This window comes from Myotis nattereri, assembly GCF_964212035.1.
Source record: "Myotis nattereri genome assembly, chromosome: 9".
NCBI classification, from domain to species: domain Eukaryota; kingdom Metazoa; phylum Chordata; class Mammalia; order Chiroptera; family Vespertilionidae; genus Myotis; species Myotis nattereri.
Window position 1 is genome coordinate 67,640,049 of NC_138084.1, and position 72,089 is coordinate 67,712,137.

At 40.4% G+C, this 72,089-nt stretch overlaps 2 protein-coding genes across 3 annotated transcripts; one reads left to right on the forward strand and one right to left on the reverse strand.

Moving 5' to 3' along the window:
• Nucleotides 1-1,968: 1,968 nt before the first annotated feature.
• On the reverse strand, nucleotides 1,969-35,461 carry HOATZ (HOATZ cilia and flagella associated protein). 2 transcript variants are annotated; one of them, XM_081100178.1, is made up of 7 exons: nucleotides 35,271-35,461; nucleotides 30,678-31,147; nucleotides 29,230-29,268; nucleotides 28,732-28,793; nucleotides 5,113-5,172; nucleotides 4,478-4,530; nucleotides 1,969-2,252 (listed from the first exon to the last, which is right to left on the reverse strand). In XM_081100178.1, exons 2-7 carry the CDS (start codon nucleotides 30,901-30,903, stop codon nucleotides 2,195-2,197), a joined length of 498 nt encoding a protein of 165 aa, XP_080956304.1. In that variant the 5' UTR covers nucleotides 30,904-31,147; nucleotides 35,271-35,461; the 3' UTR covers nucleotides 1,969-2,194. The 2 variants fall into 2 exon arrangements, with proteins under 2 accessions (XP_080956304.1, XP_080956305.1); XM_081100179.1 differs by lacking the exon at nucleotides 5,113-5,172 and having other exon boundaries at nucleotides 35,271-35,333.
• Nucleotides 35,462-48,309: 12,848 nt separating this feature from the next.
• BTG4 (BTG anti-proliferation factor 4) lies at nucleotides 48,310-53,411 on the forward strand (the record flags this gene model as incomplete). The annotated part of the gene is made up of 4 exons (XM_081100341.1): nucleotides 48,310-48,482; nucleotides 49,050-49,187; nucleotides 49,761-49,959; nucleotides 53,229-53,411. 4 exons carry the CDS (start codon nucleotides 48,310-48,312, stop codon nucleotides 53,409-53,411), a joined length of 693 nt encoding a protein of 230 aa, XP_080956467.1.
• Between the last annotated feature and the right edge of the window lie 18,678 nt (nucleotides 53,412-72,089).

The window sequence follows — 72,089 nt, forward strand, 5'->3', positions numbered from 1 at the left end:
TCCCTTTGATATGCTGGCCCTTGGTCCAGAGAGACTTCGTTGAGGCATGCAGTCAACCTAATGTGGTAGGCTGTAATAACAACCCCGATTCTTCACCCCCCCCCCCCCCGTATCCACACCCTTTATTATGTGACTTCGCAGCTCCTCTTACTCAGGGGGCAGCGTATGTTTCCCTCCCTCTTGTCTCTGTGTTTGAACCCCCAACTGACCCATAGATGTGTGAGCAAGAATAAATGTGCCCTGAGTTCTCCCTTTGATATGCTGGCCCTTGGTCCAGAGAGACTTCGTTGAGGCATGCAGTCAACCTAATGTGGTAGGCTGTAATAACAACCCCGATTCTTCACCCCCCCCCCCCCCCGTATCCACACCCTTTATTATGTGACTTCGCAGCTCCTCTTACTCAGGGGGCAGCGTATGTTTCCCTCCCTCTTGTCTCTGTGTTTGAACCCCCAACTGACCCATAGATGTGTGAGCAAGAATAAATGTTGACGCTCACTTTGACATGCAGTATTGTCGCAGTAATACCTAACTGTTACACCTGGCAATGCAGGCAGGTGTCACCAGGGAAAGGCTGGTTGCCAAGAAAGCTCACAAAGTGGAATTTTTCTCAGTAAAATTATCTTGGTCCAGGGTCTATTCCTTAGTTTGACAAACTCAAACCCAATCTAAGAGACTAATATCTTTACACATTGAGAAATACAATCATCAGGTAAGCTCATGTTTGCATTGGCCTGTTGAGCACATACTCTCCCTCTGGGCAAAAGATTACTCAGTGAGCATGGGATCAGAAGAAAGGGAATTGGTTACATGATTTGGAAGCTTTGATAGCCTGCTATGTCGTCACTAAAGAGAGCTATCTGTCTGGCAGACAAACACATCATCCTGATAGGGTCCCTTTTATTCTTTTAATTCTTACCTGAGGATATTTTCCCATTGATTTTTAGAGAAAGTGGAAGAGAGAAAGACAGAGAGAAATATCAATATCGAAGTGTGAGAAACACATTGATAAGTTGTCTCCTGCACGAACCCGACCAGGGCCGAGGAGGAGCCTGCAACCCAGGTACTGGCCCTTGACTGGAATCGAATCCGGGACTCTTTGGTCTGCAGGCTGACGCTCTATCCACTGAGAAAACCGGCTAGGGCCTTTTTATTCTTGATGGTGCTGATATGAGATTTCCATTTTATAACTTTCTAAACTTCTTTTTTCAAGGCCTACCTCTGTTCAAAACACTTTTCTTCAAATAGTGCTGTGCTGGAAACTGCTAGTTTCCAGTAACATCCATTCTCTACTTCTTTTAGTGATAGAGTCCTGAATTTTAATTGGGTATTTCCACCCCCCCCCCACTCCCCGCCCCCCCCCCCCCCCCTCGCCATTTAAAGCCTATTTCCTGGCCTCCCTAGCAGTTCGGTGTGTCCCTGTGATTAAGTTCTGTAGGCGCTGCGGAGTAGGAGTTGCATCTGACAGAGGTTATGTCCAGGAGATGCAGGTGGCGGCCAAGTGAAGCGAGTGGTGGTCATAGATAGAGCTGTGAGCACTGGAGCAGGAATGCCAGTGGGACAATGCCGAAGAGCAAATACTTAACCTTCTCGTTTCCAATATACACCAAAGAGAATGATCTTTAAAAGTGAGGGAGGTTGGCACTGGGATGTACATGTGTGTAAGACATAGGAATGCTAAGCCAGCTGGTCACAGAACTAGAGCAATTCATTCCTCACTGCAGACATGTCCCAGAAACCAAATTTTGGAAGACAGAGGGTTTTTTTTGTTTTTTTGGTTTTTACAGCAAGAAAACTTTAAAGTTTTTAGGCTTGCCCTTTAATCCCTATTTGCTTATTGTTTTTATTACTGGTCTAGTAGCTGGGGCACATAAAGCCCTGCTTCTTGTTTATCTGATATTTATAACATAGATCAAATATAACAATTATGGAGACAACAAATGAAAACAAGAGAAATAGGAGTTTGAGAATGTATAAGATGAGAGAGATGGTTATTGTGTGGTGTCAAATACAGTGGTATCCAATAAGTAAAATAGATCCAAATATTCAATAACTGGTAAAATTCCTGAAAGTCTGCATACTTAACTTTTATTTCTTTGCCTATTTTAACAAATGATCCCAATGATGCTGATGTAGGACTAGGTTGTTCCAAAAGTGAAGATCTAAGGGAGCCATCCTCTAGAACGTGTCAACCAATTTAGTTCAAAGCTTTGACTTCTTCTTGGTCTTCCTTATTGGACTCTGGAACCACTTTCCTGTTGGCAGTAACATAGATCAGTTCCCATACACAGAACTCTGTAGTTGTGAACAAAAAGTAGCATGGAAACAACTTTCGAAAGTTTTCCCAATAAAGATTTACTGTCTTGGATTCTGACAACGCATTAGATTTTGCAACCAAGTGTAAGCTTATATGTGGGAGGAGCTGTAATTCTACTGTAAAGTGTGATTTGAAGAGCATGAGAGAAGACCTCCTAACCCTAAATATGTTTTGCTCACCCAAGAGTCAAACTTGGGAGATTTCATCATTGCTAATTGATTATGATGGATTATCTATTGTTCCTTCTAGTCAGTCCTCTATAATGCAAATATTCCTGGAGTGGATAATAAACACATTGCTACTAAAATCTTACTCTGTACACACTTTCTAGTTCTTTCTTTCTGACAGTAGGGGATTTGGATTGTCTTAAGATCTGTTGGATAAGGGATGGTAAGGTTGTATCTGTGTACCCAGAGGGGTTTGGGACAGATAGGAAAGAATGGAGGGAGGTAAAAGAGGGCAAAATTAAAGTATTTTACAATGTGTCTAAAATATTTCAAAATTAAAAAAAATGTTATAAACTAATGTACGTATAAAAACATCACTTTCTAAATTAACATACTGAACAACATCTTTCTGAATATTTTCTGCATTCCTACATGTAGGGAGTATGCTAGGCACTTTGGGTGACCCAGTTTCTAATGAAGTTTACAATACAGTCATAGACAAGGTAAAGATATGTGAAAAGTTAAATAACAACTCAAGACATAATATGAGTTGAATAATAATAGAATGTGGGCACAGAGCAGTGCGTGATCAATTGCCAAAAGATGGTTATAGTGTAAGAAGCTCAGAGGAAGAAGTTGTCACAGTGAAATGGAAAGAAATTCAAGGCCTCAGGACAGAGGAGGGAGAATTAGCAAGCTGATAAAAAAAAAAAAAAAAAAAAAAAGTAAGCTATGAAATATGTTTTACTCTTGGATCAACATGGGTCATAGTAAGGAATGTTCTGACCATTCCTGTAAAAATATGTACAGAAATTGAGGCACCCAGAGATATCTGCTGATGCTACTCAAATAGCAGTCTTTATTCATTATTTGAATCAAGTGGATCTTTTCATTAGACTAATTTTGCTTCCTCCTCAGAGGTTACATCTAATCATCTGACTAAAATGCAAGAAATTAAGTTGCTGAGCACTGTGTGGACAATATAGCTAGGTGACGAAATGATTTTTCCATTTCCCCCAGAAGTTTTAAAAATTAGTGTAGATATATTAATTTTTCTTTAATAATATTTGGTAACATTAAAGGGAGTCAGCCTCAATACCAATGGGATAAGAATAAAAATTCTAATACTTTCTAACTGTTCTTCCCTGAAGGTATTATGCAAATAAATACTTTTAAAATAAATGTTGGGATAGCCACACTGGTTTTCAGTCATAATAATAATAATAAAAAAAACCCCTGAGAGTTCTTAAATGATTAACTAGTGGCAGCTGGTTTCCTTTCAATAGTTCTGGACCCTGTGCCTGGTCCTGCTCTAATATTATTCTAGGGATAAGGCTTTTAGCTCATCACTGTGAGGGTAAAGCCCTGCTACATGGATTTACAGATATGCCATTGGTGGTGTCAGCACTGACAATAAAAGACCTACTGATTTGCTAAGGATGGTGGGTGTAGGTGTGAGTAGGGGAGAGGGGAGTGGAGAGGGCACTAGCAGGTGGATACAATAGCCCAGGTTAAGAAAGGAGGGGTATCCGAAACCCGTTTGGCTCAGTGGGTAGAGCGTCGGCCTGCGGACTGAAAGGTCCCAGGTTCGATTCCGGTCGGGGGCATGTACCTGGGTTGCGGGCACATCCCCAGTGGGAGATGTGCAGGAGGCAGCTGATAGATGTTTCTATCTCTCTCCCTTCCTCTCTGTAAAAAAATCAATAAAATATATTTTTTTAAAAAAAAGAAAGGAGGGGGAGAGAATGTGTACAGAGATATAAGGTTGATTTACTTTCCTGTTTACACTAACTTATGCTTGCATATTTCACAGATATGGAAGTGGACACACAGGCTTTAATATAGAAAAGAAGAAAGTTTATTCAAGGCAAGAAATCTCTAAATCAGTGGGTGGGTTTTTAGAAGATTTGAGTATAGGGGGGCAAAGTGAGTAAGAAAAAAAGAGCTTTTATGGGGTAACTAAAAAAGTAAAAATATTTGACAGAAGTAAACTTACTTTGCTTTGCAGACTTTGTTCTTTGGTTTATAAGGAAGGGAGATCAGTTCTTTCTAAACAAAACAAAAAATCAAAAGGGAAATGTGTTACTTTTTGCACTGACTGAAATTTAATTGAAAAAAAATTTTGAGGTAAAATTATCACAGAGTTTATACAGACTAGCTTCTTAAGTCTGGAGACTGTGGGGTCAGAAATGTTCCAGATTAGGGAATTTGGGGTTCATTCAGGAGAGCTTATACATTCATAAGTTTACAGGGTCCTGTTGTTGTCTTTATTGTTTGTTTATCATCGTTTAGCATTTGTTTTTGCATGATCTAAGTAAGATCAATCATCATAAAACAAATATTAGCACCGAAGTAGCCCATGTTAATACTGCAGCTTTAAACTATGTGATAATCAGCTCACTGACAATAGCATCTAATTTCTCTGGCATCAGAGCTGGCACACACTGGAGATATCTTTGGTTTATCAAGGATTGCCAAATTATCTGATGTCTATACCCTGCCCCCCTCTGGTATATAAAAGGCTCAGGACCTTGTTATCTAGATTCAAGGGGTCAATCTTGGAGAATTTTCGATAGTTCACCACCCCTCTCACCCAGATAGATTTATCCAAATGCCTACTATCAGTCTCACCGAGATCCTTTCTTCTCTTTGTTTTTTTAAGAGTTGGAGAATCTCATCTCTCCTTTTGGCCTGTGTAAAGAGGGAAGAAGTGGTTGAGTCTTTTGACTCATTAATGCAATTTTTGTGTCCATCAAGAGATTTTTTTCCATTTTTCTTCTTGCATTTTGGGGCAGAATTTAAAAATATTTTTTTTCCATAATAGATTTATATTTTTCATTTGTAACACAATGCAGTTTTTATTCCAGAGGATGGTGCTCTGCAAAACAATTCGATCCCAAATAAAAGGGATTTTCTTGTGCATCTAATGATTAACTTTTATCGAAGACTTTAATACATGAACTATGCCAAGAACTTTATATACATTATGTAATTATTTTCTTATAATAACTCATAAGTTTGACTACTATTATACCATGTTATAGATGAGGAATCTGAAGTTTACTAAGGTTAAGTAACTTACTCAGGATATTAAGTGTAGAACTAGACTTGGTACCAGTTGTATTTGACAACAAATCCCAAGCTAATGACCACCACACGAAATTGCCATTAAGTGATGACAATATACAAAATCAGCAAGCTCAAACCACATGCCTAAGTATTATAACGGCTCTTTCTAGTAGCTTGCGCATGAAACAGAGCCTTATTCTCTCATCTCTCCTGTCTTAGATATTGAGACATGCACATTCTCAAGTTTTCCTAAGTGTAAAAAACTAATTTAATGCAGGCATGAAGATTTATCAAGATATAGACTATATAAAAAGAGGCAAATATAGGTAATATTTTTCATAGAATCACTTATATTCAGTTTTGGAGATAGCCAGGCAGAAAATTGCATCTGGAGTATTTGAGAACAAAAGAAAAACCTGAGAATCTGACAAATAAAACTTGTGACTTCAAATGGCCAAAAATAATGAAAGAAGCTCTGTTTAGATCAATATTAGAAGCAAGAGACTTCTGGTCTAGATGGTGGCGAAGGTAAATATGGTACTCCTCCTCCCACAGTCACATAAAAAATACAACTAAACTACAGGACAATCATCATTCAGAACCACTTGAAATTTAGTTGAATGGAAGTCATACAACTAAAAATATAAAAAAGAAGCCACACTAAGACTGGCAGGAGGGGCAGAGATACAGAACAGGCTGGTCCCACACTCACGTGTGGTAGACAAAAATCAGGAGGGATATTTTGGCTGCAAAAGACTCTTTGAGGATTGATGGTTCCCAGCCTCATACCAGACCCCCAAGTCTAGGGTTCCAGTACCAGGAAGAGAAGTCCCAATAACTTTTGGCTGTTAAAACCAACAGATATTGTGGTTGGGTGTAATGGAGGCAGCTGGAGTCGCAGGCAGTTCCTCTTAAAGGGCTCATGAGCAGACTTACTTGACTTACTCCCTCTGAGCCTCAATGCTGGAGCAGGATCTACAAAGGCATCCAGGATGTATGGAGAGGAACTAAAGAGTCTGATATCAGTGTGAGAACTGGAGGGACCACTTTCACCCAGATAGAAGTGCTGGCAGAGGTCATTGTTCCTTTGCCGAACCCTTTCCCCACAGAGAAGGCAGGCAAGCACCATATCTGAGTCTCCATCACCTGACTATCACTGTTTGCCTCACCCTGGTGATTCCCTGAGACCCCACCCCACAAACTTGCAGGTCTACCCAAGCTGTTTCCAGTGGGTTTTCCTAAGTCATCCATTGGTCCATTCAAATTTATTGAGCACTGCACTATTTTCCCCAGGGCTTCTGTAACAAAGTTTCAAACTGGGTGGCTTAAAACAACATATTCATTGTTTCACAGTACTGGAGGCTAGAAGTCCCAAATCAAGGTATTGGCAGGGCCAGCAATTTGTGGCTCTCCTTGGCTTGCCGCTCCATAACTCCAATCCCTGCCTTCATGGTCACATTGCTTTCTTACTGTATTTCTGTCTTCACACGGCTGTCTTATAAGGACACCAGTCATATAGGACTAGGGGCTAACCCTACTCCAGTATTAACTTCTTAACTAATTTCATCTGTAATGATTCTATTTCCAAACAAGGTCACTTTTTGAGTACCAGAGATTAGGACTTCTCACAGTTTTTTGGGGGATACATTTCAATCCATAATGAGCACCTATGATGTCACAATACTGTGCAAGAGGCTGAACAAAACGCAATCCCTGCCTGCAAAGTGATTGCAGATTTGTGGAGAAAAAGACAAGTAAATAATTTCAAATGTGCAATGATGGGGTCAGTATACAAAGTGCAATTAGAAAACTGAAGAGGGATCCTTAATGAAGACTAGAATGTGTATGTATGTGTCAGGGAAGTCAGAGAAGATGTCCCAGAGGAGGTGATGTCCAAGCTTGGACCTGAAAGTTATCATCAACCAATAACAATAGAGATAGGATGGGAAGAAAGCTTTTGAGAAAACAGGGTGTGCAAAGCCCCAGAAGCTGCTGCATTGCTAAGTGATTCCTCCAGGTGATTCTCCAGCCCTTATACCTGCAAGAGAAGCCACAACCCTCAGGCATGCTCTGAGACACACGCGAGGAGGAACCCATGCTGGGGAGGAGTAATCAGCAACCGAACCAAGAACAATGGTGCTTTGGTTGGCATCGTTCTGCTCAAGTCATGTTAATTTTATCTTATATGAGCCTACAAACTTTTTTATTTTATTTATTTTGGGACAAGATTTCTATCTTTTATTTGAATACTAGAGGCCTGGTGCATGAAAATTCATGCACTGAATGGGGTGTCCCTCAGCCCTGCCTGCCCCCTCTCATAGTCTGGGAGCCCTCAGGGGCGGGAGGCCACCCTGCGATCAGGGGAAGGTGACACCCCATCACACCTCTGCTGCTGCCACAGCTGGCAATACAAGCCTTGGCCGGCCCTGATTACCTGAGCTTCGGGTGGCCCTGGGCAGCTGGGCAGCCACCATCCAAGGCTTGCCTGTGCCTTGGGTCAGCCCTGGGTGGTTGTGGGGCTAGGGGGACTGGGGGACTCTGGAGGCAGGTGCATGAAGCGGCCGGGCCCGCCTGGCCTTGCCTCGCACCTGACACCCCAGCGGGGTTGAGGTGACTGGGAGCTGCCATCTTGTGGCTGTGGGCACCGCCATCTTTGAGGGTGGGGCAGTCAATTAGCATATTCCCTCTTTATTGGCTATGGTGCCTCCATCTTTGAGGGTGGGCAGTCAATTAGCATATTCCCTCCTTATTGGCTGTGGGTGCCGCCATCTTTGTGATGGTGTGAGGGTCAATTAGCATACTCCCTCTTTATTAGATAGGATTAGGCATCATATATTACAGCTGTTGAAAGAAAATAAATTCAGGGTATTTTAAAAACTAAGCTGAATTTCATAATACTTGTTCACTTGCTATGGACTGAATAAAATGCCTGTAGATAAAGACATGGGATATTTTCAGTGTAGCTACTCAATGTTAGTTTCATTTCCAACTTTTCCATTGCACATGTACTGAATTGGAATCCATTGCTGCCACACAGTGATTACACCGCACCTTGTATCGTTACTGTGGTGTTGATCTTACTTTCCCTGCTTTATCTCATAGTTGCTACCTTGTCTCTTTCAGAGTCTTACTCATCTTTTATCCTTCCTTAGAGCTTAGCAGTGCCTTGCATATTATACTCCATGATTTTTTTGTTGAATTGAATTGAAATTGATTGAGTCATGATATATGAATGAAATCATTACACTAATACACAATTATTAGCCTAAGCAAAAATATAAAATGTTTTAGAAGGTGAATTTAAACAGGGGCAAATTTAATTCTTAAAATCCCCTTTGGACAAAATGACATGATTATTTTCTGTGTAGCCACTGGGTAGTCATAGGCAAGTTATGTTGTTATAATCCTTCTAATATAAAAAAGACAAATATTTAATTACAAGATTCTAAAATATGAATTAAAAATTCATAATGGTGATGGGAAAAATAATAAAGTAAAATAAAGGGAAAATGTTATGTTAACATAAAAAATTAATTCATTTTCTATTTTTATTTCAGGTCCTTTTTAAATAATGGATTTTAGTGCCTAATAAGTTTTATAATATAATATAATACACCAGAAACAAAGCCTTCAAATGTGATTTGACTTCTGCTTCCTGGACATGTTTCCTGGGAATGAATAATAAAACTACTATAAGCAGCTGTATCATCAGAACAAGAACATTACCGAGTCTAAGATATCTCTGCCAGGGTAACTAAATAAATTCAGTGGCGAGAGAAAATTCTTGCAATTACTTCATTAGTAGGGATAAATAACTTACTTGTTAATTTCATAACAAAATTCTCATTTCTAATCATAGTGTTTTGATTGTGCCCATTGGTGGAATTTTATGATATCTTAATGTATTAACTTTAAAAATATACTAAATGGGGGTCAGGATTTATACTTATAATATTTTTATATTATTTATCTTCTTATATTTTCATTTATATTATGTTTAAATAATATTATTGAAAATATAAATTATATAACAAAAATTGATTACAGAAAATTAGAATATGATAATTTACCAATTTAATGTCTCAGCGAAGGATACTGAATTTTAATGTCACTTCTAGAATTTAATTACTTAGTTCTCTATTTTTGCCTGTTCAAAGTCAAACAAATTGGGTAGAAATATAGATTATTGGAGTCAGATACATTTGGGTTTGAATCCCATTTCTGCTGTGTGATTAATGGCAAGTAATATCTTCACTATCCCTCCTGGCTCCTCCTTTCTTCCATCCAACTGTACTCACTAACCCATGGGTTAGAAGTTTGTGGTCTTGGGTAAATCAAAGAACTATTTCTCTGAATCTTGGATTGCTTATTTATAAGAAAAGTCATTGTGAAATTTGCAGATAATACAAACATTGCTTAACATAATGCATGACATGTGGTGGCTAGTTAATAAATTGTAGCTATTATATTGTGGTTGTAATGATGGTGATGAGAGAAAATTTTTTCTTCCAATCCTTCAAAAAGTGGGAAAAAGGAGAGAAGGATGGCTTTCCTACCTTCTTCATATAGGCATAGAGGATTTCTGATTATTCAACCTCTGATCTATGGGTGAATTGGTGCATAGAGTTAGAAGGAAAAAGGAGAAACAGAGAGTGATACTTAAGATAGTATTTGCCCTGAATTATGTAGTGCAAAGTCCTCTGACCACAAATTCTCCTGCGTTATTATAAACTTTCCACTCAGTTAATCTTCAGGTATAATAAAGTTCTTAATACACACAAGACTTTTTTTAAAAGGTCCTTTCTTCTTAAGACCTGGTTCTCATATTAAAAAAAATGCATTTCTTCCTTGTATTATGGTTGACATTTTTTGACAGAAACATTCATCAAAAATAGCATATGGTAGTGTTTATTTCTCTGATAACTATCTACAGTACCAATAGAAATTTTCTTTTGACTACCCTAGTATAAATGTTAATTCACTTAATTTGATCTTAAAATATTTTACAGCAGTATTGAATTGATTCCAAAATCATCTCTTTGCTTAGTTACTTGGCAACCATCCCAACACTTAGAGAATCTAGAAACTCTTGAAACCAGTATGCTATAGAGGTTAAGCACCTTGGCTCCATTGTCAGATGGACCCAGGTCCGAACTATCTCCACTATATTTTAGATGTGTGACCTTGAAAAGGCTACTTACATGTTCCAGCCTCAGCTTCCTAACGAATAGAGGCAATTTAATGCTTCTCACACAGAGTTTTTCTGAGGACTAAATGAGAATGTGAATAAAGGGCTTATATTGTAAATGTTATATAGTTAGTACTCAACTCTATTATATAGTGAGAGGAGCAGATTCTTTACTTCTCCCATTGAATATAAATGCAATACATGCTCATGGCACAAACATCAGAGAATGAGAGAGAAAGCACATAACGAAAGATAATATTTACACAAATCCATTGCTGAATCTTAGTATAAGTTTAAAATTTTATAACATGCAAAAATGTTAGAACCTTAAAGAAGTTTCAAAATAAATAATCTATGGGTTAAAAATAATGCATCAAATGGAGAAAAGCAGCTAGGGAAGCAGTGGGCTAATTTAATAATCATAACATAAAAGCATGTTCAGCGATGAAAAGAATTTATTAGTCCAATTAAAAATAATTGGAGACACAGAGGTGGATATGAGCTTGAAGTTGCTTAAAGATGGTGATAAGCCTGACTTGACTGGGATAGAAGCACACAGGACAGGGGAGTTGAATGACATCATATTGAGGATCTTGACATAAAGATAGCTCTTAGTTTAGTAGGAGATAGGAACTGTTTCTGATGTCAACATAATTAAGTTATAAATAAAAAAACATAATTTAAGAAGACTTCATACATTGGAAGATTAAAAAGCATACTTAAAAATAATTCATGGGCAAATTATAAATCAAAATATAAACTTAAAAATACTTAAAATGGAATAATAATGAAACATTATCTAGCTTATGAGATGCAACCAAAATAGTACTTTGAGAGATGTTAATAACTGTAAATTATTATATTACAAAAAAAGATAAAATGGAAAATTAAGAAACAAGTGAAAAGGGAAGAAAGTTAGAAGGAAAATAAGAATCAACCAAAAATTGAAGAGAGAAATAACTAATAATATAAAACCAACAATATTATGAAAGAGGTAATAAAGCACAACTTCTAGCATATCAACATTCACATCATGGGGGTGGTGGAAGGAAAAGAGAGAGAACAAGAAATTGAAAACCTATTTGAAAAAAATAATGATAGAAAACTTCCCTAAAATGGCAAAAGGAAATAGACACACAAGTCCAGGAAGAGCAAAGAGTCCCAAACAAGATAAATCCAAAGAGGGCCACACCAACAGATATCATATTTAAAATGCCAAAGGGTAAAGACAAAGAGAGGATCTTAAAAGCAGCAAAGAAAAGCCGTTAGTTACCTACAAGGGAGTGCTCATATGACTATCAGCTGATTTCTCAACAGAAAGTTTGAAGGCCAGAAGGAATTGGCAAGAAATGTTCAAAATGATGAAAAGCAAGGACCTACAACCAAGATTCCTTTGCTCAACAAGGCTATTTTTAGAATCAATGGACAGATAAAGAGTTACCCAGACAAGAAAAAGCTAAAGGAGTTCACCACCACCATCATCACAAGAGATGTTAAAGAGTCTTTTTTTAAAAAGAAGAAAAATGAAGATCAAATATATAATAAAACTAGAGGCCCAGCGTGCAGGAAATCGTGCGTAAATATCTTGCTTCCACTTGCCTCAGCTGACCACCCGCCCATCGCCACTCATAACTTGCTGCCCCGCCCTCCGCCACTCATAGCTCTCTGCTGCTAGTAGCTCGCGCCCCGCTGCCAGAGCTGCTGCTCTTTGGTCATTATAGCGTGACACTGTGATGGCCACAGGCCTTTTATATTAGAGATGGCAGGCCTGGCTTGTTGGCTCAGTTAGTTGGACTGTTAGACCAAAAGGTTGCAGGTTCAATCCCCAGACAGGTGCGTACGGGAGGTGGTAGATTGATGTTTCTCTCTCACATTGATGTCTCTCTTTATCCCTCTCCTTCTCTCTCTCAAATCAATAAACATATCCTCGGGTGAGGATCTAAATAAATAAATAAGTAAATAAATAAATAAAATGGCAATAAGTACATACATATCAACAATTACTTTAAATGCAAATAGATTAAGTGCTCTAATCAAAAGACACAGGGTGTCTGATATATAAGAAAATAAGACCCAAACATATGCTGTATAAAAGAAATTCACTTCAGATTAAAAGATACACACAGACTGAAAGAAAAGGGATGGAAAAAGATAGTTCATGAAAATAAAAATGAATCAAAAATCTGGAGTAGCAATAGTTATACTGGATAAAATAGACTTTAAAACAAAGGCTGTAATAAGAGACAAAAAGGTTCCAGCAATTCCACTTCTGGGCACTTATTTGAAGAAACCCAAAACACTAATTCAAAAAGACATACACATTCATATGGTCATTGCAGCATTATTTACAACTAGCGGCCCGACTCATGAAATCTCTGCACAGGTAGGGTCCCCAAGCCTGGCAATCAGGACCAATTGCATGGCAACCAGTGGGGCAATCAGGGGGCCCCCGCTGGCACCCGCCTTGGCTGGCCTGGTGCTGCCTGCTGGCCAGCCCTGCTTCCTGCCACTGCCATGGGTCGCCTCCCTCTGTGGGGCGACCGGCGGGGCAATCAGGGGGCCCCTGCTAGCACCTGCCTTGGCTGGCCTGGGGCCTGCGGGTTGGGGCAGCTCCTGCATTGAGCATCTGCCCCCTGGTAGTCAGTGTGCATCATAGAGACTGGTTGTTCCACTGTTTGGTCTATTTGCATATTAGGCTTTTATTATATAGGATAGTCAGGATATGGAAGCAACCTAAGTGCCATCAATAGCCAAAAGGATAAAGAAGATGAGATATAGTATATTTGAAATGGAATATTAGCCATAAAAAAAGAATGAAATCTTTCCAATTGTGACAACATGGATAGACCTAGAAGGTGTGGTGCTGAGTGAATCCATCAGACAAAGATAAATACCATATGATTTCACTTATCTGTGGAATCTAATTTAAAAAATAGTACCACACATTTACTCCAACACAAAAACAAAATTAACAAGCAAACCAGACTTATAGTACTTATACAAATTAGGGACATACTAATAACTTCAGTTTTAGTCAACATTTGACTCATCAGTTGAGCTTGCTTTGGATGGAATTGGGTCTACTTGCTGTATTATTTACCCTTTCTTATAGTGCTTTGGCTTTAGTAAGTTAGCTTCTATACTGGAGTCCTTTTCTATATTTTTAGCAACTGTTGCAAAGGGTATGTGTATTTTCAAATATTCCTTTCCTGGTTAATTTTTGATAGGGTCTGGTTGAGAGCCATGACTCAGACCTTCAGAATCATTATGGCATTCACCTCTTAATCTAAAGAGAGGCATTATGATAAATTCAATGACTTTTATTTACCTGCAAGTGTTAAATCAACTTTGCCCACAAATTTTTGCTCTGTAGTTAAAATATATCTCTAGTGGTAACTTTTCTTTTGCAGTTGATACATAAAGAGGATTAAGGGAAAATAACAGGAGAGTCTCTCTAACAGTATAAGCAAGCCAATCTTGATTGTATCTTTAATCAGATGTGCACACTTGGCTGACTATGCCTCTAGTAATCTACTCATCACCTTTGAAATGTACCACTTTAATCAAAGCATTTCAGTTATACTAAAGCTTATTTTGTACCTGCTAAAATTTTATTTTTCAATTATGGTGAAAGAGAAAACAGAGAAGATAAAAACAGTTTCATTGAGTAAGTTCTGGGTATCAACCATGTGTGAGGAATTACTCATTTAATCCTCCTAACACAGTGAGGTAAATGATATTATTACCTCTACAGATAAGATGAGCTCAACCACATAAAAATTAGCAACTTTCTTCATTTTACTTAGCTAACTAGTAGCTTCCCAGTTCTGTTCGACTCCATATCCTATGCTTCTTTTGCTGATCTACTTCAAACCCATAGTAGAGATTTTTGTATATTTACACCTAACACACACTTACAGAATGGTTTCTTTATTCTGAAAAGGAAGAATTAATTAGGGTTAACTATGGTGAAGAAGACAGATAAAGTCTCTGCTCTCACAGAAAAATTTATATTCTAATAGAAAATGTGTGCTATGGGAATACACAGCAGGGGTAGCTAATCCAGTTTAGGGCCAGCCTTCTTTAAAGTTAATTACTTATTTTATGGTATCATGTAGCACTTTGCACACACACACACACACACACAAAACAACACAAAACAAACAAAAAAAACTTAAAGAGTAAAGAATAGTCCTCAACAAAATATTAGCAAACTGAATTCAGCAATACATTAAAAACATCATACACCATGATCAAGTGGTATTTATCCTGGGATGCAACATTGGTTTCATATTCACAAATCAATTAATGTGGTACACTACATAAACAAAATGAAGGATGAAAATCATATGATCATATCAATAGAAACAGAGCAAGCATTGGACAAACTCACTTTGTGATAAAAACTCTCAGGAGGAAACATACCTCAACACAATATAGGCTATATATGACAAACCCACAGTTAACATTAAAACTTGAAAGTGTTTTCCTTAAGCTCAGGAACAAGGCAAGTATGTCAACTTTTACCACTTCTATTCAATATAGTATTGGAAGTTCTAGCCACAGAAATCAAACAAGAAAAAGCATAATAAAAGTCATCCAAATTGGAAAGGAAAAAGTAAAACTGTCATTATTTGCAGATGACATGATAACACACATAGAGAAGACTGCACACTAAAAAACCTATTAGAGATGATAAATGAATTTAGTAAATTAGCATGGTATAAAATTAATACCCAGATATCAGCTGCAAGAGTTGCTCAGTTGGTTGAGTGTTGGTCTATGCACCAAAAGGTTGCTGGTTCTATTTCTGGTCAGGGCACGGCATATACTTGGGTTTTGGGTTTGATCCCCAGCCAGGCACATACAGAAGGCAACCAATCAGTGTTTATCCTTCCTTTCTTTCTCTCTCTCTCTCTCTCCCTCTCCTCTCATTTCCTCTCTCTTAGCATGTCCCCAGGTGAGGATTAAAAAGATACCTAAAAATAAATTTAACCAAGGAGGTCAAAGACCTATACTTGGAAAATAATAAGACATTGCATAAAGAAACTGAAGAAGATACAAAATAAATGGAAGCATATAGTGTGCTCATGGATAGGAAGAAATAACATTGTTAAAATGTCCATGCTACCCCAAACAATTTATAGATTCAATGTAAACCTATCAAAATACCAATATTTTTTCACAGAACTAGAATAAATAATTTTAAAATTCTATGGAACTATTTAAAAAATTTTTTGCCCAGTAAAGGAAACCAACAAAATGAAAAGACAATTTACTGAATAGAAGATATTTGCCAATGATACATTCAATAAGGGATTAATAACCAAAATATATAAAGAACTCACACAACTTGCCCAGCCAGTGTTTCCCAGTGGTTGAGCATCAACCCATGAACCAGGAAGTCACATTTGGGTTCTATTCCTGGTCAGGACTAGCCCAGGTTCCAGGCTCAATCCCCAGTAGGGTGCATGCAGGAGGCAGCCAATAGATGCTCTCTCACCATTGATGTCTCTATTTCTCTCCCTCTCTCTGAAATCAATAAAAACATATTTCTTTAAAGAACTCACACAACTTAACACCAAAAAACAATCGTAAAAAAAAAATGAGCAGAGGACCTAAATAGACATTTCTCTAAAGAGGATATACAGATGGCCAATAGACATATGAAAAGATGCTCAAGGTCACTAATCATTAGAGAAAAGCAAATTAAAACTACAATGAGATAGCACCTAACACCTGCACAGTCTTAATTCTTAGTGGGTTCTATTTCTATTTTATGTTACAAATGCAATCATGAGGAAAATGAGACTTTTTCTTGCTTACAGTAAAACTATGTATTAGTGAAAAGTCTCATTTTGGGCTTGATTCCAAAAGGCAGTATGCACCTCTTAGCTTGCTGATTCTGATAACAGAATGCTTCAACTATGAATATATTCTATGAATTTACTGCCATTCCTTGTGTTTATTCCTTGAAATCTGATATGTACATTCTATAATTTTAATATAGTAAATTTATATCTATTACAATAAGATACAGAACTGTTAGACCTCAAATGATCTGCTGTGCACTTTAAAAGATAGTCTGAATAATAAGTGAAATGGCTTTCTCTAGCACTAACCTGATTTTTAGAAGGAAGACCTATCACAGTAATGTATGGGAGTGGATGAAAGATGTTAGAGGAATATTAATTGGAGAGAGGAAGAATGCTGACTTGCAAAAAAAATGCATATCTAAGCACCTTTCTGTACTTCCTGGAAATCACTTGACCCTGGCTCATTTCCCAGCTCCGACATATATAATTTTCATGGAAAAATGACAGCTTACTAAAATGAGAAAAACATATCAGTCATTACATAAGAGGGATTCCATAACATTTTTCTTAAATGTATGTTTCAACAAAATATGAATTTTATCTGTTTTGAAGAAGGAAAATGTGTATTTTCTTAGTTCTGTTACATATTTTTTTCTTAGTTCTATTACATATATCTTAATAGAAAACCAATAATAATTACTTCAAGAACATAGCTTTTATTTTAAAAAACTTACACAAAACAAATACATAAAAGTAAAAGTGATTTTAAAAACTGCTTTAATATTGCTTTAGAATGCACTTATTTTTTAAAGCAATTAAGTGAGATCTGAATTTTAATGTTGAGAAAAAAAAACATGAGCATAAAATGAGCATTACATTTTAAAATTCAATAAACTATAGATAGATATACTAAAGGTAATTCTATATATGATTGAATTGCATACTATTGATTATTCAGTCTGCAATAATTATCAAGGGCAACAAATAATTAAGGTTTTCATCGTGTTGATGTTGCATAGGTATGATGAATGGGAGAATGGGACTGACTTCATCTTTCAGGTATGTCTTCCCTGCCTTGCCGTTAAGTTGTAAGGAGAGGGTGGGGGATTCCCCATCCAGATGACTCTATCTCAGTGGTTCTCAACCTGTGGGTCGAACGACCCTTGCACAGGGGTCGCCTAAGACCATCGGAAAACACATATATATCACATATTGTTTTTGTGATTAATCACTATGCTTTAATTGTGTTCAATTTGTAACAATGAAATTGGGGGTCACCACAACATGAGGAACTGTATTAAAGGGTTGCGACATTAGGAAGGTTGAGAACCACTGCTCTAGCCCATATATTCACAGGCCTATCTGAAAGTTCAAATTGGCTTATCTTTGCTTATCTCAAAGGTACCTGAAATTCAGTAAGTCTAATAATCCAGGAGTAGGGACCGTCCAGCCTGTGGACTGTATAAGGCCCACAGAATCATTTGGTCTGGCCCTGCCAAGTCATTAGGGGTGAGTTAATTAAATGTTTGACCAAATATAGCAGACTCATTTTTAAGTTGATAATTTTGTATGGCCCAGAATGACGTTATAAGTATCCAAACGACCCTAGGCAGAAAAAGGTTCCCCACCCCTGGTCTAAACTGAACTTTTAACCCCTCACTTCTTTCCAGTAAATGTCAACACTTGACCTTCCTTTAATGTTCCTTGTTTCACAAAATGGCACCATAATCCTGCAGCAATCCAGAAAGCTATGAGTTATCTTTGATACCTTGCCATGCTTCCCCTTCCATATTCAATATGGAAGTCCCAGTTATTTTACTTGCTACATACCTCTCAAATCTCTCTTTCCGAATCTAAGCTACCATCACCTCCCAACTAGATGATTGCAATGGCTTCCACTCTGGTTCCTCCCTTCTCCTCTGCACTTTTAGCCCATTCTCCATACCACAGCTCCTGAACTTTTCAAACAAATCTGATGTTATCATCCCCGAACCTAAAGGCCTTCAATGGCTTCACATTACCATACTGATCATTCAGCTTCTGAAAGGTGCTTAGCCTTCTGAAGCACAGGGTCTTCGCATGGCTGTTTCTGTGCCTGAAATGCTCTCCCAATGCTCTCTTCACCCCTCTTTTTGGACTAATTAATGTCCACTCTTCCATCAAATCTCAGCTTAAAGTTCTCAGAAATCCTCCCTAATTTTCTTGGTTGGATCAATATTGCCTTATTAAGTGTTTTCCTAACACCATGTAGAATTCTTTCATAAATATCTCTCTCTGATTAGATTGCAAATTTCATGAAAAGACAGAATTTGTATATTTAAAACATGTTTTTGTTGTTGTTGTTGTTCATCATTGTGCTCCAGTACCTAACACAATTGTTTTTCTTTGTTTTAACTTACTCAGTGCTTTAAAAATTTATCCTTTATATAAATAAAAGTTTCAAAGTTTAGATATACAGTAGTCCTCCCTACCCCTTATTTGCAGTTTTGCTTCCCATGGTTTCAGTTACCTGTGGTCAACCTTGATCCGAAAATATTAAATAGAAAATTCCAGAAATAAACAACTCACATGTTTTAAATTGCAGTCTGTTATGATAAAATCTCATGCCCTCCCAATCTGTCCTACCTGGGATAGGAATCATGCCTTTGCCCAGTGTACCCATGATGTATACGGTACCCACATGTTAGTTAGCTGTCTCAGTTATCAGATTGACTGTCATGATATTGCAGTGCTTGTGTGCAAGTAACCCTTATAATATCTTAATTCCTAATGCCTTATAATATCACAATGCCTATGTCATTCACCTCACTTTATCTCATCACTTAGGCATTGTATCATCTCACAAAATCACAGGAAGAAGGTGTAATAAGTTATTTTGATCCAAGTGCCCCCTCAAAAAAAATAGAAGATATTTTGAGAGAACCACATTCACATAACTATAACTTTTATTACAGTATATTGTTATAAATGTTTAATTGATTAATATAGTTATTGTTATCTTTCACTGTGCCTAACTTATAAATTACTCTTTATCATAGGTATGAATGATTAGGAAAAAACCCCAGTATAGATAGGGCTCAGTACTATCTGTGGTTTTAAGCATCCACTGGAGGTCTTGGAACACATCTGTGGATAAGGGGGGACTACCGTAGTATCCTAAATAACTTCTAGGTGTTTTTTTTTTTTTTAAATAAATTACTGTTACAATGAAAATATGTATTTAAAAAGTTTATTTCAATAATAGAATCAACTGTTTTAAATTGATTTTTGAAGAATATTTTTTGGTTTGCACTCCCTTCTACCCAAAATTACCATAGTTATTTTAATTTGTTTGTCTTAAATACTGATGGCTTTCAAGTAGTTTTCAGAGAATAACTCAACTGTTTAACAATGTGACTGTAGTTTGGAGGAAGAGTATATACTTCTAGGACTTTGCTTTCTTTTGTATAGTCAAGCCTCTCACTTGTTCCAAAGTTCTAGCATATGGAAAGCTGTCTGTCCCCTGTGTTCAGTACCTCGTCTAGTATCTCAGCTACACTGGGACAGCGGTCCTGTCTTATTTTCCACTCCTGACCCTGTGTCCTAATCACCACATCAAGGTTTCTCTTACGTGTGGTTGCAACTTGACACCATGATTTTAAATGTCTAACTATTGCCTTTTTCTGGTATCACTTCCTTCAGGGAACATACAATGCTCATCTGCTGTGACTTTCTTTTGTGACCAAAGTTTCTCTCTCACATTGATATATTCTCACTCTTGTCTATGGCTTGCACATCCTTTTGCACAACTGCCTGCAGGTCTGTTCAGTCCCTGTGAATCTGTGAGGCCTCTGAGTCTTGGTCAATCCTATTTTGCATTGTCCTCTTATGAAATGAGTACCTCATATGACATCCAACTCAAGGAACTAGGCTATCACGCAGGATCTTTGTTCAGACAAGTTAAATCACCCATCTATTAATTCGTATTTGTTTGACAAGTTAGGAGATCATCTACTGCTTGACAGACTCTGTGATTATAAAGTCAAAGAAGTTATGATCCGTTCCCTTAAGGAACGTAGAGCCTGCAGGAGAAATACATCAACCACACCACAGCACTATATGCCAGGACTATGGCAGGACTAGGGAAGCACAAAGGAAGGGGCCTTTATAGCAGACTGGGGAATATGTGAGGGTAAGAAAATACTTGAATGTGACCATTGAATAGTTTTAGAGTAAAAACAGGCATTACCTAAATGGGAAGAATGGGAGAAAAGCATTTCTAGGTAGAAGAAATGGTAGGCTCAATGTCATGGAGGTATGAAACACCTTGGTGGGTTCTTGGAACTACAAGTGGTTCAAAATGGCTAAAGTATGGCCCTGGCCAGTGTGGCTCAGTTGGTTGGAACATGGTCCTGTGAACCAAAAAGTGGTAGGTTCTATTCCTGGTCAGGGCACATACCCAGATTGTGGGTTTGGTCCCTGGTTGGGGTGCATGCAGGAAGCAACCAATCAATGTTTCTCTCAATCACATTGATGTCTCTCTCTCTCTCTCTGCCTCTCCCTTCCTCTCTCTAAAATATAATTTTTTAAAAAGTTATTGTATGAATTGCACTTAAAGGGGAATGGTGGTAAATGAGGCTGGGAGGTGAGGTAGGTAGGAGGCAGATAGTAAAATACTTTGTATATTAAACTACAGTTCAACCAATTTTAGTGTAGTCAATTTTCATTCGCAGTAGCTATGATTTATAAAGTTGCTGTGAACACTGAATTAGCAAGTACTGAACCATTGTTCCTAGCTTCCTGCCTGCCTTGGTTACATTTCATCAAAGGATCAATATATAACTTTTTTGATGTGTGCTTGTCTTTAAAGATACCTTATCCTATATAATATAAGGCTAATATGCAAATCGACCAAACAGCAGAATGACCGGTCTCTATAATGTGCACTGACCACCAGGTGGCAGACGCTCAATGCAGGAGCTGCCCCCTGGTGGTCAGTGCACACCCACAGAGGGAGCACTGCTCAGCCAGAAGCTGGGCTCTCTGCTGGCAAGTACAGTGGCGGTGGCAGGAGCCTCTCCCACCTCCACAGGAGTGCTAAGGATGTCAAACTGATAAATTGTAGCTAGTAAGTAAATTTGCAAATATTACTAACACAGTGGCTGTAAAATCTCGAGCCAAACAGATGAATGATTGTATCACCTAAACCGTCAGTTGGACATTCCCTGAGGGCTCCCAGACTGTGAGAGGGCACAGGCTGGGCTGAGAGACCTCCCCCAAATCCCGCCCTGAGTTCCTGAATTTGGTGCACTGCGCCTCTAGTTTAAAATATACTGTTGATTTATCAATATAGAACCCAGAGCCAGCATCATTTATTTATAACTCATGTCTGAACAAAGCTTATCTAATACATGTATTTCCCCCATAAGGCACATGATAACTACTTCCACTTAGAAACACTAGACAGCATTTCAGCACTTGGAGGCTTTTCTTAAACAGTGAAATCATTTTTCAAAAAGCTAAAGACGTGGCACTAACTAAACTGCAGAAAGGAAACCTGTTCACAGTAGAAGAGCTGAAACAGGAAGCAGAGCACCATCACCTTGTTCATCCTCAGCTAGAAACGGGTTTGGGCAACGCAAAGCGTTCACTGTTCTGTGGGCGTCCACCAATGACCATGGGAACACCACGAGCACTGACTCTGGAGTTACAGATAAGTTGTAGCTAGTAAGTGAATTTGCAATTACCAACAGAGTGACTGTAAAATCTCAAGCCAAACAGATGAAAGATTGTATCGCCTCGGGCTCTGAGGGCATTCTTGACTACATTTCACATGACTAACATGCCTTCTCATAGAAAAATGGTCAAATGATGAAGTAAATATAGATACATAAATTGTTTAACTTTATTATGTTTAACTTTATTATCTGCTCCAATATAACTTGCCCATGATTTTTCATCTTGTCTTTGATAGAGGCAAAGGGAAAAGAATGCTATTTTATTGATTTCAGGTATCCCATAATTCTTTTCTGAGTCATCTGGTCCACAGAATAATACAGCTCTCTAATAACTCCTGCTGCTTTTAAGGTATCAACTAATTTGAACAATAATGCTTCATGTAACTGAAATCAAATGGATAGTTCTGCATTCACTTAAAAAATACATGATACTTTTTTTGCTTCATTCTGCATTTGATAGTTTCATTCAGTCATTGCAAACAGATAATTAGTATGAGTCCCTGTCCAATTGTACAGTAGGGTACAATTTTGTTTTAATTTTGTTCTTAAGGTGAATGTGTATAGAAAATAAAGTATACACACCTTTGGAAAAAAGAGGAAGAGATTCAGCTGAGGGCATGGCCTTATCCAACTCTGAGGCTGGGGCTGTCTGGGGCAATGAATTCAGCTACTTGATCCCAAATCTCACTCCTTTCCCCAAGTATGTTTCATTGACTGTAGATGTTACTAAAGATTAAGGGTGTTGGGGTTGGGGGTGGGGTGGGGACTTCATCTCTCAACTGAACATGTTCTCCAAGATTAAATAATGCTTGAAAACAAAGTGGTACCATAGATGATATAAAAGAGTAATTAGTCTTCATATAATCTTTTCACTATCATTTGCTACCAAAACATTTGCTTGTTATTGTGAATGCCCAGTCTGTTTTTATAATTCTTCCACCTGAATTACTTAATAAATTAGGAACAAGAATTTAAGTGACTAAGTATATTTTGGTGGTGAAAGAGAAATCCACCAAATAGAGTATTTGTCTTATGGGGGGAAAGGAACTCTGATAATATTACATTGGGGTGGAAAAGCAAAACTAAAATAAAGCAGATAACACTGTTACTGAGAAAATTTAGCTTTGTCTGGGAAGCCAATCCTGATAAATCTGACACCAAAGAGAATTTTCCTTATCTGAATTCCCTACATCTCTGGTTTGACTCTAGGGCACTCACTTTGAAAGTGCAGGACAGGCATGTCAAACTCGCGTCCTGTGGGCCATATGCAGCCCACAATGAATATTTTTGTGGACCAGCCAATATAACAGTACGTAAGAAAGGTTTAATGAAAGTTTTGTAGCTTAATTTTTACAATATCCTGTTATACATAATTACTAATAACAAACTACAACGTTCGCTAATGGCTGATCACTATAATCATGTTGCATTCATTTCCCGTACTTGCCTTACATGCAGGTGCACCATTTCTCTCCACTAATATTAGCAGCGAATATTTTAGCAGCCGATTGCCACGCCATTAGTCTTGGACTGACCTATTTGGTGTGTGCAACAGGAAATACTTCGCTTTTGGAGAACAAGAAAAATAGGTTTATTTGTGTTATGCTTATTAATTTGTGTGTTATTCAGTGTCTGGTAAGTTAATGTTCAAGAAAAAATATTAACTTTTATTAAAATGTTCTATTATTTTATGTTAACGATGACTCATTTATTTCAGCCCTTTGTATTCAGCATGTCTCTATCGAAATAAACCTACGTTTCTATGAAAATTGAAGCCTTTGTTTTTTTTGCGGCCCACATAAACTTAAACCTTGTTTATTTGGCCCGTGTTAGCCTTTGAGTTTGACATGCTTGGTGTAGGATAACAAAGAATAACATTAAAATTTTATTTCCACTTTCATGCTTCCGTGCCTAAGAAAACACCCTGTGAAGCCTCATAGATTCTTCTTCTTCAAAGAATGCTCTTATCGTAGTACAATTTGCTTCTTTTTCACCGAAATGATAGGTAGAAAACTCACTTTTGGTTTAGACTTACAGTACTGGTTGCATAGGTTGGGTGACAGGACAGGTTAAACCCCCATTCCCAATAAAGGGTTTATTGATATGCAGATTGAATAATTTCCTTGTAAAAGGATTTTATATTTATTCATGCTAAAACTTTGATTCCAGGTGGATATTTCCAAATATGTCATCTATATATGTGCCTTAAAATACTGCTCTGATCTCTTCTTCCTTCTCCAAGCAAATGCATCATTTTTAATTCTTTTCATAAAGAGATAATCATTAAAAAGGTGGCAAAACTAGAAAGCAAATTAGTTTTATGATTTCAAAGAATTAGCTGACTATTCATTTATTAGAATGTTTTCAGACTACTTTAGAACTCTCAGAGGTAGAATAATGGTCCATATAGTGCTATCAGGTTTCCTTTATGGGCAGAGTAAGCCATCTAATCTTGACAGACACAATTGTTTTTGATTTCCTGCCATGGACATCCATCACAGAAATAGAAGTGATTAATAGCATTTTGTCCACTAACCAAAAACATTTATAATGTATACCTGGAAAATATTCCAAAATGGAGGATAACATTAAAGTTTCAAAAAATTTCAACAACTGAAAAATCAATATCAGTTGAGGAGAGAAAGCCATAAAGGTACTTTTAAGAGAGATGGAAAATACATTTTTAGATTTTTGTTAATTTTAAGGAGATAGTGGAAGAAAAAAAAAACCTTTAAGAGAATTGATGGGAAATATTATTTCCCATTTTAAAATGAATATTATTCCAGGAATGTACTTATCATGTATATGTTCAAAACATGTATAAGATTTTCTCAAATTAAATAGATTATTGTAAATGTTTTAAAAGAACTTCTACTCCCATTTACTTTCTGTCATCAAGCTAAAAATTCTAGAATAATGGTGGTAGCAATGCAGAGAGAGTACTATGCACTTAGAAAAACAGTTGTACCCAAAACAGATTTTATGTTTTAGTAATTACAGGGGGTCATCTTTCCTCTTATCATATATAGACCATGAGATACAAACAAAACCAAGAAAAGAGGTGAGGTGCTAGAAATGGTCCTACTAAAGCAGACTTGCAAACAGATTAGCTTTTGGGAACATTCTTGCAAAAATTATCATTCTAGAAAAATTTCCTGATGAATATATGTTTTAAGGCTAAACAAAATGGAAATATGACTGAAGAGAGCATACTTTCATTCATTTATTACTTCAATTATGTATTTATTTATTCAATCAAAAAATATTTGAGTTTCAGTATCTGGAAAGGCATGGGGTTAAGCAAATAAGAAATAACTTCTGTCCTCATAGAAGAGAAGAAAATTAACATTTGTTGAGGGCAAACTATGGCCAAGCACTTTGCATCTTATGTCAACTCTGAGGTGGATATTTTTTACCATTTCTCTTTTTATATCAGAGGAAGCTCAGCCTCATGGGTGTTTAACAGGTTGCTCAAAGTCACACAAATATTAAGTGGCAGAGTTCAACTTCCAAAACACTTTGTCTCCAAAGCTCACTACACTACGGGCTTGTAATCTAGAGGGAAAGACAGAAACATGCACAAGTAGCTGCAACACAGATAAGAGACCGTGACAAACCCCAGGAGAGAGGCATATGGCATTTGCTCTGGAAGCAGAGAGAAGGGAGCTCTTGTGCTAGTCTCGAGGTCACTCTGGGAAGCCTTCACAGAGAAGGGGCATTTGAGCGTGATCTTGAAGATAAATGGGGAGGAGAATGACAGGCAGAGACATAAAAGTGCATTGCAGGTTGGAGAAACAGCTTATAGTACTGCGGGGCTGGGAAAGATGTCTCACACTTGTTTTCATACTTTAGTTTGGAATTTTAGAATATTTGGCAGCATGCCTGAACAATGCCATGGCCCGCAGTCATTACAGCACAATGAATTGCATGGGCTGGAGTTAGGATGCAGGCTTTGAATTGAGGCCTGCCACTTCCTGGTTGTGGGACCTTTGGGAAATCATTTACTAGTAAGCTTTGTTTGGTTAACCGGGGATACCCATCATGAGGTTGCTTTAAGGAGAATATGAGTAGATACATGTAAACTGCTTAGCATCAACTCACTAAATTGGCTGTTAGGATGCTACATCCCAGTAATACATTCAGTCATTGCAGGATTCTCTTGGTCACTTTTTGCACCATGGCATTGTTGGAAGAGAACTGTACTGTATACAGTATTAACTAAACTCTCCTATATACCCACCAGGCACAGTTTCAGCAACATTCTCTTTCTTTTCTGCTGGATTGCTGTTTTGTTAGGCCTCTTCTACTCTCCAAAACATAATTTTCTATACTGCATTGCAAGACCCACTTGATTAAATGTACAGTTTGGCAGATATACAGAATAATGTGTTTGTTTAGGTTTAGCAAAAATTATCCAGTCACCACTCTGGTAGCACATATGGGGAGGGGTATATTATGTGGCCTAGCCTGGTGGTTGAGAACCAACCATAGAGAGTAGGTACATTGGGAATGGGGGAGGGGTACAAGGGAAGGAAGATAGTAGCAGGAGAAGTCAGTCAGGTCATGATCAGATTGGAAAGGAACTTGAATGCCATGTTGAAGGGCTTGGTCTTGACCCCGCAGATGTGGAGAGCCATGGAAAAGAATGACAGTAGGTGCATGGACTGCACTGTATCCCTCTCAAGTCCCTATGTTGAGGGCCTCCCCCTTCCCTCAGTGTAACTGTATTTGGAGATAAGGCCTTCAGGAAGGTAATAAGGGTGAGGCCCTAATGTGATAAGATGTGACCTTATAAGAAGAGACACCAGAGCTCTCCCTCTGCCATGTGAGGACATAGCAAGAAGGTGGCCATCGATAAGCCAGGCAGAGAGACTTTAGCAGAAACCCACCCTGTTTGCACTTTGATCTCAGACTTCCAGCCTCTAGAACTGAGAAGATGAAGTTCTACTGTTTAAGCCACTCGGTCTGTGGTATTTTGTTAGGGCATCCCCAGCAGACTAATACAGTAGGACATCAGCATGATTGGTTTTGGGATTTAGGAAGATAACTAGTGCAGTGCAGAGAATTGTTTTGCATATTTTTTGTCTGGTCAACTCTATACATTCTTTGAAACCCAGCTGCTCTGAGAAGAGTTCTTGATTCCTTAAGCTTGATTTTAATGTCCTTCAGTATGTTCCCATAGTATTATGTGAATACATCTATCATAATAATGTATCATAATTCTTGACTTTAATTAATTATTTCCCCCACTAGATTATAAACTCCTTGAGATCAGGAACCACATTTTATCTTTGCATTCCCAGCATCTAGTACTGTACTTGGCATAGAGGAGGCTCTCAATAAATACCTGTGGAATTAATAATTCATAAGTTAATAGAAGAACCTGGGGCAAGGAAACCGGTTCTAAGATACTAATGTAATAGTCCATTAGCAGAATATCCACCAGTAGCTTGTGCCATATTGTCTTAATTGTTTGACAAAAGATTAAAAACTGATAATAGTGTATCTTTAACATTTTATTTCTAATCCCTTCCAAAATGATATTAAATGAAACTGTAACTCCAAAAGTGCTGAAGAAATAGATTTTTAATGATTTTTGCCTCAATGAAAATGAGGCTCCTTCCCTCACTTTAAGTCCTAGTATAAATATACTGTACCTAATATCCTCGAGAGAGAAGAAAATGCTGACTGTTTCTAATTACCTAATTTGTTTGGAGGAATCAGCAATAGTCCACAAAGAGAATTAATGTGATCAGCAAACTCAAATGCATTGTTTTGTAATTTATGCAGAATTCCCGATAAGTCTTTCAGAGTTTGCCAATATGTGCAATGATTAAAGACATTAGGCCAAAACAAATCCTCTGTCTTTGCCTTTAGAGTACAGAAACAGTTACAGGAATGGAATTTATCCATTAACTAAATAAAGTATTTCTATAAATCACTGTATTAATTGCTGACTTAAAGGCTGTGCCCACATCATGAAAAGCAAACAAAAGGTATTGCCAAAAAGAGACTTGTCTAGTTGATTTGACAACATCAATGTGTTCACTTAGTAATTTCAGCCCTTAGTGGAAATGGTGACAGTCTCATTCCTCTGTTCTTTTAATTTTGATCTATTAAGATAGTCATATTCAATTTTCCCTGATTTTATAATATTTCTGTTCTTAAGACATTGTATATGGTTTGGGACCTTATTGGAGGGAAAGTATGTGAATCCATTTTTCTCCATTTCCCTCTAATTCTGTTGTTCCTATACATCCTTGGGCTTTTGCAGACACTGGGAATAGCAAGTTTAATAGAATTTTTTAATCTTCAATTAAAATTCTAGCAAAAGTTTTCTATTTGCTCAAGCAGACATACAGATGTAGAAAAATTTTATATACAGATGTTAAAAAAGAATAATTGGGATTATTTAGAAAGCTTAATGAAAATCAGATGATCTTCTGAAATGTTGACCTACCTTTTCCAGATATTTTTTTTTCTCCTCCATCTTTAGGGTTTCATCAATGGCATCTGTTCCCTCTAAAGAAAATAAAGTCATATTCAATCTGAAATAATTTTATCTTGATTTTACAATAATATTGATATAAAATTGCATAAAGATTAAAAGTTAATACATAGAGTATGAAGGTAAACACAAATATGTACTATGTCTTAAAACTTTATAAACCAGATTCATAAATAGAGATGGAATTAATTAGCTATGGCTCCAGAAAACCTCTAATCTTTAGAAGATGAGTACACTTGAGTCCAGAGACAAGAAAAAGGCATTTGATATCAGAGATTCCAATTTCCACATCCCTACTCAAGATGTTATAGGAAATGAGGCATTTTCCTCTGAGTAAATAGGGTGGTTCCCGAGGCAGAGTTATGCCAAAGTATAAAGTTGTATCTTTATACTTTGCATTTTCTTAATCTAGGAATCAGAATGTTGAGAGGCATAAAACTTGATACTTACTGTTTTTCTCAAGAGAAAGAGACCGCAAGAAACTTTTCTCTAAAATTAACAAAAGAATATAAGTCATTAGAAAACAACAGCATTAAAGGTATTTAAGCTTTCTATACCTATAAAAGTAGTTTCCTTAGGCCTTACTAAGGTCTTACAGGCCAGGAACTTGGTTCCTAATGTTAACTCTGTCTTCAACTTTCACTAGGGATTTCATGTTTGAACTCAATTATGTAAATGACTATTTAAAATTTTTTAAAATTGATTTCAGAGAAGAAGGGAGAAGGAGAGAGAGGTAGAAACATCAATGATGAGTGAGAATCATCGATCAGCTGCCTCCTGCACCCCCCCCCCCCCTACTGGGGATTTGAGCCTGCAATCCAGGCATGTGGCCCTGACTGGAATCCAACCCTGGACCCTTCAGTCTGAAGGCCAACGCTCTATCCACTGAGCCAAACCAGCTAGGGCTAAATGGCTGTTCTTAATATTCTTTCAGCCAAGGTACAATAACATTTCCCCAGATGCTTCTATATGCCCTTTGGCCAAATAGATGTTATAGACCAGTGGTCGGCAAACTGCGGCCCCTTGAGTGTGGCTCTTCCACAAAATACCACGTGCAGGTGCACACGTACAATGTGATTGAAACTTCGTGGCCACACTCAAGGGGCCAAAGAGCCGCATGTGGCTCGCGAGCCGCAGTTTCCCGACCACTGCTATAGAGGATACTTTAAGATGTACTTTTAGATATAACAAAGACACCACTGATCCTTTTGGGTAGAAGAATTGATGAGAAGTTTTAAGAACTATTTGCATAGGGTTTTAGACATGTCAAATGAAAGATTCTTATTTTAGAATTAAATTTGATAGATACATGGATAAAGTTGTGGTACATATATACAATGGGATATTAGCCATAAAAAAATAATGAAATCTTGCCATTTGGGGCAACATGGATGGACCTCGAAAGTATGATGCTAAGTGAAATAAGTCAGAGAAAGACAGATACCATATGACTTCACTTACATGTAGAATCTAAAGCACAAAATAAGTGAACAGACAAAACAGAAACAAACTCATAGATACAGAAAACTGATGATTGCCAGATGGGAGGGGTGTTAGGGAATGGATGAAAAAGGGGAAGGGATTGGAAAGTACAAATTGCCAGTTATAAAAATAGCCACAGGCTGTAAAGGAAAGCATAGGGAATATAGTGAAGAAGAATGTAATAATTATCTATGACGGGTACTAGACTTGTGTTGGTGGGATCACTTTTACGAAGTGATATAAGTGTGTCAGCACAACGCTGTACACCTGAAACTAACATTGACTGTCAACCATCATGGAAAGAAAGAAAAAGCATTATGTTCAGCAGTTTCTCCTGGGAGGGGCTCTGGTGTCTTCCATGTTGACTGAGGTGGAGAGGTGGAGGCAGACAGGATGAACTGGAGGCAGCTACTCACCAAGGGTGCTGCTCTTAGAGGACCTGGCCACGGGCAGGCGCTGACTGCTACTGCCCGACAGCACCAGCTGGGATTCGTTAGGCGGATACATTGACGCCGTGATCCAAAACTGCTTGGCCAAGCTGGTGTCCTTTTCTGAGGAGCCACTGAATACTAATAACCCCTGGGGATAAATTCCACAGGACTTCTTTCCAGGGCTAGGACCCGCACCAGGCCTCGTTTCCATGGCAACTGAGGACGCTTCTCCAAGCTCCCCTGGCCCCTCTCCCAGCCCCGCCTCTCAGAGAACCTTCAAGTTGGCAGCAACAGGCCAGGCCGGAAACCCTTCGTGTCCTCCGTAGATGCTGAGGTCCGGCGCGCATGGGTGGGCCCTCGGAAGCCCACTTCCGTAGTGACCGCAGGCTTCGGGACCAGTCTTAGATGGAGTCCAGAGAGGAGAGTCAAAACATCAACTGGGGGCGTGTCTTGTCCTGTTGGGGTCAGTGGGGAAGCACTTCAGCGCTCATACTGTGGGTCAGCCTTCTACCTGCCTCCCCTAGTCTCCAACTTCCATTCCCCCAAAGATATCCCAATGAAGCTTTCTATTCCTTAGCCCCACCGCCCCAATTCCCCCTTCCACACCCACTGTCATAGCTCGTTACAGGCCAGCTTTGGTTGGAGAATTAAATAGGGCAGATCCCATTCTATTGGGAGCTAGAGGTCTAAACTGGGGCAGTGGGTACCCATATATATAATTTTTGTTATAATTCTCTCTCCCCTACCCCTATCCCTTAAGACAAATCTTAGGAAAGAAGCTGGATTTAGATTAACTGCATTTACTCATGGGTCCCGCTAAAGGCTGCCTAGATTGCAACAGTGTAAATGATTATTTAAAGACGTCTGATGAGTGGACTCAATCCTTTCATGAAAAATAAAAATTTTGTTAATGTAGTCTTACAGAAATATTAACAAGTGCTGTGAATAGCTTTCCTGGGAGATGTTGTTAATCTAGGAACAATTTAACCATTTCAGAGATAGGGAAGTTGTAATTGCTGTGACAGGAATTGAGATGATCCTCATAAAGGCAACTTAGGAAATGAACACGCGCCGATGGCAATCTATGTCGGCATGGCACTTTATTCTTTCAAAACACTAGTACAGTCTCATGGAAAAGATACTTCAAAGGTTGATCATCACAAATCTATACCATTACCCAATGTACCTGAAATTTTTTTTTGGTTAAGAGCCTGACGAAATACTGAACATTTTTATATGAAAATACACATATACTTCATTACAAACATTATATATTTAGCAGCTAAAATGTTGAGTTCTCTCTTGGCTGAGAGAACTGGCAATATTTCCGTGTTCCAACCCCAACTCCCCCAAGTCCATCGATGTGCACAGGCGCCTCCTTTGGATGAAGTCCCAAATCTTTTCACTTGGCCGTGTAGTTAGTGATTGGTACTGCTAGCAATCAGCTAACTACACTGCCTAGTAACCAGACTCACAGAAAACAGTTTCCTTTCAGCACAAACTGCAGTCTCAAGTTGGCACCCAGGCTTTGTGACGGGTAAGCCATTGGCTCAGCTGTAGCTCACTTTAGTTGGTGGGTGTGTGAAAGCTCTACTAAGTAATGAAAAATCGGCACGATTAATCACAGCTATGCAGCATTAAACGTCGTTACATGGGGCGGGGGTGGGGGTGGGGGTAGGGGTGGGGTCCTCCCAGCGGCTTAAAAGTCTGTACTTTACAGTTAAAGCCATTAAATCCCACATATTTCACTTTCCTCACATGGGATTGCATAATCTTGCTTTTACTCTTAGAAAGGGGAACAGTTTAAGTGTATCTAGAAGCAGCAGCCCCCCTTCCCCCCCTCTCCCCCCCCAATTTTCAGGGCTTTCCTGGCACTTGGACAACTTGCTCGCCAAGCAGCGCCAGGCCCTTCAAATGCTGACGCATCAGATCTCAAAGCGCAGCCCGCTCTGCTCCAAGGCTTGGGGTTGGCCCTTGGCCGCGGCGGCGGCGGCGGCGTCCTCTCCTCTCGGCGGCGGCGATGCTGTGCCTTGTTTTGATGGCAGTGGAGTTAGTGATTGCCAGCACAGAGCACAATCAGCTAATTACACTGCCTACAAACCGAGCACCGGCGCCCGCAGGCTGCAGCTCCGGGCGGTCCGCAGCGCCCACGCGGGGTCCCCGAGCCCGCGGCCCGCGATCGCCACCCGCCTCGGCCGACCCCACACTTCCCCCGGGGCCATGCCCGCAGTGCCAGGGCGCGAGGCCCGGGGGGGCTCTCGGGGCGACGCCACCGGAGCCGCCAGGGACCCACCGGGGACCCCAGCCCGGCTCGCTGGCTGCGCTGTCCCGCAGGACTCGCCGCATACACACACCTCGGGTGGCACGGCCAGCGGGCGGCGCTCCAGAGGGGACCCGCACCTCCCGGGCCGGGCCCCCCAACTCCAGGGGGCTCCCGGGAGCGCCCGGCCGGCCGGCTTCACCTCTGCCGCAGAGTCCGGCTGCCCGCCTCCGCCGCCCCGCAGCCTCCCGCACCGCCCAGGGCCTCCTCCAGGTTCCCGTCTCTCCTCCGTCCCCTGCGCTTCCTCCCGCGGCTCCCACCGCCCTCTCTCCCGGGCGGCCCGACGACTTCTCTGCAGTTCCCAGCCCAGACCCCGGAGCCGGCTCCCAACCCCGTGCGCCCCGCAGCGCCGAGCCGCCCGTGACTGTGGCCGTGGCCGCGGCGAGCCAACGGCCCTTGGAACCCCGCGGGGCGGGGGCGGGGCGGGCACGCGGGGCTGGTGGGGGAGGGCCGGGAGGGCGCGAAGGGAGCTGAGAAGGGGCGGGTGGGGTGGCGGCCCCCGAGGGAGGGAAGAGGCCAGGAGACCCAGGCACAGCTCCTTAAAAAGTTCCTCTACCTGATGAGACTGGGGGGACTAAGAGCTCCCTCTCCCCTCTCCCCCCCCCTCCCACCCCCCCCAAGGAGCCCCAGGAGCCCCCTTTCATGCCCATCCCCATTCGGGATGACAGCGGGCCTGGTACCACACTGAAGGCTGACTTTTCCAAATGGAGATACGTAGGCCTGGACCCTGCCACTGGGCAGAGGAATGACTTTGAGGGTTTCATCTGCACTCTGTGTGCCCCTTAAACGCTGGGAGGGCCATGGGGTGAGGTGGAAGGCTGATCTTTAGTCAAAAAGGGAGCCAGGAAGCTTGTTACTGACATCAAAGTCTGGCCCTCATGAGATCAAGGCCACGGTTTTACACTCTCAAGACCCATGAGAGGCAAAACGCTTCCTACTTCCAGCACATCTTTATTTAAATACCAGTTATGTGTTCAGCCCCCAAAGTCATAGGTGGCAACAAAAAAGTGAACGTAGTTACCTTTGGAGACAGTATACAATCAATCGCTAAACCGGGTAGAGACAGAAGGGAGTAGGGTGGGACACTGAGAACTGTGATTGGTCAGGGAAGGTTCATGGGGCAGGCACTTGAAATAAGACTCAGTTTGGACATTCAGGGTGAGGGCTGTGAAGGCCAGAGAAGCAATGTCTTGTGACCAGTTCCATTTTCTTATTCTCACAATTTCACATTTGATGACGGAGATGTGTTTATGTGTGTGTGTTTGGAGTAGATGGGGCAAAGAGGACAGTTAGAGAGGATTTCTGGTAGACCTTCACTAATAATTGTTTCCTTTAGTCACTCCTTCCCCCCTTTCCCTTCAATAAATGAGTCAGAAGAAGATAAAGCATATTCTCTGATTACACCCTGTGTAGAACTCAATTGGAAGTTCCCCACCCCCCAATATAGTCTTCATGAACCCAGCATAATGCACTCCCTGTTGACCCTGAAAGCCTAGTTCTAAATTATTTTCCACCAAAATAAGCTTCCCAGCTACAGACCGATTCCCGAAACCAGCAAATGGTCTCATAGGTGCCATCAATAACATGGAAAGGAGGCCTCCCGCAAGTGCTAGCCACGGAGTCCTGTGAAATTTATCAACACACATTCCAAACCCACACTATTAAAATGCCAGGACTTCCCAAGGATAAGTTTAAGTTACAGTATGATCTTTGAATATACAAGTATTTTTGCTAAATTTATTCTTTGTTCTGTGAACACCAAAGTGAAGAGTAAGAAACCAAAATGAAGTATAAAATGTACAGTACAGAAAACATGAACGTAAAAATTAACCTGCTAAGTTAAAATGCAAAACACGAGTCATTTACAACTCACTGTAATTTGTGTCCATCTTATTTTGGGGAGAGGCACAATATTGTAGAACACACTACACAATCCCTTGTATTCCTTTGAAATGTACAATAAACTAAGCCATACCAAGCAACACACTGAAATCATAGCTAATTAACCTCTGAGCTCTCTAGAGATAACTGTAGAGCCAAGTTTGTATTTTACAGTTAAATAGACATCCATGAATAAAATCAGGAGCCGGATACCCTCCATTCCATCAGCAATAGGCCAACTTTTAAGTCTTGATTAGGTCACAGTTACAAAAACAAATCTGTTCTTTCAAATGGCTAGTCATTTTTCCTACTACAAGATTTACTACCTCTTCCTGGTTGATGTTTTATGATTTTTAGTTGCATCTTGCACATCTTACCTGAGCTGGGTTGCTCTCATCCAAGGCATGGGTTGCAGGAGATGCCTTGAAATTTAGATTTTTAAAACTTCTCTTCAAATATAATAAAAAATAAAGAAAACATAGATATAAAAGTCATCAGGATGCATTTCCTACTGAAATAAATTTTTAAAATGCCATTTATCTTGTGGATAGTCCAACTAAAGCAGTTCAATAATGAGGAGAATATGTGTGGCCTGGCTGTGTGTGTGTCTGTTTTAAAGAATGCTTGTTCTCGGGGTTGCTGTTGATGTGGCCGGCAGTTACTAGAGAAACTCCACGCGTCTCGTTCCCTTTATGGTTCATGTCTAGGCATGCCTGGAGACCAGGAGACCCACGACTTAATCTAAGTAAGAATGCTGGGGGTGGTTAAAATGCCCCAACAGAAGACGGTGTTTGTTTTAGACAGTACCAGGAAGGCACCTTTCACGGGAATTATTTACTGTTTTATTTAATTCCTGGGCTTTGTGTGAATAGGGAGATGGGGAAGGAGCACTAAGGAAAGGAGGGGAGATTAGTGATGAGAAGGAAACCAAGAAGAGGCTAGAAAACAAACACCTTCTGCTGTAGCTTTGGCAAATTTGTATTGGCTACATTTACCACTCCTACATAAAAGGCTAAAGTGACGGGGAGCTGGGAATTAACACATAAACACCATCTGAGCTTTTTCTGTTTATTACAGCTTTTGAAGCATGTTAGAAAGGAAGAAATGAAGAATTAGACTGATTAGAAATGATTGGAGTTTATCAACTTCTTTTTAGACCTGTTTTTTTAAAAAATGCCCATTTTCTCTTAGAAATATAAAACCATATTTTGATTTTTATATATATATCAATAAATGCCAGATCATCGTATTAACATTCATGGTACTACATTTAGGAACTAGTTTATGTGTCAAAGCAAGACAAGATTGGAGTCAGTTTAGTGCCTTGAAGAACCAAGCATCAAAGAGTCTGTTTCTGAGAGATTTTCTTTCTAACTAAAATGAACTGCCAGCAGTTTTTATAATTTTATAGTTCTGATTCCATTTTATTGCACTCTCATTAGTAAGAGCGCACCAGATTCTTAATTAGCTTGTATATGTTTATTGATTAATCAATAACGCTGCTTTCGATATGAAAATGTTAAATTAATCTTTTAGTAAATCAGAAACAATCTAAAAATAGGCTTTCTAATTAAAGTTGTTTGAGCTCTTAGCAGAAGGAGTAAACATGTTGCATATTTATGGTCTTCAGAGAACACAGTTTGGGGATTTATGGTTTCGCTGGAGAGAGACACAATTTGTATCTATAATAATAAAGCATTAATATGCAAATTGACTGAACAGCTGAACAGTGGAACCACCGTCCCGACGACCTCCCAAAGCCGGGGCTGCAAGGGCTGAGGCAGCTGGGGCTGGGAAGGCCTACTCTTCAATGGATTTCATGCACTGGGCCTCTAGTATATAGATAATTGAGACAGGTACACAGTCATCTCTCAGGATCCCTGGAGGATTGGTTCCAGGACCCCTGATGGATACCAAAATCTGCAGATGCTCAAGGTCCTTATATAAATGGTGCCGTATTTGTATATAACCTACATTCATCTTCCTGTGTACTTTAAATTATCTCTAGTTTACTTGTAATTCCTAATACAATGTAAATGCTACGTAAATAGTTGTTATACTGTATTGTTTATGGAATGATGACAAGATAAAAGTCTGCACAGGTTCAGTACAGATGCAACCATCCGAAATACACGGTGTAACATTTTTTTAAAATATTTTTGATCAAAGTTTGGTTGAACCCGAGGATGCAGATCCCACGGATTTGGAGGGCTGACTGTATATTAATTACATTAATATACCCAATATGATAATTTAGATATTATTTGTATATTTATATTACATATAATTATATTAAGTGTCAAGATGGAACTTATGTATGATGTGTTTAGGTTTAGGCATGTTTAGTTTTAGGTGGTGAAAGGACATGGTGGTGGAATTAGGTATATGGAGCTGGAACTCCAGACCTGAACTGAAAAGAGAGATTTCGTAGTTTCCTGAATCTGTAAGAGTTGAAGTTGTGAGGATAAGCGAGATCTCCAAGAGAGCTATGCTGTCTTATTTTTATTGATCCGGCAGCACCTACTAACCTGCTATGGTTCACTCAGGACAGAAGACGACTAACAGCAACGTGTTATTCTTGCAGAATAGGGAATAGCATGAGGAAAGCAGAAGGCCTCAAGGCCAACTTTGAGAGCATCCATCTGCTATTTAGGGGCTGGCAAGAGGAAGTAAATCTTGAGAATGATTAGTCCACAAGGAGAAGCAGAAGAGAGGATGCTCATTGAAGCCAAGCTGTTTTCAACAGGATCATATGCACATATGACCCCAAGGGTAACTGCTGCCTGGGCACCGCCAGGTCACAAGGTGTGGTCAGTGGAATTGCCCATAGAGCAGCCGACGACTGCACTGGCTCTATCAGAACATTTTGCCTCAGTGCTTCATCCGCCAATCAGTAAAGGCTCCGTAAACTGCTCTGGCTACTAGTAAATAGATGATCTTTCCTGGCCACTTCTCACCACTGATTAAACTCTGTCCCCTCTACAAAAACAAAAAAAAACACAACAAAACAAAACAAAAACAGGCTAGATTGTCAAGGTTACCTCTTATAAGAGGTAATTTTAGGGTTTTAGTACAACCAACAAGTCATCTAGGTGCACAGTTGAAGAAAGTCTATTCTCCATAAGAGAATTCACTGATTATCTTGTTAACTGATTAATTTATAAGAATGAAAATACTTTATGCTATTCTTTGAAGAATTACTCTATGTCTACTTATTCTTGTTCTTATTTTCACTCTCCCTAATTTGGCACTTAATCTTTTTTTTCTATGTAGATTTATACTTTTTAGTTAAAAAATATACATAGCTCTTATTTGTTATTTTTTATTTCCTCTATATCCATGGACTATCTCTCAAGAATTTCATCAGGATTACATTTACTAAAGTTCACATTGTCCTTCCCCTCTTAGCTCTCATCTATTGTTTTCATCTCAGGCTCAAAACCTACTTATGGTAACATTTTCTTGGTGCTTTTTAGCTCATCTTGCTCATTCCCTTCTCTAACTCCTCTTGCACTTAGGTATTTACTCTATAATTAGTATCTTCCATTAGTAAAAGAGCACTTTTTTTCCCAATATGTAGTTGCATTTTGAAAAAAAGTATTTTGTTATACTAGTAGAGTGTGATGCCATATATAACACACATTTCTTATATTAGCACAGAGCACTGAAAATACATTTTCTTAGTGGGCTAGCTTGGTTTCCAGCTTGATGCAATATATCTATTGCACTCTGTAGCACAATACCACTTACATTATAGAGCTCAATAATTTACAGGTTCCAGTTATAATGAATGTCCCCCCTGAGTTTGTATGTAACTGCATTAAAAAACAGCAATAGTGCTTTCAATGTCTCACAGCTTTGCTTCCTTTATGGCCTCCTGCAAAGACCCCAGATGAAAATTTGCCAATCCGTCCCGCTTTCTGTTTTTATGAAGACAATCAAAGCTGGCCCAAGAAACACAATCTCTGACTTTTAGAATAGCCAATGATGTCTTTAAAACGTGGTCTGCCAATTTGTAATGAAATGGTCCTATTTTTGTGGAGAGAGACATAACTTAAAATGAGGTTATACATCAATATGTACATATATTTCTATATAGACTTGGGGAATACTGCTAAAACATCTATCATAAAGCTGTATCACTGTCTTTATTTATATTTTTTTCAACTATGATATTATCCAGAGGTACAATAACTGTTACACTTTTGAATATCCAAAATTTACATTTTAGAAATAATGACAAAAATATGTGAGTGTTCCCCCTCAAAAAATAAAAATAAAAAAAGAAAATAAAGTCCGAAAAATGCTTGTCATAAATAAAGCACTTGTATGGTAACTTTATGAAAAAGAAGCATCATGTTTAAGGTTCATTAATTTTATCATTAAATGAATTTCATGTAGATAAGACAGCTCTAAACTAAATTTCTTTTGGGTTCAAATCAACATTGCATGACGTACAGTTTTACTAGGTAACATGTTGGCGTATGAATTTTGTTTTAATAATTAATGTAACTTCCTTATTATGTGGTTTGAACCTATTGAGACTGAGTTCATGCATGGGTTGTATAGAATAGTTGATCACTATATAAAATGGTGCTACTTGCTTTTATAAAAAAAGAAATGTACTTTCTGTCAAAAATGGGATTTTTGCTAAAACATCTATATTTTCCCCCTCATTAGCAATGACATGCATGTGTAAATGGATGGATGATCCTAGGGATGTAATTTACAACTTAAGGAAATGAAGCTACTGAAATCAAACAGGTCTGATTGCAAGACTGGCTATGATATCAAAAATCCAGTGAATTTAATGTTCAATTTAGATGATACTTTAAATTATTTTGCCTATTTTAAACTGTTGTATGCAAAAACATTTTCATTTTATAGCTGAAGTTTAGATAAAATAAAGAAGACAAATGTCAAGGCTTACCTTTATTGATGAACTTTGTGGGGCTTGAAGATACTGTAGCAATCAAATCAAACTCTTATTAAAATGAAGAAAAGCAATTCCAAAATGACCTCGTACAAGGTCATTTTGGTCATTTTAATGTTTTATACCATTTGATTTCCTGTTACAAAAGGTAAAATGTCTTTGATGGTACCCTTCATCCTGTTCTGCATCCTCATTCCTAAGGGCCAGAAACCCGATTCCCGTTTTCGGTGATGCCTCCCCCAGATTCCTCTCCTCTTCCAAATGTCCCATGAGCCTCTTGCTCTACTATGGATAACCAACCCATTTGACACTTTCAAAAGGACATCCTGGAAAGACAACATCTTATAATAGGAATTTTAGACATCACAAAAAACAGTGGAAGAGCTGTTTTTAGTCTTCACATTTCAGCGGCCATTTTCTACTCTAAGTCTGAGGCTGGCCCCATTAAGACCTTCCGCTAACTTCTTGTATCCTTGCAGTGGACATCACTATCTGGGTGTTTCATTGTCAAAAAAAACACACAATTCAGTATACCTCAACCTGAACCAACCATCATTCCATTTATACTGGCTCTTCCGCTGAACTTGATTATGTCAATGATAACATTGTCGTCTTGGTTACTAATGCTTGAAACATGGAGTAATTTGGGGTATCCTATTTCTCAAACTCTGTATCCAAATAGCACTTGTGTACATACTTGATTTCCTTCTCTAGATTATGAACCTCTTAAAAGGCAGTTGTTTTTTCCCAACTCCATGGCACTCAGCAGCGTCTGATATGTAGCAGATGGTCAGTGAATAGTCGCGGAGTGAATATTAATTATAACAGAAGGTATAGTTGTCATTAATGTGTAGGAGGTGATTTAAATAAGGCGTTTAAAATCATCATAAGCAAGTAACTGAAGGAAGTCTTGCATGATGTTTAGTTTCTATTTGATTGTTCTTTCCTGAAATCTAAGTACATTGGTATCCTACAGTTCTATTCATACTTCCAAGGCCTGCCTGGGCCTGTTGCAAAAAATCATGCTAGGAGAGGGCTCAAAGCCTTATCAGTTAACATGATTCACTAACTCAAAGTGCAGTAGAACAGTATGCCATCCTGGAAGGTGAAATAATCTAAGAATTATTAAATATCTGATAGCATTTTAATCATTATCTAATATAATAAAAGAGAAACATGGTAATTGGCGTACGATCGCTACCCTTCCCATTGGCTAATCAGGGAGATATGCAAATTAACTGTCAGCCAAGATGGCAGCCAGCAGCCAGGCAGTTTCAAGCCTGAGGCTTTCATGTTAGTTTCAAGCATGAGGCTTGCTTGCTTCAGTGACGGAGGATTCCAACGTTCCCCGCCTGCCTTGCGGCCTCTGAGCCTGCAGTTTGAAACATTGTAACAAACATAGAAGCTAAAAAAAACCCCAGAAACCAGCTTTCAGCGAGCTGGGATCTCAGAGCTGGAGTCAGAGCTGGAGTCATACATTGTTTCGATTACCTACTTTCAGCAGCGGAGGCCTAAGAGCTGGAGCCTCAGAGCTAAAGCTGGCCCAGAATTAAAAAAAAAAAAGAAAAAAAGGAGCGGTTGGGAGCTTCCGTCACCCGCCAGCCTGAAAACAGCCGTCAGCCCCTCACCCAGACTGGCCAGGCACCCCAGTGGGGACCCCCACCCTGAAGGGTGTGTGACCAGCTACAAACAGCCCTCAGCCCCTCACCCAGGCTGGCCAGGAACCCCAGTGGGGACCCCCACCCTGATCCAGAACACCCTTCAGGGCCAACCAGCCAGCCCCACCCATGCACCAGGTCTCTATCCTATATAGTAAAAGGGTAATATGCCTCACAGCACCGGGATCAGCGGAGCCAAGAGGCCTCCCGGCATCGGGATCAGCATGACAGGGGGCAGCGCCCAAACCCTCTGATCGGCCCTGCTCTGTGTGTGACAGGGGGCAGCACCCCAACCCCCCCTGCCCCCCCCACGGGCCCTGCTCTGTGTGTGACAGGGTAGAGCCATAACCTCCCCATAGTCCCTGCCCTGAGTGTGAGAGTGGTGGTGCCCCAACCCCCTGATCGGCCCTACTCTGTGGGTGCTAGAGGGTGGCGCCACAACCCCCACCCCTCCCATGGGCCCTGTTCTGTGTGTGATGGGGTAGAGCTATAACCTCCCCATCGGCCCTGCCCTGAGTGTGAGAGTGGTGGCATCTCAACCCCCTGATCGGCCCTGCTCTGTGGGTGATAGAGGGCGGTGCGCCAACCCCCTGATGGGCCCTGCTCTGTGAGTGACAGGGGGCAGCGCCCTAACCCCCTGATTGGCCCTGCTCTGTGCATGACAGGGGGTGGCACCGCAACCTCCCCATCGACCCTGCCTTGAGTGTGACGGGGCAGTGCCCCAACCCCCCAATCGGCCCTACCCTGAGCATGACTAAGGGTGGCATCGCAACCTCCCGACCCGCCCTGCTCTGTGCATGACAGGGGTTGGCGCCCCAACTCCCCAGTCGGCCCTGCTCTGAGCCCAACCAGGGGCTGCACCTAGGGATTGGGCCTGCCCTCTGCCACCTGGGAGCAGGCCTAAGCTAGCAGGGCGTTATCTCCTGAGGGGTCCCAGACTGTGAGAGGGCACAGGCCAGGCTGAGGGGCCCCTCCTTCCCCCTGAGCGCACAAATTTTTGTGCACCGAGCCTCTAGTATATAATAAAAGGCTAATATGCAAATTGTCCTCAACTGGGAGACCAGGAGTTGGATCACTTGCTAAGATGTGGGCTGACCACACGGAACATGGCGGGCCACCAGCAGTGGTGGCTGGGTGCTGAGGGAGTGAGGGAAGAAGGAGGCAGGGAGGCTGGGAGGCGGGGAACCTGATCAGCCCTGATCACTGGCCAGGCCTAGGGACCCTATCTGTGCATGAATTTCGTGCACTGGGTCTCTAGTATAAGTATAAACATTAATCATTTGAAAAGGAAACATTTGAGTATGTGCTAATGCATGTGTTGCCTTTAGTTCTGAAGCAAATTTTATTTCAGCATATATGAGCATTGTCCTGATTTTCAGTTTTGTTATTTCCAATATAAATTTAAAAAGCAATCTTTTCCAAAGTTATCCCAGCAAAGGCTAGAAAAGATGAGAATGAAAAGATAAAATGCAAATTTGTCATAATAATCTTTGTTAAGCTTAAGGCATTACTAAGCTATTATAAGTGTAGAATACATTTCCAATTTCTTTGACAACTAGGAGAGATCTCTCTCTCTCTCTTTTTTTTTTTAAATATATTTTATTGATTTTTTACAGAGAGGAAGGGAGAGAGATAGAGAGTTAGAAACATTGATGAGAGAGAAACATTGATCAGCTGCCTCCTGCACATCTCCTACTGGGGATGTGCCCGCAACCAAGGTACATGCCCTTGACCGGAATCGAACCGGGGACCTTTCAGTCCGCAGGCTGATGCTCTATCCACTGAGCCAAACCGGTTTCGGCAGAGAGATCTCTCTTAATGATCTCCCACCTTTATAGCACATTAGAATTACTTGGGGAGCTTTTAAAATCCTGATGCCCAGGTTGCACTCCACCAGACTTAAATCAGAATGTCTGAGGGTAGGAGTCAGGCATCAGTATTTTAAAAAGATATTCAGGTGATTCCAAATTGCAGCAATTTGGGAACCCACGCAATTGAGTAAGGGCAAGGAGAAACATATCATGGAAAGCTGAAATAAACAAGATGGTGTGGGAGGGGAAGATCATAAAGGTCCTAGTCACACATTTATTTTCTTTTTATATGTTCTGGGTATACAAGGTACTTAAATACTTACTGAATTGAACTAGCCTTATTAAATCATGTCATTAGTAGATGACTCAGCCACCCATTTCCATAGTCATTATCATTTTCATATCTCTTAAGCATCCAAGATATTACACTAGCCAATGCACACCCTAATATCTGTGCTTCATCTTCATCATGGATGAGAGTTTGTAACAGTTACAACACTCCAGTGTGCCAGGAGCCATCCATATCAGGATTCCTTTAAACATTCCTGGTACACACACAAAAAGAAAAAAAAAATATTCCTGGTACAAACTGTATCAAATGGAGTTTCTTGGAAACAGACTCTGGGATGGGAGTTGCATGCAGAAGGTTTACTGGGGCGTCCTCTTGAGAGATATACCCACAGGGAGTGAGAAAGGTAGGACTGGGCAGAGGGAGAGATGGACCACTGAGGTGGTTGCAGTTGAGGCCTCAGCCTATCTGAAAAGGAGCCCTGGAGATGGATAGCCCTTCAGAGTTGTTACAAATTGAGGCAAGAGAGCCAGGTTTTTGTACTCCTACATTAGCTGGGCAATGGCTGCAGGTTCCCCCTTGGGGGAGGGGCAGATAATTTTACTCTGAGGCTTTTCTCAGAGCTATTCTCAAGGAGGGCTGCAGCAGTTCCATCAGCTAGAGCATCGGTTCTCAACCTGTGGGTCGCGACCCCTTTGGGGGACGAACGACCCTTTCATAGGGGTCGCCTAAAACCATCGGAAAACACATATATAATTACATATTGTTTTTGTGATTAATCACTATGCTTTAATTATGTTCAATTTGTAACAATGAAAATACATCCTGCATATCAGATATTTACATTAGGGTTCGTAACAGTAGCAAAATTACAGTTATGAAGTAGCAACGAAAATAATTTTATGGTTGGGAGTTACCACAACCTGAGGAACTGTGTATTAAAGGATCGCGGCATTAGGAAGGTTGAGAACCACTGAGCTAGAGGATGACTGTTGGTCTAGAAGAGGGGAACTGGTTGAAGGACCACAGTATCTATTACAAAGTTCAAAATGGCTTAACTTTGGCCAATGTGTGGGTTCGTGAGTCTTTTGACATGGCCTATTGATTTTGTAGAGCTTCCTTGCTTTTTGGTATAAAAATTCCAGGCTCTACCTGAACTGGAACTGGAATCAGTAGTTTCTCCAAGGATTTTTTTTTTTTTAAAGAGGTATACAGCAACCACAAAATGAATGTTAGGGGTGTTTATTAATTCTAGGCCCCTCCTTCCTTCCTTCCTTCCTTCCTTCCTTCCTTCCTTCCTTCCTTCCTTCCTTTCATTAAACCTCACATGAGGATATGTTTTTCATTGATTTTCAGAAAGAGTGGAAGGGAAAGAGAGAAAGAGAGAGAAACATTGAAGTGAGAGAAACACATGGGCTGGTTGCCTCCTGCACCAAGCCTGACCAGGGCTGGGGGGTGGAGATGGAACACAAAACCCAGGTATCTGCCCTTGACCAGGGGCTCTGGCCAATGCTCTAACCACTGAGACACCGGCCAGGGCTAATTCTAGGCCTTTTCAATGGATAGAACTAAAAATATATATTTTTGAAAAGAAAAAAATCACAAACTCATATTAATATTGCCATTTTGAATTTAACATTATAAGATTTTTTATCTCCTTTTCTTTACATTAAAAATCTTAGTTCATAACAACATTAAATATTTGTATTCCCCTATTCTCTTCTCATATATGTTTGAAAATAGTAATACTGCTGTTACTGCAAACAATTAGGCTACAAAATAACTTTAAAAATGTATCCTTGCCGCTCTCTAGAATATATTCCAATGTGTTTTAGAGTAACTAGATTTTGTGAGCGCACTCTGCTTGATTTGTATCCTCTACAACCTTTTAATTCATTATTTGTAGCAGGACACATTCTTGTCAAATTTGCAGATAACAGGCAGCCCAAAAGATAAGAGAATGTATTAGAAAACAAAAATCAGGGTCACAAATCTCCATTCTTTGTAGTGATGGCCTAAGTTTTATACAATGAAATATGATAAGTATAGCTGCAATTATGTAGTTGTTTTATATTCACTTAATGAAAAGTAGAAAATTATATTAAAATAAGTACAAACTTAAATTTATTAATAAGAAAGGCTACCACTTTTTGAGTACATATTAGATGCCAGGCACTCTGCTAAATGCTTCATATAATTTTTAAATTTAAACTTGACAAGAACCTCATAAGGCAATAGCACTAGTATGACATTTGTACTACGACAGCAGTAATAGCTAACATTTACAGAGCATTTCTTCAGTACCAGCTGCCGTTTTACACTTAATTCTTACAACTACCCTTCAAATGGGGTACTATTATTATTACCTTTATACAGATTAGGAAATCGAGGCACAGAGAAGTTCAGTAACTTGCCTAGTTCAGACAGGAAATGGAGCTAGGATCCAAATCTGGCAGTCGGCTTCCAAGGCCATGCGTATTCTTCCTCCTTTGACCGATGAGACTGAAGATTCAAGAGGTTGAGAAACTTCCCCGAGTTTCTAGTAAACTAAGGCCTGGGATTCAATCCCATGGCGCTTGATTTTACAACAGATTTCTTAACTGCTCTGCTGTACTGCCTTCCTGTAAAACTACCAAGTAACTAGTAGTTAGATCGGGTGCTTAAACGATATTGGTGGTAATCTTGATAGCAACCCTAGGAGGTTGCTGTTTCACAGACCTCCTCCTTCTGAAAGTTCAGGAGGTTAAGCAAGTTGCTCAAGCTTACAGATAGCGAGTTGTAAAGTTGCCTCCGAAGCAGGCAGAACATTCTGCTCTGTGCAAGAAGATAACGATGATAAGGTGAAAAGGCGACTGGCAGGTTCATTGGGAGGCAGTGGTCTGATGCTCCTGCCACCAGGTAAGTGCTCCCCGAAGCTGCGCTGTAGAAATACAGTGTTCAGAGCAAGGGAGGCGACAGTCCCACTTGGTCCCGCGGAGATGGGGCCCACCTGGAGCGCTGTGCGCGCGTGGGCCCCACACTCTGAGGGTCACGGACTCACCTGAAGCCCAGCCCGAGGGGAGCGCCCAGTGGGGAAGGCGCTGAGTAACATGTCTCGGGGAAGAGCTGTTAAAACTCTGAGAGTAGTCTCCGTGCAGGCTGAATAGATAGTATTTAAAGTGTCCTCACGTGGTGGAGGATGGGACACACTCCAGAGCAGCGGTTCCCAACCTTGGAATCACCTGGGAATCTTTTTTTAAAATCCTGATTTCTGGGCCTCATCCTCCCGAAATTCTGTAACAAAGAAACAGAATTTCCGGAGGATGAGGCCCAGAAATCAGGATTTTAAAATAGATTCCCAGGTGATTCTAATGTGCAGCCAAGGTTGAGAACCACTGCTCCAGAGGGAAGAATGAAGCTGCATAGACAGTGAATCAGAGAAGTGGATCTGGCTCCTCACAGGGAGGGGGGTCCACCTGGTGTTTGGAGCTGTTTAGAAAGAATATGGGCTTCCTTGTCAGAGTGAAATCATTTTCACTGATCAGAACCTGGATGAGCTCTTACGGTGGGTGTGTAAAGACGTATAAGTCAGGTTGGTGGTTCTGACATTTTGGTGGTATAAGGCCCACCTGGGGGAACTTGGTAACTAGCACTGATTTCCAGGCCTCACTTTTAGAAGTATTGACTCAGTAGATCCAGCTGAAGGTCCAAGACTCTCTGCCTTTTTAACAAGCAGCCAGGTGGATCCAAACCAGGTGGTCAGGGCCCACACTTTGAGAGCTAGTGAGGCTGATAAACTCTGAAATCTCTTCCACTTATTTCGCAAATAAACATTTCAGTAACTAATGTCTGTAGTCAACATATGGACTGTGCAGAGAAAGTTGTAAGTTCTATGAAAGATTCAAGACAAAATTCTTTAATATGGTGATAGTTACAATTAGAAGTGAACTTATTTGGAATGTAGGATATTAGAATATGGAAGGAGAAGGCTTGATTCTCAATTTGTCAGCTAAGACTTAAAAAGTGCAATGGAAGTTACAAATGCAGTTTGAAAATCTTTAAACAGAGAACCCTGTCGACATAGACAAGGAGCAATTTCATGGGGGCCGCGAAAAAAGCTGAGCATCCTGAATGACAGCACCTGTGTCAGGCTAAACACCCATACCAGGCTTTGGGGCCCAGGCTACTATAAATTTCCGCCTGAAACTAACAAAACATGTGTGAGCGAGAGTTGGAAACTAAAAGCATAGTTGGTCTTCTGACTCTGGCCCACTTTGTGTTGGGGCTGAAGATTTTTTGCTGGTAAGTACCATAATTTTTTATTAATATTAACTTTTATTTAAAGCATGCAACCTGAGAGCCACATTTTAAAATGTTTTTGCTCTCTATAAATATGTTTTTTAAAAGTGGGGCTTGGTGTAATTACTGTCCAACATAAAGACTTTTTCTTTTACTTAAGTTGCATAATGAAGTTTTATTTGTTTCTTAGGTGTATTAAAGTTTAGAAAAGATATTTTTCCTTTGAGATTTGTTAAAAATTGGCTAATTGAAGAGGTGGTATTTTTGATAGTACTCATGTGCTTATTTAGTTATTAAAAACTAGCAAGTAATTTCTAATTAAAATGTAAGGTGTATACAATTTCCAAAGAGTAACTACATGTTGGTAAGTGAGGCTCGTGGTTCTATTTCATTCATCCTTGCTTCCTTTTAATGGTTGCAGACCTCATAGATTTTTCTCCTTGAATCATGAGAGATGAAATTGCGACAGCAGTTTTCTTTGTCACAAGATTGGTGAAAAAGCATAATAAACTGAGTAAACAGCAAATAGAAAACTTTGCAGAAAAGCTGATGACTATCTTGTTTAAAACATACAGAGGCCACTGGCATTCTGAGTGCCCCTCTAAAGGGCAAGCCTTCAGGTGAGAGCTGGTGCGGGGTGTGGGGAAGCGGGGGGTGGGGGGGGGAGGACAGGCACTGGCAGTGATTTTGTTGGCAGCCTGTGAGGAATGCAAGTTATATGGATTGAATGTGGGCTTGCTTGAAAGAAAGAGATACTTAGTGATAGTGCAGATGAATATTCTAGCACAAACCCCCTTATGTGAGGTGGATGGAGCAATTTCTAACTGGTGTTAACGATGAAAGATATGCAGTGAACGCTTGGTGAATGAATTGTGTGACTCAGTGATGCAACTCACATTCTGAGTTGCTGTGAGAAAAGCTGAGGTTTCACTCTTATTTGTAAAACTGGAGGGTGGGGAAGGGGTGGGGGAAGCAGGGGTGAGGTGGGAGCTTTGTGTATTGCAGCAGAAGCCTAGAACCATATTTCTTCTAAATCCTAACTAAAGCAGAGTGCGGTGGGTCTCACAATGCCTGTCTGTGCCCTTGGAGTGGCTGGTGATGGTGACATTCATGTCTGATAGTTCCTATGATCCTCGTGCTAAAGCGCCTGTCGACATGCCTTTGTTTCCCTTCCCTTGCTTTTTAAGGTGTATCCGGATAAACAATAATCAGAATAAAGATCCCATTCTACAGAGGGCTTGTGCTGAAAGTAATGTGAATTTTTCTCACCTGGGACTTCCAAAGGAGATGACCATATGGGTAGATCCCTTTGAAGTTTGCTGCAGGTGAGTAACCTCATTGGAAGTAAGAGTCTGCGTTCCCTCTGACAGGTGGAAACCTTAGGTTAGTTAGTCAGTTCTGTACACGTTTGTGAAAGATGGTGCCCTGGCTTAACAGCGAGGGCAATGGTTGGTTAAGGTTTTAGTTGCAAACTTTATTAGACAACGCAGACTTCCAGGAGGAGTGGGAAGCACAACGATTTTGCATAATATTTGAAATTTGATTTTAATTTCTGCCAATAGTAGATTATGTCTTAAGTCCTACAGGCAGTATCAAGGGGGAAGAGGAGTTATCTACCATGGGGCAATTCAGGCCATCAGTTCAATCAAAAGAAATGAGTCTTTGTCTTTTTCTGAGCAGTTAACCAAGATAGCACTTAAGGAACACCCCCACCAATTTTAACAGTGCAGTAGCGGAAGGTCATAACGTCTCTCAACTTGCTTTGCTGTCAAGTCATTTCAATTTGTTTTTCAAAATAACTCTTTTTGTAAGTTAGTGAGTTGTCTCCAGAAGAAATTAGAGATGAGCTGTGAGACGTTGAATCCCAAACAAATACTTTATTTTCTTTTCCTACTTAGGTATGGTGAGAAAAATCACCCGTTTACAGTTGCTTCTTTCAAAGGCAGATGGGAGGAATGGGAGCTCTCCCGACAAGTCCTGGATGCTGTCAGTAAAGCCTCACTAGATTACTCCTTGGGCACTTCCTCCGATGAAGAAAGTTGTAGCAGAGAGCCCCTGAAAATTCCTAAAGTCAGCAATCCGAGGAGTGTTTATCAGGTAAAGTGTGCTCCAGGTCTCCTGTCTACTTTTATTCCTATTCTGATTCTAAAAAGAATATGCTGACTGTAAAAGCAAAGAAACAACAATTGGAAAACCTGGAAAAAACCAAAACTACAAAGTTTAAAATCACAATATTAATATTCTGGCAAAACGTTTTTCTGTGTTTTGTTTTTTCCTCTACTTGGCTGAATGATCAGGATCTATACTATCATCTGCAGTCCTATTTTTCCGTATAGTATTTGGACATAAACTTCCTTTCACCTAAATTTCTTCAGAATTAAATATTAAAATTAAGTGGCCTTTCTTATTTTTTTATTTTTATTTTATTTTTAATTTTTTTTTTTTACCACAACCCATAGAAAGACACGCATAGCTATATGTTAGAAATAGTTTTCATGAAACACTACTTACCCTTAGTAGGTACAATGATTCCAACACTTTGAATTAAATTAAATTGATTTCAACCATCTAAATTGATTTCATGACTCACTAATGGTGGCAACCCACAGTTTGAAAAACACTGATCTAGGGAGATCTGTGTTGACACTTAGTATGTGTATACTTGTATGTTTCCTTAAAATGATCACTTATGGCCCTAGCTGGTTTGGCTCAGTGGATAGAGCATCAACCTGCAGACTCAAGGGTCCCGGGTTTGATTCCAGTCAATGGCACATGCCCAGGTTGTGGGCTCGATCCCCAGTGGAGGGCACGCAGGAGGCAGCCGATCCATGATTCTCTTTCATCATTGATGTTTCTATCTCTCTCTCCCTCCCCCTTCCTCTCTGAAATTAATTAAAAAAATTAAAAAAATTAAAATGATCACTTATGTATTCACATGTTAAAGTAATTTAAATACTTAAAATTTTAATATTCATTTGCTTTCCTAGTAATTTACTCAGTTAATCTAGATATCTGCCAATAATAAATTATTTCCACATTGTTATATAAAAAAAGCTGATAACTTATACAGAAAGATGTCTGAATTTTAAATTATTTCTGGAGATTTGATTCTCAGACATGGAATTACTGGGTCCATACATTTTAATAAATGTATGGACATTTTACTCATTCTCAATGTACAGCCAAAATACCTTTTAGAAAATTATATTTATTTGTAGTCTAACCAGCTTTATATGAAAGTGTTTACCATTTTTCCTAAAATTGAGTCTTCTCACTTAAAAATAGTTTTGATAACAATACTATTACAGATATTATTAAAGTTTAAAAATTAAAAATCTCCATGTCCCCAAATGTTTTAGGTATTTACTATCTTAATGAATTTCCTCTTTTTTATCCACTTATTTAAGTTCTGAATGTATTAGTATAGGCTCTTCAAACTTTAAGAGTATTTTAACTTATCATTTTACTGGAAAATATTATTTTTCCAGCTTGTTTAGTTTTCTAAACTATATAGATAGTTTGTACATAGTTCTATGTCTGTAAAAGTTTAAAATAATATAGTGCCCTTAGTTCTATTTTTTAAATTAATTAATTAATTTATTGTCTAAAGTTTTACATATGTCTCCATTTTCCCCACTTGACCCCCCACCCCAGCCATTCCCACCCCAGGCAAGCCCCCACCGCCCCAGTGTCTGTGTCCATCGGTTATGCTAATATGCATGCATACAAGTCCTTTGATTGCTCTCTAACCACCCCCGCCCCCCGCCATTTGTCTCTGGATCTATTCTTGTTCATCAAATTATGTTGATCATTATATCCCAAATATGAGTGAGATCCTGTGGTATTTATCTTTCTCTGACTGGCTTATTTTGCTTAGCATAATGCTCTCCAGTTCCATCCATGCTGTTGCAAATGGTGAAAGTTCCTTCTTTTTTATAGCGGTGTAGTGTTCCATTGTGTAGATGCACCACTGCTTTCTAATCCACTCATCTGCTGATGGGCACTTAGGTTGTTTCCAAATCTTAGCTATTGTAAATTGTGCTGCTATGAACATAGGGTGCATATATCCTTTCTGATTGGTGTTTCTGGTTTCTTGGGATATAGTCCTAGAAGTGGGATTACTGGGTCAAATGGGAGTTCCATTTTTAACTTTTTGAGGAAACTCCATACTGTCTTCCACTGTGGCTGCACCAGTCTGCATTCCCACCCGCAGTGCACGAGGGTTCCTTTTTCTCCACATCCTCTCCAGCACTTGTCATTTGTTGATTTGTTGATGATAGCCATTCTGACAGGCATGAGATGATACCTCATTGCTGTTTTGATTTGCATCTCTCGGATGATTAGTGACTTTGAGCATGTTTTCACGTGTCTCTTGGCTTTCTGAATGTCCTCTTTCAAAAAGTATCTATCTAGATCCTTTGCCCATTTTTTGATTGGATTGTTCATCTTCCTTTTTTTAAATAAGTTCCCTGTAAATGTTGGAGATTAAACCCTTATCGGTGATATCATTGGCAAATATGTTCTCCCATGCAGTGGGCTTTCTTGTTGTTTTGTTGATGGTTTCTTTTGCTGTGCAGAAGCTTTTTATTTTGATGTAGTCCCATTTGTTTATTTTCTCCTTAGTCTCTCTTTACCTGGTTTTGGAATTAGGGTAATGCTGGCTTCATAGAAAGAGCTTGGAAGTGTGCCTTCCTCTTGAATTTTTTGAAATAGTCTGAGGAGGATAGGTTTTAGTTCTTCTTTGGATGCTTGATAGAACTCCCCTGTAAAGCCATCCCGGACCAGGGCTTTTGTTTGCTTGAAGATTTTTGATCACTGCTTCAATTTCTTCAGTAGTTATCGGCCTATTCAGGTTTTTTGATTCTTCCTGATTGAGATCTAATTCTATTTTTATGCTTAGAAAGCCCATCTTCCATTTAGGGATCAGCTATATTCATCTGAACAATATCATTTCAGAGTATAGTCTATAAAACATCTGTATTGGTCGCTTGAGATGTTTAAAATGGATATTTCTAGACCTCCACTCAGAGATCATGATTAGACAGTTTTGGGTCCCACCAGTGGGGTGGGGTGAGGTAGGGGAGAACGTACAAATATATAGACATTTGCATAAATGTGTTTTTAAAAATTTTATTTAAATTAAAACATTTTTATTTAAAGGTATGAAATTGACTTGCTTTATACCCTTGAAAATGCTAGCCAATTTTCCAAATATGATTATCCACTTCTCTTCATTTGAACTTCCTATGCTTTTGAAACATTTAACTTCTGAGTTATAAGTTTTATTTAATCCTTAGAGCTAGCTTCTTAGTTTAAAAAAGATCTTTATGCACCTTTTTAAATCATTTTTTTCTTCTTTTTTCCAGGTTGAAAACCTGAAACGGCCCTTTCAAACTTGGTTCCAAATCCCCCCAAAAAAGAACGTATTGGATGGCGGTCTGGGCCACCTGAAAAATGCTTATCACGCACTGCATAGGAACCGCAGGGGCCATAAGCCTGCGGCTGTGTGCCTGGTGGACAGGTACCACTGGGTCAACACCAACCCTTAAGGCAGTGACTGCGCGCTCAGTGCCATAGCGCTCAGAGGGGCCACTTTATTTTCTCTAAAACAAAACTAGTCTGAGGTTGAGAGGCTCATGAAACAGAAAAAGTAACATTAGGGACCAGGGTGCATGTTGGGAATCCTCTCACACAAATCATGACAGTGTTCTTAGCTGTACTTTTAATTCTTATTTAATTTTATATGAGGTTTTAGATAACACTAATGAATGTACCCTGAAGGTAATAGAATGAAGATATTAACCTGTGATAAGATTTAATGAATTATGAAAAGTAACAGTTTAAATAAACGTGTTGTTTTTAATATATTCCTCGTTCAGTTTGTTGCAAGAAAATTTTAAGTTTCTTCATTAGCCATTAAAAAAAAAAAAAGCAGGTCTTCATTTAGGGAAGAGTGAGCCTCATAATATAGTTTTCTGATTCTACTTTGTTACCTGCCATCACTTTTATTTCATAAGGCCAGTGAGAGCTTGTTTGAAAATTGCTCTTTAAGATACATAATTCCCTTTATAAAAAAAATTGGTTTTATTTCTAAACCTCATAATAGACTTAATAATATGACTTATTTTATAAGAGCGATACATGCTCATCATAAGAATTCAAGCTAAGTGGAAAAACAGCACCAAGAAAATAAAATGAGATCACGTCCAGCCAGAAATTACCGTTATTCACATTAAAAGGTGACCATCATGCCAGTCATCCTCTTCTATATACAGATGTAAGGATCTGTACACGCACAATTTAACAAGAAAACCATGCTACAGGTGCCACTTGTAAATATTTGGATTTAACTTTATTTGATCTTAGCAAAACAAAGAAACCTAAAGTGAAACAGAATTGTTGAAATATTCATCAGCTTTTCTATCACAAAGTATCTTATATCCTGAAAGACTTCTTTATGTTTTATTTTTAAAGGAAAACACCAAGAGGCTGGAATAATCTTCAAAACTTAAAAAATTTATGCAGTTATTGGTTACTTGTGGCTATATAAGCTGCAGAAATTAGCACTCTTAGTTTTTCTTTGTCCCTTATTTCTCATGTCATTTTTTTAAAAATGGAGGTGTAATCGACAGATAGCATTATATTATTTTCAGGTATACATTATATTATTTTCAGGTATACAACATGATTCGGGTATTTGTGTACCCTGTGAAATCATCACCACAGTAAGTCTAGTTAACATGCACCATCATACATAGTTACAAAATTTTTCTTGTGATGACAACTTTTAAGATTTACTCTCTTGGCAACTTTCAAATATGTGGCCTTTTTAATGTTACAGTTTAATATTTATGTTCTGTCCTAAAATAATTATTCTTATAGTTTTTTTCTTAGTTCTAATGTTAAAACTGATTCAATGTTCATCAATAAACTTTTCTATACTGTGAAATCTATTTTGATTCATTTTTGGTGAACTGGATTTAGCAGCTTTTCTTTTTTAAAAATGTTTTGAGATAATTGTAAATTTACATACAGTTAAGAAATAGATACTGTGCACTCTTTACCCAGTTTCACCAAAGGTAACATTTTGTGAAACTATAATATCACCACCAGATACAGAACATTTGCATCACCCACCAGCATCCCTCTTGTTGCCTTTAATAGTCACACCCACTTCCTTCCCACTATCATCCCTTCCTTAACCCCCTTGACAATTACTAATCTGTTCCCCATTTCTATAATTTTGTCACCTCAAGAATGTTATAAATGGAATCATATGTAGGTAAGCTTTTGGGGTTGGCTTTTTTCACTAAGCAAAGTTCTATGGAGATTCACCCAGGTGGTTGCATGTATCAGTAGTTTGTTCCTTATTATATATCACTAGTGGCCCTGCGCACGAATCCATGCACGAGTAGCTCTCCACTGCACTGTAGCTCACTGCCCCGCCCTCCTGCTGATCAGTCATTACTGTCACGGCATAATGACCATTTGCATATTACCTCTTTATTATATAGGATGGTATGGATATACCAAGATTTGTTGGTATATCCATTTGCCTGTGGCATTTCCATTTGCCTGTCAAAGGATGACAACTGAGCTTTCTAGTTTGGGGGATTATGGATAAAACTGTTATAAACATTCATGCACATAGATTGGGAACGTAAGTTTTTGTTTCTCTGGGATAAGTGCCTTAGAGTGAAAATTAATACTGGGTCACATGATTGTTGTATGTTTGGATTTGTAAGAAGTTATCACACTGTTTTATAGGGTGGCTGTACCATTACTCCCACCAGAAATGTATGCAGGATGTAGTTTCTCCATATCGGTGCCTGCCTTTGGTTTAGATCTCTTCACACTTACCGGAATGACTTAAATTAAAAAAAAAAAAAATAGTGTCACATCATTGTAGTTTTACCATCTATATATTCTCTTCGGTGAAATGTCTGTGCCATGTCTTGTGGCCATCTCAGGAAGGGGTTCCTCATAGCTGTTGGACTGGAATGGAAATTCCAGCTTCTCATGTTGTTTCGACTAATACTTTGGTGACGGTGGCCCTATTACCAGTGGGCAGTAGTGAAAGTTCTAACCTAACTCTTGGCCTCGGCTGATGCCACTCCAGTGGGAGGGTGGTGGTGAGGGGACTTGTTGCTGCCATATTGTTAGTAGATGTCTAGATTTGCCACATGGTCTCCACTGACATCATGGGGTTGAGGGGGGTTTGTAACTGCCCTGTGGGGATGAAAGGTGAAAATCCCCCGCTTGCTACTTCATCTTTTCTGGCATCTCCACAGGAGGAGGTTGGGGTGCCTTGTTACAGGTTGGTGAGTGGGGGGAAGTCTAGACTCCCCAATCAACTTTTCTGGGTGTGGTTGGAGGCAGGGTTTTTTTCTTTTTGTACTTTGGGCTGTGGTGTTTGGCTGGAGTAAAGCAGTCATTGTCTAAAGGTTTCCTGTCTTCGTGGGATGCTCCGTTCTCAGTCCTCTGGCTGAAGAGAGCAGGCGTTTGTGGAGCTCTTTGGGTCTGTGCTCACTGGCGTTTGTGGGTTGCTGGGGTTTATTTCTAAGTTTGGAATACATGAAGAAAAAAGAGAATCTGTGGAGTTTACCATCACAGGCTGCCTTGGGTTCAGAGGTCCCTGGCTGTTCTGTTTTCTTCTCTGCACCTTTCAAGATCTTCTTGTTTATTTTTTATACATAATACCCAGGGATTTTAGTTATATTTGGTGGAAGGAGTAGGGAAAAGTATGCCACTTCATCTTCCTGGAAACAGAAGTCTATGCACTACTTTTGAAGTGAAAAACCAAATTTTTTAAAAACAAGTATTATATTTGGGGGAAAGGGTTCTTTTTGATAATAATTGGTGAAATATGGCTTCTATACCTATTGAGGTTTTCTTATCCTTTTTCTGCTCAGTAGGCTATTATTGTGTGTGTATGTGTGTGCATGCAAGCTGATTCCTCAAAGATAACTCGAATATCAAAACTTAATCTCACATTTATTGATTTAATTCAGCAAGAAATACACATAAGACAGCAGGAAAGAGAACATGGTCCCTGCCTTGTAGTCTGTGGCATTTCCATTAAAAAGTTCATGCTTACTAAAAGCTTACAGCTGTTAGTGTATTAATGGAATCAGGTGCAGGGTCCAAGAAATCAGGAAGTTGGATGATGTTCGGGTAGGTGCATTGCTCAGCCAAAACTAAGAATACAGAAGAAAGAGCTTTACTTTCTGCACAGCCTTTTCTTTGCCACCTCTCTCAGAGGCCCTGGACTTTTGCCTAAGTATCCTAAAGAGTATTGCATGTCTGGCATAATTAATCTTCACTTTACTCACTGGGAAATTCATTTAATAATTTATATAAATAGTTCAATAAAATTCTTAAGTGCATACTCCATTATTTATCATATCATCTCAAAGTACTGGAGAAGTCTTTAATCTTGTGATGTTGTGCATTGATTGCAGGTGTGAGTGTATATAAGAATCTAATAGTTTAATCTGAATGGCTATTTAAGATGACTAGGTGAGCAAACTCTAGCAGCAAAGAAATGAGAACTGAAGGTCAGTGTACGATGGTAGAAATAGAGGAGTTAGATGCAGTAAGCTGATTCTGAGCAGATATTCTTTATGACCCGCTTTAAAACTTTTCAATAACCTTAATTGTAAATCTTCTTGTCATGTTGTCTCACAGTGTTTTTCACTTTAACTTATTTCCCCTAAAGTAGTTTACCATTAGTATTTTGGTTGGAGTTAGAGTTAAATCTTCAGCCATGTGAAGAAATTTCTTAATTATAACAAAAGACCTGCCGGGCTAAAAAATGTTGAATATGAATTCTGCATGGATACTGCATTCACTAATTAGTTATTATTCATTATCTACCCACATAGTGTTTCTTTACTAACCTGTCTTCTTTGCATTGCTCAATAGACTCGGTAACAATTGTTATATTAGTTTAAAAAATCCTTTTTACAGTAATATAAAACCCTGAGTGAGAATCATCTTGGAGCACAAGAAAGAGAAGCATCCTTGTGAGAAGCAGTTTGAATTGCTGGCATTGGATTTGTAATTTGAGCAGGCATTTGATTTGAGTTTTGTATTTGAAAATTTGGGTGTGGGGGGGGGGCTTCTATTGGTTCATGTGATGGTTGTGTCTCTCCTGAGTAGCACTCAAATCCACCTTGAAACTTTAGTTTCAGATTACTGCTCATCTCTTTGAGGTGCTCCAACTGGGGACTCCAAAGTGAACTTTGTATATGTCACAGGGACTACATTTTATGTACTCTTATTTCTGATCACTAAATATTGTGCAAATATATCTAACTACTTTGTGTGACTCAGAAACAGACAATTTTAGATGTTAGTCAGTCGGACAAATGATAATATATATAAATTTTACATAGAAAGAAGGCCAGTCAATATTTTTAATAGATATTTTAATAAGATATGTGATCTAATGAGTCATAGTGAAAATGTCAGTATGTTCTTTATCTTCTGTGCTAAATATTAGCCCCTGTTAATTTATATATCACCCATGATTATAATATACATTAATGTGAATCATATATGAATATTATAGCTATTTAAAATATTTTATCAGCTTCATCAGATATTGTTTTGACATATTTAATACCATTTAATTATGCAGCCTGAAATGAAATCACTATTTTCTTTCTAGATCTAAAAAATAAAATAAAAGAGAGACATATGTAGTTATTTTTATAAAAAGACAATCCACAGAATGAAGAAAATTTATTTCAGAATAAAGAATTCCTACAAATCTTTTAAATAGGTGATCCAATGGGAAATGGGCAAAATACTTGACTAGACACTTCTCAAGAGAAGATTTTTAAATGGTGTACAAATATATGAAAGATGCTCAGGTACATGGGCCACTAGGAAAGTGCAAATTAAAATCACATACCCAGGGGAATGGGTAAAATAAAAATGCAATGTACTAAGGACTGGTAAAGACGAAGAGGGACCAGAACTCTTATCCATTGTTGGTGGCAGTATATATTTATACAATCACTTTGGAAGTCTGACTTGTAGTATCTACTAAAGTTGAACATCTCCAATATTTATTGTTTTTTAAAGATATGACATTTAAGATGCTTACAAATAACTTTTTATTGAGCAGCAGTAGGTATCATTATGGTATAGTAAAAGAAAACCTGAATAAGAAGTGGTGTATCCAAGTTCTAATTACTTTTAAAAAATATATTTTATTTTTTACAGAGAGGAAGGGAGAGGGATAGAGAGTTAGAAACATCGATGAGAGAGAAACATCAATCAGCTGCCTTCTGCACACCTCCAACTGGGGATGTGCCTGAAACCAAGGTACATGCCCTTGACCGGAATCAAACCTGGGACCCTTCAGTCCACAGGCCGACGCTCTATCCACTGAGCCAAACCGGTTAGGGCTCTAATTACTTTTTGCCCTCTTACAGCTGGGTGAACTGGGGCAAGTCTGAGTCTCAGTTTCTGCTCTCTACGATTAACACTTTACCTACCTCGGGGCAGAGGGATACAGTCTGTGATTGTTTGGATCCTTCCAACTCTTAGATCTAAGATCCATATCTGTTGGTACTTGGGAAGCTCTTAAATAAGGTGCTGATGATCTAACTTATTCACACCACCATTCATTTCCAATCCTTTGCTCTGCTTACATGCTCAATGATAGACATGGCCCCAAACACACAATGAAAAGCTTCAATGTATGCATCAGAATACAATCTGAATAGTGTAGATCCCAAGGGCACCTCACCTTATCTTCACCCCCTAATTGATCTCTTGGTTTTCTTGGGAATTGTTGCTCTGTAGCAAGGATGCTTTTCAGGAAATGTTCCATATTGGTGAAGTGGAGAAGATCTTTGTTTGTCATAATATACTGTGGAGAGGGTGGAGGACAGAATCAATACTTTTGCTCCTATCTCTTTTAAAGACTTTTGGATCTTCCTAGCCAGTGTGCTGACCAGAAAGTATTATATGTAATTCTGCTTTCAAAATAGAACCAGGCCTGGCAGTAGCTCAGTGGTTTGGAGTGTCATCCAGCGCACTAACTGATGTTTCTCTCTCTCCCCCTTTCCCTTCCTCTCTAAAATCAATAAAGGAAACATCCTTGAGTGGGATTAGAAAATTTAAGACTTCTTTATGGATGGTGGTTGGCAGAGGACTGACATTCCAGCCCCACAGTGACCTCTGTCTTGGCAAGTTATTTTTATACATCTTAGCCTCAGTTTCCTCATCTGTAAGTTAGAAATAAAAGTAGCCTGTATTGTATAAGGGCATGGGGAAGATTAAATGAGATAATGCATATAATTCTCTTAGCAGAACATCTGGTGTCTGGCCCATGTGTAATGCATGTGTGCTATTATCTGCCTTGTAGTTCGCTTTGGTAGATTGGAATGTTTGACTATTTAGTATTAGGACCTTATAAATCTATGTATTCATTAGCATAGTAAATATATCAAAAGCCTACTCTGAGCCTGGTACATGGGCGGTGTCAGGAAACAAAACAAACATCTCCGCCCTTATGGAGCTTACATTCTATCAGGGGAAGAAAAATAATAAACAAGAAGCATAAGTAAGTAAATTATGCTGCATGTTAAGAAGTGGTATATATAAAGAAAGGAGAGGGGTAAAGAAGGTTTCAAATTAAGACAGGCTAGTCCAGTGGTTCTCAACCTTTTGGCCCTTTAAATACAGTTCCTCATTTTGTGACCCAACCATAAAATTATTTTTTGTTGCTACTTCATAACTGTAATGTTGCTACTGTTATGAATCATAATGTAAATATCTGATATGCAGGATGGTCTTAGGCGACCCCTGTGAAAGGGTCGTTTGACCGCCAAAGGGGTCGCGACCCACAGGTTGAGAACCGCTGGGCTAGTCAGTGGAGGCCTCATTGAGGAGGTGACACTTGAACAAAGATGGGATGGAGGCTCAGGTATGCTCACACTCCTTAGACCAGGTTTCTTGACCTCAGCACTATTGACATCTGGGGATGGAGAATCTCATTGTGGGGGCTATCAGCTGCATTGCAGCAGTATCTCAGTCCTCTACCTACTATCTGACAGTAGCAGCTCCCTCTCTGGAGTCAGGACAATCAAAATGTCTCCAGATGATGTGAGGAAAGCATCCCTCCTGGTTAAGGACCACTGCCTTAAAGTGTTGAGGCAGAGGGAACCCTCAAGAGGGGAGTAAGTGTACCTGCGGAGTCTGAGGAATAGCCAGGGGAAAGTGTGGTGGAGTTGAGTGAGTGAGGGGATTAGTAGTAGGTGAAGAGGTGGGAGGCAAGGGGAGGGGACTGGGCGTTTTGGCTTTAAGTGAAACAGGGAGCCACAGAAGGATTCTGAATAGACCTGATCTCTTTTCTTTTTTTTAATCCTCTCTGGAGGGTATGTGTGTTTTAAGTTATATAGGGAGAGAGAGAGGGGGGGGGAGAGAGAGAGAGAGAGAGAGAGAGAGAGAGAGAGAGAGAGAGAGGAGAGAGAGAGAAGGAAGAGAGAGAGAGAGAAAGAGAGAAAATTGCTCCTGTACACACGTTGACTGAGGATCAAACCTGCAACCTAGGTATGTGCCTTGACCTGGAATTGAACCCACCACCTTCATGGTGTACAGGATGATGCTCTAACCAACTGAGCAACCCAGGCAGGGTCTGATTTTCATTTTTAAAGGATTGCTCTGACTACTGTGTTGAGAATAGACTGAAGAGGCAAGTTTGGACTCAGGGAGATGAGGTAGTAAGTTTTATATTAATCCAGGCAAAAGATGACGGTGGCTTGCACCAGGCTGGTAACAGTGCAGGTGATGAGAAGTGGTCAGATTCTGGGTATACTCTGAACATAGAGCAACAGGGCTTCCTGGTGGATTGGTTGCGGGGTGTATATAATAGAGAGAGGTTTCAAGGAAGACTTAGGTATGAAAAACCAGAAGAAAAGAGTTGATGTTAACTGATACAGGGAAGGTTTTGAATGGAGCAGGTTTAGAAATAGGGTAAATTAGGGGCATGCTCAGTTTGAGATATTTATTGGGCATCCTCAATTTGCTACAGTTTGGTACTTAGTAGACATCCACGTGCAGATGGCCAGTAAGCATCTGGATACATGAGTTGAGTTAGAAAGTTAGGTTGGGGCTAGAAATAAAAATTTAAGAGTCATTGATCTACGGATGGAATTTAAAGCTGGAGGCTGGATGAGATACTCAAGGGGAGTGAATATAGACAGAGAAGAAAAGAGGCAGGACTTAATCCTGGCCCTTCAACCCTGAGAGGCCAGGGAGAAGAGGAGGGATCAGTGAAGGAGACTGGGAAGGAACAGCCAGAGAGGTGGGAGGAAAACCGGAGGAAGCCCGGTGAAGAAAATGCAGGAGAAAGTAGCCAGGGGTGCCAAATGCTGTTGTTAGATGAGGGCAGAGAACTGACCATTTTCTGTGATTTGTGGGCGCTAGGGTGTAACAGAATTCTGTGATCTATGGTCAACATCACCATCAGCATCAACAATTACAAAATACATCTCTGACTCTAACTAGTGGAGATTTGGTTATAGAGAAATGGAACCAAATTAGGAGTCAGGAGATCTAGAGTCCAGTCTCAGCCCTACCCCTACAAACAGCTCCATGGTTCTGGGCAAATTACTTAATCTCTCCTTTAGGCACAAAATGTGACTACACATATGTATCTTACTGAGATTGCTGGGTGGGTCAAATGAGACAATATATATAAAAGTGCCTTGAAAGTTATGAAGTTTTATAAAAATAATGAATAAAGATATACTCTTATTTATAACTTAAAAAGGAATTGACCTTTATTGGAGGATGAACTTTTTAAGATCATAGCTTTAAATTTTATGATATTTTATTTTTAATAGTTAAAAAGCTGAGATAATGTTTTCCTCAAAGTGCTTTAAATAACACAGTATTAAGAACATCTTTGTCTAGTTTGCACAGAAAACAGCACACTGTCAGTTTGGGTAGATAGGTTACTCTTGGGCATTTGAATTTAGTCTCTGAGTCACAGTGAGCTTTATAGGTGGGATTCTGCCTCCTTATTGACAATGTGCGAGTGGGACATGGAGCCACTAACATGATTCAAAGAGCCAGGTACCCACTGTCTTCCCTGCAGAACAGAGAATTTAAAAAAATATTGTCAGATGTGGTTTGAGAAGCAGGCAGAGTGTCATGGCAGTGTACCACCTGGGGAGGTCAGAAATATTTGAAAAGGTCATGCAATGAAGCATTGATTCTGTGATGAAGGCCATTTTAATCAAGACCATGTGCTACCTATGTTAGTTAGTTAGTTAGCTCTTCTGATGCCTTGGGCTCCAAGTGAGACTCCTTCCTTTCGGTGAGTTTAGAGAGAACATCTCTTCCTCTTTCAGAGCTGGGCTGCTCTCCCAGCGGGCTAGCACTTACACTGTGGTCCAGCTTACTGCCCGGGGAAGCTGCTGATAGTTGCAGTGTGATAGGGAACGCTTCCCTGAAAAAGGCCTTCAACCCCTGGCCAAGGACACGGTGAGGGGCAGGCAGTTCAGTGCCACTTTTAGGCAATTGCTATTAAGGCTTTAAAATAATATTTGAAAGAAAAATGGGGTTTGAAATGTATCATGCTTATTTGTCCTCACCATGGGTTACCACTGTCATTTGCAATTGTGGTGAGGTTTATGTGTTGACAGTGAAATAACCACGGGAAGCAGGTCTCATAGGAAGACCGCTTCTCTCCAGAATTATTACAGAGTGGTGCATGTGCTTTGTTAGATGCTGTCAGGAAATCTTCTTTCTGGCCTGGCAGTAGGAACCATAGGCTACCAAGAAGACTTCAGTCCATTTGACATGTTGCAAAGTTTATATCATTGACGATCCCGGGAAATAGAGTCTGCGTCACAGAGAAAGAGAAGCAAACAGCCCCGTGTGTGTTGTAAATACCTTATAAAACGACCTCAGGAAGGAGGGATTGGAGTTTTGGTGGAAGTCCTCGGCAGTGATGTGGGCCAGGCAGTGAATCAACAGCAGGAGGAAGCTTCCCACAGATGCCAAACACTCTCTCCCAATAAACAGCGTGTTTTCAGCACTCTGAATGGAGAAAATACCCAAACACGGAGATGTCCACTTCAGGCAGTTGCTCCACTGACTCATGTTCCCTACTTTTATAGAATCTAAAATAACTTTGAATAACTCCCTGGGCTAATGGAAGTTTACTGAAGTGAAGAATCGGAAGATAAAGGATAAATGATTGTTTTAGCTCAACTCTCTGAATAAATCATTTTCTCCAATGTCTCCCAGATTTTCTGCTACCCAACCTCATTTTATAGAAAACAAACTTTTGGAAATTCAGAGCCAATTACTCAAGGATCTGTTCTTTTATCAATGTCCTCTAGTCACCATCTCCTTATGCAACGGTTCTCAAACTTCAGTGTGAATAGGAATCACATGGCAGTGATTCTGTTCTTGGGGCTTTAGGTGGGGCCTCGGCGTTTCCACTCTCACCAAGCTCCTCCGTGGTTGCTGCAGGAGGCCCAAGGACCACGCAATGAGAACCATTGTCCTAGAGGGCTCGCAGGCTCTGTCTTTCATGCCCTTATTGAAATCAGGCTCTCAGATCTCCTGTCTTGCCTCATTGATTTGAAATAACTCCCTCATTCGTTCTCTTAAGAGGCAATAGGTTGGCCTGGAAAAGCCTTAGATAATTTGGAATCAGACAGTTTGAGAGCTGTTCCTGGAATCAGCTATGGTGGCAGCACAGTCTAGTGGTTAAAAAATGAGTTTGGGTCAAATACGCCTGGACCTAAGTTGAAACTCTTGCTGACAATGTAATCTTGGACAAGTTCTGGGCCTCAGTTTCCTAATTCATAAAATGAATACCTAACCAGAGTACCTACCCCTTAGGGCAGTGGTTCTCAACCTTCTGGCCCTTTAATACAGTTCCTCATGTTGTGACCCAACCATAAAATTATTTTCGTTGCTACTTCATAACTGTCATGTTGCTACTGTTATGAATCATAATGTAAATATCTGATATGCAGGATGGTCTTAGGCGACCCCTGTGAAAGGGTTGTTTGACCGCCAAAGGGGTCGCGACCCACAGGTTGAGAACCGCTGCCTTAGGGTAATGCATGTAGGCACATGGCCAAGTGCATGGCACACAGCAATCAATGAATTCCATCAGTAAAATGGGATTAAAGTCTTGCCTACTTCATAGGTTGCTTGAAGATCACTTGAAATAGTGCCTGGAAAGTACCATATATGAGTAATTTTGGTCTTACTAAATCCCCTAACAACCTACTAGTCAAGTATAAGCCATTTCCTAGTCCTTTAACATTGATTAGCAGTTCCTCCTCCCACAATCCTTGTTTACCAATGTACTCTCACCAGTATTTCAGGTCTACATACACCAGCTTAGAGTTTCCACCAAGGCACCGCCAATCTACACATGTGAGGAACTACCGGGACAGGAACAATTTAGATCCCCTTTTGTAAAAAGATGCTGATTGTGCAGGATTTCCTGGAGCTGGAACCAGAACTCTTATGAGAAAAATGAGTCTGGGACCACTGACTTGGACAATGACAGAGAGCCATTAACAGGCACAAAGCTACTATGATTCACTGGGTGCAAGCCAGGATGTATTCAATTTACTGATTGGAGAAAGGTCTTCCATGCTGACATTTATTGTGCCTTAGCTAAATGACTTAGAAAGTTCCCTGCTCTAAGGGGGAATGCAATATGTCAGTACTTGAGAGGGAAAAATGTTTTATAACCTTTTTTTGGCCTCCATCTTTACTATATACCCCAGAACTCTATAACCCCACACCCGGGACTCAATTTGCAGCACCTGATAGAAGAAGGAACCCCGGAAGGCAGTGTCTGAGGCTTCCACGGCAGGAAGATGGGAAGCAACCTGCAGTGTTATTTCTGGAGCCTGGGAAGAATAAGAGACAAAGAAAACAAAACCCATCCTTTTGCTAAAAATACTCATGCAGCTCATCTACATAGCACCACCAAACAAATGGGAAGTAAATGCATTGGAATATCAATTTAAATTGTAATAGGCTAAGTCGATTCAGTATACTCTATAGCAGGGGTCCTCAAACTACGGCCCGCAGGCCACATGCAAATCAAATATTGTATTTGTTCCCATTTTGTTTTTTTACTTCAAAACAAGATATGTGCAGTGTGCATAGAAATTTGTTCATAGTTTTTTTTAAAAATTATAGTCCGGCCCTCCAACGGTCTGAGGGACAGTGAACTGGCTCTCTGTTTAAAAAGTCTGAGGAACCCTGCTCTATAGGGAAGTGTAAAGAATATTTAGTTATGTGTTTGACATTTATGCTAACTTCAAGAATTAATTTACTCCTTTCCTAAATAGAGGTAGGCTATAGTGGCATCAAGGCTCCCCAGACATGATGCCTGGATTCTAACCTGGCTCTAAACTTATGGTTGAGTGGTCTTGGGTAGGTACCCAAGACCAAAGATACCACTCTGTATCTTTCCCCATCAATTTTAAAATGAGAAAAAAATAACAGTATCTATATTATAAGTTTTTATGAAGATTAAAAGAGTTAATTCATGAAAATTATTAGAACATTTCCTGACATGTACAAAGTGCTTAATTCATTCTATTTATTGTGAATATCATTTGAGAGATGAGCCTTTAGGTTGGTAAAATGACTCCTGTCAGTCCCCTTGAAGGAGAGACTAGCAAGTTCCCTGCTCTAGGTGTGTAATCCTAAGGAATAGCTACCACCTCAAAGCTTCCTTCCCGGTCACCTGATCTTCTTGGCTCCAAGATGACAACTCCGCAGAGAGGCCAGAAGCCACACTTACATGAAGCTGAGGGATGAGGAGGTGCAGGATGGAGAGGCCATACTGGTAAACCACAAACTCCCTGGCAGAAAGGTCTGTGGGTTGCACAGTTATCAGCTCTTCCTTCTGCATTTTCTGAGGTTTTGGGAAATCCTTCAAAGGGCTCTGTGGGGCTGCAGAGATCAAGAGAAACCAGTAATGATTTCACTAACTTTTTTTGTGCAGTGGTGATATATTAACAACAGCAACAACAACAACAACACAATTCAGCTTGAGAAAAGGTGTATATCCATCCATCCACCCATCCATCCATCCATCCATCCATCCATCCATCCATCCACTTACCCACCCATCCATCATCCTGTGCTACATACGCACTATGCCTTAGGCTTTCCTGCCCATCTTCATGGAAAGGGATTAAGTCTCAGTCAATTGGAACAGAGGAGCCAGAATGGCAGAATGAGAGTCCCTAAAAGATGGCAACAGTGTTTCTTCTATTTGATAAGGTTGTTTGGGACATTAAATGTATTGTATTCAGAACAGTGTCTGGTGTACAGTAAGCACTCAGTAAATGTTAGCTGTATTAGTCTTCCCCATAAAGTTGTCTCTAATGGGCCTTGGCTCTTTAAACATTTTCTATTTTTATTTTGTTCGTGAGAGCACAAGGACAAAAGGCTGGGGTAGCATGACGTAGGAAAGACTGACCTGAGTTCTGGCCCAGGTTCTGTAAGACCCTGGGAAAGCCACTTAACTTCTAGGAACATCAGTTTTATCATCTATATAAAAATAAGTTGGTAATCTTTCACTACCTTACAAGGTTTCCGAGTGTAAACAAGACAGTGTATGCAAAGTTGTTTTCAACATTATAAAGTCAATGTCATTTGTAAGACAAAGAAGTTGAAGTAGTGGGGGAAGCTCTCAAAGGAGGGTCTACCTCTCTGCCCATCATCTGCTTGGTTTCCCCCAAACGTAGGCAGAATTAAGACTAAGATTGGTCAAGTTCTGAGGTCCACAAACTTTTTCTGTAGAGGGTCAGAGAGTAAATATATTAGGCTGTGCCAGCCAAGAGACAAAATCGGGGTTTACCCTCATTGCTCCCCATCATCATGTGAACTCATCTCCTACAATGCCATCCCTTGCTTCTCTGACACACAGGGACCTGCCTTCCTGAGAACTCACCAGCAAGTGGTGTCTGCATCTCCCTGTTGGCACTGCCTTCCTAGTGCTGGATCATTTTTCATCTGGGGACGCAGGTTGAGAGCACAGGCTCTGGGGTAAGAATCCCTGGGATTGAATTCCAGCTGAACTCCTAATCAGCAATATAAATGTCACCACTTACTTGACCTATTCAGAAACTTCATTTTCCTCATGTATAGAATGAGTAATAGTGCCTACCTCACTGGGTTGTTGTAAAGATTAAATGTGCTAATTTATCCAAAGATTTAGACCTGCATAGGGCATATTATATAGCACTCCATAGAAATGTTATTCTTCCTTTTGACATTTTTTTTTGCATTATTTACAAATGTAAAGCCATTTTTATGTTGTGGGCCATACAACATCAGATAGAAGTCTGGAGTTGGTCCGTGGGTCATAATTTGCTGACCCCTGGTCAAGTTCAAAGATGTTCATGGAGCTGTGCTTACCAGTGGCCTGCATCATAGTCAGCTGAAAAGAATGCCCTGATTTTCTATTACTCCTCTTTCACTTGGGAGATGGGTAAGTTGAAATAGACCTGGCTCTTCAGGGAAGGCCAGCCACATTCTGTCTGACTCACAGTTCCACGGGGTGCTATTGGTAATAGGATGTCCTTGTCCTTGCAGTTCAGCTCCCTCCTTGCAGGCTTGGGACCGGATGCCTAGTTTCTTCAGGATAGAAACGAGTGGTAAGGTCCACATGATGTCCACTTCATCTGCATCTGAACAGAGGAGAAGAAAATAGTTGTTGCAGTAAGGCAGAGAGCTGTGGCCAAAGTTAAAAGAGCCAGATAGAGCATGGGGTGTGGCAGCCTCTAAGACAGCCTTCAGGCTGCCCCCATGTGCATCATGCCCCTGTGAAATGCCCCACCCCCCGAGTGTGGGTTGGATGTAGTGGTTCACTTCTAATGAATAGAATAAGGCAAAGGTGATAAGATCAGTATGCAACAAGACTGTGACTGCCATTGGTTTCTTTTTCCCTTTCCCATTTGCTTGCTCTGAAGGCCGTCAGCTACCATGTTTTGAGCTGCCCTATGAAGCCCACATGCCAAGGAACCGATGGTTCTGGCCAACAGCCAATGAGGCTTGAGGTCTGCCAACAGCCACAAGAGTGAACTTGGACTCCCCAGGTACACCTGGAGATGACTGCAGCCCTGGCCGACACCTGGATGTCACACTCACACTCACACTCACACCTAGCCCGTGTGAGACCCTGAGCCAGGGTCCTCACTAAGCTTCACCTAGATTCTTGACCCACCGAAACTGTGAGGTAGTAAATGTTTGCTGTTTTAAGCCACAGAATTTTGGATTAGTTTGTTATGCAGCAATGTATAACTAATACATGAGGTTTCTCTATGTTCCTTTTAAAGAACCTATCGTGGCCACACCCCTATGGTGTCTGAAGCCCTCATTTAGCATTAGAACTTTAGCAAAACATGACCCAGATTGGCAGCAGAAGGAAATGTGGGGCCAGTGAGCAGCCTTACCTGTTTCTGGCCCCTGATTCGCCAGTCCCAGGCCTTGGTCTTGAGCTTCCACTAGTGCTGCGGTGAGGCTCCTCAGGAATGGGATCAATGATGGGCAGGGGGCAGCCTGGTCCCTGAGGGAATTGGTGGTGACTGTTCCATAAAATCTGTTTCCAGGGCAATTCTCCAAACACACGGGGGCTTCTGAGGCAACAATCCAGGATGAAATAGAATCTTAGCTCCACGCTTGGTTTGCGTCTGTCCCACGTGGCTTCTTTGGGAGCTTCTCTCTGATGCCACCATCAGAGATGGATGCACAGATCTCCTCATGCCCAGCGCCACCTGTGCTGTGTCCAGAGGTCAGTACCCGGATGTGCAAGAGCTGGAGACGGCTCAGTTCCCATTGGTACTGCAACTGACCGAGGGCCCCATCCAGGAAGTCTGTTTTTCCCTCACCACTGCCTGAAACTCATCAGAGAGACGCAGAACCACCTGGAACTCAGAAAAACGTAATGTCCGAATTAAAATGGAACTTCTTTCTCTTTCCCCCTGCGCCCCTCCTGGACCATCCACTGCTCCTGGGCCCACCTACCCCTGAGTATTACATTGCCCTGAAAAGCCACGTTGACGATGTGGGAGGACGTGCTCTTCCCACATGGGTCCTCTTAGCCTCAGAGCCGCAGCTGCCTGGGCCGGTTCCAGGTCTGTGGCTCTGCTGTAGCCACATCTTCTTCTCCTGGCCCTGCAGCCGGCCAACTGCTTGTCTGAGCTTTTCTGCTGCCTGTCCTAAACTCTGCAGGACTTCCCACATGGCCAGAGCCACCTGCGCCTCCTGTTCCCACTCCTCTCTGTCTTCTTGCCGGGACAGAAAGAAGGGCTGCAGGGCAGTGGCCACCTCCGGGGGTAGGGAGGAGAAGAAAAGATAGTAGTTTATTGGGGCAGGGGAAGCTGCCTGTCAGAGCCAGGGCCTGGCTGGGAGCCGGGGTGATGAGCCATTCAGAGGGCTGGAGGAGTCCTCACTGGGCAGCTGAGGCTGATAGCACCACTCCCAGAAGATTTCTGCTTCGGGGATCTGGGCCCAGGGATGCTTTGGCACCTCGGGAGATTAGGCCCTGCTCTGGGCCGTTCTGTGGGCTCAGGGCTCGTCTCTCCTCTCTGTCTCCTGCAGGCAGCGGGACTCCAGGGCTAGGCAGGCGTCCTCAACAGCCCTCAGCTACACAGGACAGGAAGCACAAAGGAACGGGCCACGGGGAAGGCAGGAATCCTGGGCTGGCTGGGTCATCCCATGTTGGCCCGTCCCGGCTTCTCCATCCTGCTCAGACACTTAGGTGTGACTGAAATCTAAGACCTGGAGCTGGGGAGCCTTGAGCCTTGCCTGTCCTGAGACGGGTTCCCTTCCTGAGGTCAGGGGGAGACAAGGGCTCCACACTTCCAAGCAAAACGTGTGCCATCTGGGCCGACAGGTGTGTGGGGACGGTGAGGAGGTGCTTCTGGGCCTCACCTGCTGCCTGGCTTCTTTGCCTGGAGTGGAGAGGAGCCCCTGGCTCAGGTCCACCCAGGTGTTCCGCCAGCCACACCTCTTCCTGCTCCTGGTAGCACCAGTACAGCTCCCGGGCTCTCAGCTCCCGCTCCAGGGTGTCCAGCTACCACATGCAGCTCGTTCAGTGCTCCTAAGCGCTTCTCCTCACAGCCCCAGGTGGTCTGGTTGAAGATGCCCAAAGCTGCTCAAGACATGGGTCTTCCCCACGCCTGGGCATCCACAACTAAGCTTGGTGAGGCAGTTGACTTGTTTGTAAGTGGAAAAATAATAACCATGAATCTTCTTCAAGCTCCTAGTCCCACTCTCTCCCTCCTTCTAACACCTGGACTCTGCAGTCACCTGTTCCCTGCCCTCTTCCCGCCTTCTTCTTGGGAGGCCAGGTGAGATGAGCACAAGGCAGGGGGAATTGTTCCCACTTCCTTGTATCGCCCCTTCATGTTCATCTGTGAAACTGAGTTGGGGCTAGAATTTATTCATTTATTTATTTTTTAATTATTTTTTATATTTTTATTGATTTCAGAGAGAAAGATGGAAACATCAATGATGAAAGAGAATCATTGATCGGCTGCCTCCTGCATGGCCCCTACTGGTAATTGAGCCCGCAACCCAGGCATGTGCTCTTGCCCAGAATCGAACCTGGGACTCTTTAGTAGTACATAGGCCGGTACTCTATCCACTAAGCCAAACCGGCTAGGACAGGGGCTTGAATGTAAATTTCTTGGCTTCTAACAGGACCTTCTACATTCTACAACATATCCATCTTTGTTTCTGAAGCTGTACCAGATTGAGAAAGTATGGGAGGACCCTCAATCATTTTCATTTCCTGAAGATCTGCTGGATTACTGCAGTAACCTCCTAATGGGCTCCCTGCTCCCCTGCATCCTCTGCACTGCTGCTAGAGGGAACTTTCTGGAATGCTGATTATTTATACACATGCATACGCATAAAACTGTGTGAGAGGAAGTGTGCCAACCTGTTACTAGAGACTGCATTTGGTGGGAGATACCGGAGGAGAGTGAGTGGCGTCCTGATATGGGGTGCTGATGGCAGAGGGAGTGAGGAATGGGGAGGAGGAAGCTTTTGCTTCTTCATGTACATACTTTAAAATGTGGTAGGGTTATGAGTAACTTATTTTCTTTTTGTATTGTTCCATATTTTCCAAATTTAAAGGTCTTGAAAATATGCATATCTTATCATGCCCTATATCTACTTAGAATTTTTCAATAGCTCCC

Bases quoted from the DNA above. Each gene is read 5' to 3' on its own strand.
- HOATZ (XM_081100178.1), bottom strand. From the start codon at position 30,903: ATGGAAACGAGGCCTGGTGCGGGTCCTAGCCCTGGAAAGAAGTCCTGT. The intron at 29,269-30,677 runs GTGAGTAGCTGC...TGTTAATTTTAG, and splicing joins CTCTAAGAGCAGCACCCTTG to AGAAAAGTTTCTTGCGGTCT. The intron at 2,253-4,477 runs GTAAGTTTACTT...TACTGCCAACAG, and splicing joins AACAAAGTCTGCAAAGCAAA to GAAAGTGGTTCCAGAGTCCA.